The 72,089-nt window shown below is 35.4% G+C and overlaps 1 protein-coding gene and 1 pseudogene across 4 annotated transcripts; one reads left to right on the forward strand and one right to left on the reverse strand.

Moving 5' to 3' along the window:
- The first annotated feature begins 22,638 nt into the window (after positions 1–22,638).
- On the forward strand, positions 22,639–45,925 carry LOC131026988 (pectinesterase 31). 4 transcript variants are annotated; one of them, XM_057956989.2, is made up of 7 exons: positions 22,639–23,212; positions 28,370–28,474; positions 29,635–29,712; positions 29,800–29,987; positions 37,570–37,679; positions 45,105–45,278; positions 45,367–45,925. In XM_057956989.2, the coding sequence occupies exons 1-7, from the start codon at positions 22,961–22,963 to the stop codon at positions 45,420–45,422; spliced, it is 963 nt and encodes a 320-aa protein (XP_057812972.1). In that variant the 5' UTR covers positions 22,639–22,960; the 3' UTR covers positions 45,423–45,925. The 4 variants fall into 4 exon arrangements, with proteins under 4 accessions (XP_057812972.1, XP_057812971.1, XP_057812973.1 ...); XM_057956988.2 differs by having other exon boundaries at positions 45,375–45,925; XM_057956990.2 differs by lacking the exon at positions 37,570–37,679.
- A 375-nt stretch (positions 45,926–46,300) lies between these two features.
- Positions 46,301–55,987, reverse strand: LOC131859206 (vesicle transport v-SNARE 13-like; annotated as a pseudogene).
- Positions 55,988–72,089: the final 16,102 nt, after the last annotated feature.

Here is a 72,089-nt window from a genome sequence, read left to right on the forward strand (position 1 = left end):
CTGGTCTTTTGACTTTTTCTGCACTTTCAGTCAACCATTCCAAATTACTTTACATTTGGAATGATTAACATGTTGTTTGTGAGATATAATTAGTATCCCAAATTATTATCATTAAACACACTCACAAACAACATGTTAATCATTCCAAATTACTTTACATTAAACAAGAACCATTTATTATAATATTTTATCATCATTTAGCATCAACTAGCTAGACACACATATGCATATCAAACACCATTAATCCTAGTTAATGCTTCACAAAACCAAGGTAATGTTTGGAAATTACTTGGAAGGACATTATAAAGATGAGGTAAAACATTAAATAATATGGTCAATTTATAGGTTCATTAGTCATGTCCTTCGATTTCAATTTCGCCTTTGTCAATAAGATCTTGAAGGAGATGGCAATTGCTTGTTTTGTGTCCTCGGCTCTGGTGAAAGTCACAATGTTCATTATCTCTCCACCATGGAGGCTTGACCTGAGGTTCATAGTTTGATGTTTTTGGTAAGGTCACAAGATTTGAAGAGACCAACTAGTGCAATATTGTTTCAATGGGTTCCCCTAAGGGTGTGTATGTACGTTTTGTTTTACAGTTTTGTTGTCATTGTCTTGGTTCTTCTTGCAGCGTATTCCAACCTTGATTTTTTGGATGAGTGATGGTATTGTTTTTAGGAGGGGGATTTTGTCTTGCAAATCGGACCACAGGTAGTGTAGTATTTACTGATCTTGCGTCTACTACCCCATCATTGACAATGTTTTTGTTCTTGTTCCAGAAATTTGGTTTATCACTATTAAAACGTGGGTGAGGGCCATCTTTAGGTTCGTTATAGATTCCGATGAGTCTCTTTTTATGAGGGCTCACTCACATTTAAATCTATGAGTGATCATGTCTTCAAAGGACTCTGTGCCTTTCATGTCTAAATGGAATTCCATCTCGTCATTTAAGTTAGAAATGAAGATTTCCACTAACTCTTGTTTAGGCAAATGAAGAGAACGTCTGCTAGATTATTGTCTCCATCATTGTAGGAAAGTTGAGAATAGCTCCCTTAGTTTTTCTTAGGTGTTACAAAGATCTTCCATGGTGACATCTCGTTCAATGTTATGTGAATAATGAGCGATGAACTTTTGAACTAGTTCCTCGAATGTTCTAATGCCACCTGGTAATCGGGAGAACCATTGTGTGGTTGTGCCACCCAAACTCTGAGGAAAGAGGCACATTAGATAGGTGTTCTCATAGGCCACCTCTAAAAAAGTTGAGTGGAATTCGCGTACATGATCTCGAGGGTCTCCTTTACCCCAATACTTTTCAAACTTAGGTGTTTCAAACCCTCGCAGAAAAGGTGGCATATGTAGGTTCCTATCAAATGGATAGGGACAAATATCGTTAAGTGAAAATTGGGTAGTCTTCACACCACTATTGAGTTGTTGAGAAAGATTGTCAACTTGTTGTCTCAACATGTCCATTTCAGTGGGAGGAGGTAGCGGGGGATTCCCTTGAAGATTAAGATCATAGTGGAAATAGTCCCTACCTCTTCCACCATCGTTACGGCTTTGATCCGATGTCTGAATGAATCTGTGTGGTATCAAAGTTAGAGGGTAGTTTTGCACCCTCTTGAGAAAATCTTGAAAAATGAGCATATGCGTTGTTTCTAAGGATTTTGTCAAAAAGTCTATTGAACCTGAGATTGTGTTGTGCTCTTTCAATAGCTTCGACAATTGGAGTGCTAGGATCTTCATCATTTGTGCCTCCTCCAACAACCTCATGGTAATCATTGAGGTTTTCTTCTTCTTCTTCGATCTCTAGTTGTTGAGTTTTTTATCTTGTTTGAGCCATTTTGTTTTTGGAAGTTTAATTGAGTTTTATAAAAAATGATTTTGAGTTTGGTGATGGGATGCTAGGTTGGTGATGAGATGTCTTGATGAGAGATAACGTTTTGTGAAATGTTTTTAAAAGACGGATCTCTAACACTGAAAGGTTGGATGTTACCAAAGTTCCTTTGTAAATTGCTTATTGTTGTTTTCAACAATTTGGATGTGTTACAACCAAGCTACCTAGTAATGAGAGGATGCACTCATAAGATAGTTTTAACCTTTGTCGAAATGCCTCTTAGGATGATTGATCCTAGATGTAGAGTCACTCTAAAAAGTGATGTGTTGTTTTGATTTAAGCAATATCTAAAAAGAACTTAGGACAAGACCATTTTTATGTTTTGAGAGTTGAATGGATTGATGATATGTCTGAAGGTGAAAGTGGGATATAAAACTCAATAAAAACTTTGTGTTACAAAGGGGACAAATTCTTCCTCTTCTTGCTCAGGGGTTGGTGGTTCTTCTCGAGCTATGTTATAGGTGATGCAGATTTTTGGAAAGAAAGAAGGATTGATTTTGCCTCCTTTGTTTTTGTGATAGCTCAAAGCTCTATATTGAGTAAAAGCTTTGTTTTTTAAAGGCTCTTTATCGAACTCATTGGATTTTCCTTGGAGATATAGATGCATATAACGCAAGAAAGCTCTGTGTGAGATAAAAATTTGTCTATTGAGATAGAAAAAAATCCCTTTTTTGATAAAAGCCTTTGAACTTATTGGTCTTTTCTTCAAGTTGATATGTTGATGAAGATTCCACTTTCTCAAAATCCGAGTGATGGTCATATAGTTGGATTTTATGTTGTTGTTGCACTATGTTTTTATTTGTTTGTTAGTCAAATGTTGATGGAAAATTGTGTTGGATGAATACTTGGTTTGAATTTGTTTTGGATTTCTTTGACAAGAAAATAGAGCAAGCACACAAGCACAATAATTTTGCCTCAAAAAGGCATAAAAATAGGTGTGCGTCTAAATCAACCCAATGTTGAACTTTTTGACCCTTTTTCAAATATTTTTGTATGTTTTTCCAAAAGCCTAAAGTCAGCTCAGATTGTTACTAGTCTGACACAAAATGAAGATTCTTCAAACATATTTTATCCCTAACGTCAAATGGCCAATTGCGATAATTTCAGCCAACATCTTGATATTTCTTCTTTGGTACTACATACCTTATGAATCTCATCATGGCAAGTAAGGATGTGATATACTAAGTCTTGCACGAGCATAACAAATAGGTGATCCCTATAATGGGGGAGTCATCACTTTCATCAAGCTACAAGTAGCCTTTCAAAAAGCCCTTTTTCTACTCAAGGAAATATGTATGGTGAGTATCTTGAGAGCAAAACCATCTATGCTCTTGCACTGAACTACTCACAAATTTTCTCAATCAATAGAACGGGTGGGTTTCTATAATAAAAAGGTGTCTAGTAATGTTTGATGTTTTTGGACATAAGTTCATTCTGCAGTGACTCACTTAAGAGCCTTATAACTTGTGGTGGGCCCCATAGGTCCTTTCGACAAGTTACACTGTAGGAATAGCCAACCCAAGGCTACATCTTTCGCTCTCACTTGATTTTTATAGCGGCTCGAAGGATTTACCACGCGAGGTCGTTCCCAAAAGAGATGTGTCTCTTGGAAGGCCTCTCTTAAAAAGATAAAACTTTGAGTGTTACTAACACTTTTCTCTTGCACCTAGGACCACGAAAGCCAAGGGAGAGGATAGTGTGTCTTAGAAGTAGGACCACTCTACAAAATTTTGCACAAGTGTGCCAAATACTGAAAACACTTGTTCTTTTTAACCGATTTATTGCAATGTGTTTTAAAAGCTATTTGGAGATGTTTCTCCAACAAACATGATGCTCTTTTTAATCCTTCAAGGCAAAATGTTATTTAACTAGCAACTTGAAATCCTGGTCAACAGAAAATGAAGCACGTTTGCTTGAAGTAAAGTCGAGTTTAAAAACAAAACTTTGACAAATTGGGGGTTCTTTTTAACTTGCAAAATGACAATTGATTGTGATTTTTAGCTTGATGCAAGAAATAAAAGTTTGTTTTAAACCCAAAATGAATTGATTCCTAAATTGCAAGAAAAATCAAATTTGATGGGTTTGAGTTTTTTGGTTCTTTTTACTTTGACAAGTGAGGTTCTTTTTAAGCCCAAATTTAAGAGATGTGATTCATTTTTAGGACCCAAAAGGAAATGTGAAGTTAATTATTTAAGTCAAAAGAGAAAGTGAATTCATTTTATTCCATCTTTAAAGAAAAAGTTAGTAAAATATAATTTTGCTTCCCAATCAAATTTAAAATCTTGCAATGGGTTTAGTAAAAACCTGCACAAAAAGCAACCAATCAATGAAAAATGAATTTTTGGTGGACTTCTGCAAGCCTAAATGTTTTTGATTTTTTGGTTACAATAAGGATTTTACGACTCTCTGTTACAATAGCGCTATTCTGTGTGAAAACAGAAGCGCTATTTAACACGAAAGCGCTATATTAATGACAGATGTGCTAAACTAAATACAACTGTAGACATGCAAAAATGACCACTTTCATCAGTGAATATTTAATATTCATTTTACTCCCATTCCTCTATTTAATTAAATTCTATTTAATTAAATTATTCATATTCATCTATTTAATTAAATGAATTATTCAATTTATTTAATTAAGTTCACCTAAGTCTCTGCTACCCCTTTGATTAAATAAATTACTTTATTTAATTAAATCCTCCTTCTAGCCCATTTAATTAAATTTACATTTAATTAAAATACCAAAATCCTACAAATGCAAGTTGCATCCACAATTGAAATAAATTAATTTTAAATTAATTAAATTATATTTTCCCCACCCACTTGCAAAATCCTACATCTCCCATTTGCCTCATAAATTCTTTTATAACCCATCTGACCTTAATCAATTAGCCTAAACCCTTCAATCATCCCCTTTCCCCAAATTTCAAGATGTCACTTCTCAAATTTGGAGGAAAGTCTTCCAAAAGCAATAAAGGCTTTATCCATTCAACAAGCTAACTTGTTGAGTTCCCCCAAATTTGGAAGGACTCTTACAAATTTTTCCCCAAAGTCTTACAAACCATTAATGGTTGACTTACCCTTTTTGGCATAGTTGGAGACGTTTTGCCTAACTCGACCTTCATCTTTACCCTTGGTTATCTCCTTAACCCTTGCACAAAAGTTTACCCCTTAGATAAAAGCTTTATCCAATGGATGACTCTAATCTAACCTTAACCTTACCTCCTAAGGTAACCATCATGTCTCCTCAAGCATTTAATGCTTCTTACATCTCTTGTCAAGCAGTCTCTTGTTGACAATTGTCACCATTTCATTTGTGAGAATTGTAAGCATGGATTGATAACTTTCAATCCTGGCCCTTGATAAGATTATCCAATCTTGAGCATCCATTGCCCTGTTTTTCCTTTAAATAGAGCCCTCCTTCTATCATTTTGAGAGATCCAAGTTTCATGCTTCTAACTTATAGTCATTTTGCTAATAATATTCAAGTTTTATGCATATAGTCATTTTAATCAAGCATTAGCCTCTCTTTGAATAGAAATCATCTTAATAGGCATTTGCATTATCATAGAACACTCATGTTAGATTAGTATATCATGTTAGGATATTTTTTACTAATCCTCTCATCTTATCATCATAGTCAATGCTAGTTTAAATCATACTAGATTTAATATCATGCATAACTAGGAATTCATTCATATTAAGCTGATCAATATCCCCCGTTCTCGAAGTTGTCATTCCTAAGTCACTTTGCTCAGTGATCTGATAGAAAAGGCATTAACTTGAGGAATCTTGTGAGATAGAGAACAATGGAACATCCCTTGGGAAGTTGAGCTATTAAACATAGCTCCATAACTTGCACCAAGAGTCCCATTGGTGTGTGGACTTGTCTGGAAACCGAATTTTATGTTTCATCGCACCACATTACAAAGATCCATATAAAAAATCAAGTCAGTCTCATATCGAAAAGGGACAAATGATTTAAATAAGGACAAAAGTGCTAAAAGACTTTGTCGAACATAATAAAATTCTATCAAACAAAGAGCGCAAAAGCGCTAAAACTAGGTGCAATAGTGCCAATTGCAAGACAATAGCGCTAGTTTGGTGAAAAATAGCGCTAAAGCACCAACTTTTGAAGGTGCTAAAGTGTGTTCAATAGTGCTAAAGCGTGACTTGTGTGTCAATTAAAATAGTCAAATAATGTTAGTAGTTATCAAAAAAATCTAATCAGAAGGTTGTGTGTTCGATTCACGTCGGGTTCAACAAATGACGCTTTGCAAAAAGGATTAGAAAATTTGTTTGATGGGAACACAAGAAACAAAAGAAACAAGCTCAAATATTAGTGTTAGCAACAAAAGACTATCCTAAATAGGCATATCAAGAGAGTTATTAAGCATGAAATTGAAAGCATACAAGCATAGAATAAATAAGTTATACTCCTCCAAATGCTAGCCAAGATGCTCATAGTTGCTCCTCCCTTGTTCCTCTCCTCTCCAAGTTCCACATGAGTGTAGCTCTCAGTTGTGCACTGCTATGGAAGTCTTATGGAGATTCAAGATTGTGATATGATTGTAAAAATATGCAAATGCAAGCTAATAACTAAATAAAAGATGAGTTAATCAAAATGCTATTGTTAATTTTAACCAAAAAGACAATTGTAGATTGTGCTACAATGCTTTCCTAAATCACTATAACTTAGATGCATGCAAGAGTTCTAGGATCTGTATTATGAAGGAATGGGCTCTATTTATAGGAAAAACAGAGCAATGGATGGTTGAGATTGAGTAATCTCAACAAGGGTCATAATTGAAAGGTTTCTGGTCCATGTGAGGGCTTTCAACCCAATCCCAGGATGACAAATTTCATCATGAGATGGCTTGAGAGGAGAGGGAAGAAGCATTAAATGATTTACATGACCTAAGGGTTACCCTATGGGGTTTGGTTAAGCTTGAGTTATTGGATAAAGCTATTATCCAAATAATAATGCCATTATCCAATGGACAAACTCTTGTGCAAGAGTTAGTGGAGATACCCATGTAGGCAAGTGGATTTAACCATTAATGGTCATGTAAGAGCCATTAATGGTTTGGAAGACTTTGGGGGTTAACTTGTTGGAGACACAAAGCATTGAAATCTTTTCAAAGACTTTGGAGACTTTGAGAAGTGACCACAAGTTGCTTAGGAATGTGACAATGTTTAGGAAATGGATTAGGCTAATTAGGAAGGGGTTAGAAGAGTCTAGAAGATGGTTAGAAGAGTCTAGAAGGTGATTAGAAGAGCAAGTGGATTTGGTGGGTGAGGGAAAATAGTATTTTAATTAAAATAAAATTACTTATTTCAACCAAAATAGGTGCAATTTGCATTTGTAGGAAAATGAAAGTGGAGGGGGGGGGGGGTAATTTACAGATTTTAAATAAATATTTGTTTATTTATTTAAAGAATGAGAGGGGTTAAATTAAATAAATATATATATATATATTTTTTAATTGATTGTTTTAGAATGTGGTTAAATGAATTAATTTAAATAAATTGAATAATTTATTTAATTAATAGGAGAATTATTTGAGGATGAATTAATTAAATATCAATTTAATTAACTGGTTATTGATGGTTTATTAATCAAATAAATAGTAAATATTCATTTAATTAAGTGGACATATTTATGTGACTACAATTTCTTTATTAATGCTTAATTGCCAGAAGTAAGTTTTATCTTGCGTAGGAATAATCCTGCAGATTTGGCTACTGCACAATAGATGGCCATATCAGTTGAAGATGATCTTATCCTTGCTGGAAAGATAAGAAAGGATACTAAAAAGGTTAGGAATAGTCAAATTATTGACAAATTACCTTCTTCAACAAATTCTGTTGATCCTATGATTCAAAAGTTAGCAAATGAGTTGTTAGCACTTAAGAAGCAAATTTCCTCTCAAGGGAATACTTCTTATTGTGTTGTTCCAAGAAAGACTTATCCAAACAATACTTCCAAGTATGTTGTGCACAATCAAAACAAGTTACCTCCTGCTCCAGAGAGTCTTGCATTGGAAGCACCGCCTCATAATTTAGCTATAGGCTACTATGAGGTTGAACAAAATGATCTTCCTCCATTTGGTGATGAAGATGCCAATTTGCTTCAAGGAGATGATGCAGAATTGGCTGGCGACTCTAACATCAGATATATGTAGTATGTGATAATATGATGAAACTATAAAGATCCGATCAACTACTTAGAGGGGGGGTGAATCAGTAGTTGAAGAGTAAACTAAATTTTCACCAAACTTAGAATCAACTCACAAAGTTTACCGGTTTAGTCACTTTAACAAATCTACAGTTGCATTGTTAAACCTTATTGGTTGACCTAATACTTTAGTGATATAATGCAACAGATCTAAAACGTATATATCCTTTGACCAAAACCTTAAACCACTTCACTAATACCAATAATAACATATTTTAGATTATTTCCAATCATTTAGATATATCTATGCAATTTTACCAATCATTCATATCATCCATACCAATAACACATCCATAAAATCATTCACCACTTGACACAGTGATTTTTCATGTGGAAACCCAAATGGGAAAAACCATGGTGGGGATGAATAGCCACAAGTATTTTGAACTCTTTTAAAGTTCACCCTATTAGGAGCCAAGCCTTGCTAGAAGCTTATACAAGAATGTTTTGTTAGGAACAAATCCAGTTAAGGACCACCCAGTTATGGGATTGACTACAAATACCCTGTTAAAGGTAACCTTGGTGGAGGATTTCAAATCCAAGCTAATGGATCACCTGGTTAGAGGATTTCAACAACAATCCTATTAGAGCTTACCGTGTTAGGGGATTTCAAACTGCTATAATGGTTACAGAACAATAGGTTCTTGACTGATCTGGAAATAACACTTCCTTGCTGAATCAGATCCTTTACTGCTCCTATATGCTTTCACATCATTCTACAGATACACCTCCTGGTTCAACAACAATCACTTTCACACTTAATAAAAGTTGCCAACCACTCATTAAATCAATTCATTGACCTTATAAACAAATACATTAGGTCAGTAACACCACAAACTCTAAAATTCTTATAGAGATTACAAACACATCAGTTCAATCTTGATAGTTAGATTGCATGCAATCAACTTTACATTCTTTTAGGCATCTACAACCACTCCTAGATCATCACACTTGAATCTTGTAACACATTATGCGTTTGTCACTTCATACTATGCATTTGATCATTCCCAAGATAAACGATTATCTTTACACGCCAAAACTATTTTGAAACTCATCACGTGCAACATGCTTTCATGGCATCTTCATCATCGATCATCACAACCAATCTCCAAGCTCCATCGATTAGGGTTCTGCTTCTCAACTAGTTAAGGTTACCGGTTGATCTTCACTACATCATTACCGGTTGCTTTACTGCTTCATTACTGGTTGCTTTACTACTTCATTACCAGTTGCTTTACTGATTCATTACCAGTTACTTTACTACTTCATTACCAATTGCTATTGACATCAATGACAACACTACCTAATATCTTCTTCAATGCAATATTCATGCAATGCCAACAACATGAAGAAGATAAAATGCAAGATGTGCATGATGGAGATGTCTTTGCAGTTTTCACCTATTCGCAAGCACAAGCAACACAACCACCTATCAATACGAAGAGTAATGATTCCACATAAGTCAAGGATTCTCAATGCTTGCTAGTTGTTGTTTCTAAACATGGAACTCCTTTACCAAATCCACCAAAGGACAACTCCATTCCTAAAGACAATGCGAAGGATAAAAATGTAAGTGCTCCTTCGACTCCTGCAATTTGTTTTGCACCTGATAATTCTTTTGCACCTGCATCAAAGACCAGTGCACCTAATGTTTCAAGTTCTCAAAATGAGAACCTTAACCAATATTTGATGAATTCTTTTCAGTCATTTGATATTATAGATCATGCTAGAAAAACTAAAGTACAAATGTCTGAAGTAGAATATTTGAGATCCAATCTAGATCAATTTGATCATTTGGTCAAATTTGTAAAAGAGAAAGATACTTCCTCAATTAATCCTCCTAAATCCAACATATCCCAAAACAACTTAGTGAGATCTCCTTCTCCTACAAAAAATAGAGAACCATTTTATATCTTCTTGTTGATTAATGGTCATAGGTTAAGTAATTGTGTAATTGATTTTGGAGCATCCGACAATGTTATGTCGGCAAAATTTACCAACACTCTTGGTTTAACGTTGACTGAGATATTTGGTAGATGCTTTTCTATGGATAACAAGCAAGTCCCACTAATAGGTCAAATTAAGGATTCACAATTTGCTTTTGCCGCATTCCCAGACAAGAAGATCAAAACGACAGTATTGGTTGTTGATGTGTCAACTTCCTATGGCACACTATTGGGAAGGAATTTTTGTAGAGATGTTGGAGGAGAATTGAACATGGATATGAATAAAGCATGTATTCTCGTCAAGGGAGAGATCAAAAAGTTATATCCAAAAAAAGAATCACAATACATCGTTGTGAAATCTGATGATCAACGAGCTCAGATTCTTTTTGAGTCATCAGGTATGAGAAATTATTTCTTATATGTTGATGATGAGTTTGAAGTTGTACCTGAAATAGAGGATGTCATTTCACTTGATAAAAGTTCAAGTGATTGTGAGAGTATTGTTGTTGAATATGTGGGATCCCCAACTTCACAAGAGCAATCGCTCAATTTTGATATTGTCAGTGTTGGTGATCCAAATGATGTTTGGACATTAAAGTTTGATGGTAGTTGTTCTTCCACTGGATCAGGGGCAGGTATTGTTTTGGTGTCTCTTGATGGTAATATGTTCTCATTTTCTTTCAATTTACAGTTTGATAACACCAATAATACTGCTGAGTATGAGTCTCTTCTTTTGGGAATGAATGTTGCTCAAAATAAAGGAATTAAGAATCTGCATGCTTAGGGAGATGTTGAATTGATTGTTTGTCAAGTCAAAAATATCTATCAAACAAGAAGCGATAGGCTAAGGCATTATCATAATCTTGTGTGGAACTCAATTGAGGTGTTTGATGCCTTTGATCTATCTGTTGTTTCCTGGGAATTCAATGATAGAGAAGATTCTTTAGCAATATTTGCAACCTTATTGATTCTGCATAAGGATTTTTCAGGACCAACATATACTATTAAAATGATATTCCGACCAAGTGTTCCTGATAGTTTTGACAATTGACAGGTGTTCAATGATGATCAACACGTAATCAATTTCTTGCAAACTGTTGATAACTTTGATTATTTGTATTTTGATGGTAGTCAATATCCTTCAAGAGATGTCATTGAAAGTATTGATGCAGAAACTTGTGAAAAGTTCCTACAACTGAAGGGTAATAAGATCCCTAAGGATCTTGTTTCTCTTGAAAAATTGTTTGACAAGCAAGATCTCTATGTCAAAAAGCAATAGAAATCAACTGCTAGTACAATGGAGTATGAGGAAGTGAATATTGAAACATATGAGAATTTGAAGATGATCAACATTGGAAAATGTTATTCACATGAAGAGAGGTGTAAATTTGTTGCATTATTGCATCAATATATTGATGTCTTGGCCTACTCTTATGATGACTTGAAGTCTTTCCATCCTAAATAGATTCGTCATGACATTCCATTGAAACCGGGTTTTTCTCCTTTCCATCAAAAGAAAAGACAGTACAATCTGAAGATTTCTAATACCATCTTTGCTAAAACCAAAAAATGCTAAAGGCAAGGATAATCTTCCTTAATCACCACTCCACCTGGATAGCTAATATTGTGCCTATGCGTAAGAAGAATGGCGATATTTGAATATGTGTTGATTTTCAAAATTTAAATCAAGCATCTTTGAAATACAATTACACGTTTCCGGTCATGTATCACATTTTACAAGTTGTCACCAGATTTGAGATGATGTCCATATTGGACGGATTTTAGGGTTATAATCAAGTGGAGGTTCTTGAGCAAGATTAACACAAGACTACTTTTACAACCCCATGGGGTACCTTTGCATACCACATAATACCTTTCTGGTTGATAAATGCAGGAGCGACTTTTCAGCATGCAATGGATTTAGCTTTCCGAGATTTTCTTGGTAAGATCATTGTGGTTTATCTTGTTGATATAACTTTTTTCTCTAAACAATGTCGGGATCATTTTTTATCATCTACAACAAGTGCTAGAGAAGTACTGACAATATGGGATATCTTTTAATCCAAAGAAATCGGTTTTTGGAGTTATAGAGGGAAAATTGCTTGGACATGTTGTGTCTAAGGAAGGTATCAAGATTGATGCTGAAAGAGTTAAAGCTATTTGTAGTCTTTCCTTTTTGACAAGCGAAACTGTTGTGCACACCTTCTTCAATAAAGTAAACTTCTTGTGAAGGTTCATTCTAGACTTTTATGAACAGACTCGTCACATAGTTGACATGATGAAAGGGAAATCTCTTTTCAAATGGAGTCCTGAAGGTAAGAAATCCTTTAATGAAATTAAGGAAGTCATTGCTCATTCTCTAGTCTTGGTATGTCCGGATTACACTAAGGAATTCATAATGTATAGTTATGCATCAGATCATACTTGTTCAACTATATTGATGCAAAAGATCAAAGAAGGTGTCGAGTCACCAATTGTTTTTATGAGTTATCCTTTGAAAACTCACGAGTTAAATTTTTCCGCAATGGAGAAGCAAGTATTTTCCATAGTTAAAGAAGTAAAATATTTTAGGTTCTACATTCTCAATTCTCATGTTACTGCTCTTGTTCCTAATACAATTGTCAAGTCTATTCTTATGCAACAAGAATTTGGAACTAAAAGGGACAACTGTGTTGCCAAAATTCAGGAATATAATATGGAAATAAAGCCTACTAAGTTGGTTTATGGAAAATGTTTGTGCCAGTTGATCGCCGACAACAAATCAAGTGATGAGGTAGTGCTTGAAAATGAAGGCATGAATGAAGATCTTCCCAAGGTTTTGTTCGTCAGCACCATTGATGAGTGGTATTCTAACTTGACATATCTTTTAACATATGGTGAGTGTCCCACACACCTGCCACACAATGACAAGCGGACTTTGAAGCTCAAAGCAGTGAACTTTGTCTTATGGGACGATGGTTTGTAAAAGAAGGGTTTGGATGGAAATTTCTTATGTTGCGTTGACAAGCAACAACAAGTAAGGTTACTTAAGGCTTTCCATAATCTCGCTTGTGGAGGACACTTTTTTGCTTCTGTCACTACACACAAATTTTTGCGTGTGAGATACTATTGGCCAGCCTTGTTTAAGGATGCATACAGTTGGGTTCAAAAATGCAAACAATGTCAATAGTTTGTTTGTAAGCCTAAGTTGGTTACACTTCCTCTCAAGCCAGTGGTAATTGAAGAGCCATTCCAACAGTGGGGATTGGATTTTGTTGGACCAATTAATCCATCATCTGGTGCAGGTCACATGTACATTATCACCGCTACAAATTATTTTACCAAATGGATGGAGGAAATTCCCACCAAGAAAGCTACCTTAGCGGTGGTTTGTCGATTTTTGAAAGAGAACATCATTTCAAGGTTTGGTGTTCCTCATAAGATAGTAATTGATAATGCTCCTTGTTTTTCATCTTATGAGATCATTGAATTCTATTTCTATTATGGTATTACCCTTTCACACTTGTTTGATTATTATTCACAAGGAAATGGTTAGGTTGAGTCTAGCAATAAGAACTTGGTTACAATTATCAGGAAGCTTGTTGATGAGAAACAATGGACTTGGCACAAGGCTCTCTATGATGCACTATGGGCGAATTGTATAACTCCTAAGAGAGCAATCATCATGTCACCATTCCAAATTTTGTATGGAATGAATGTTGAGATTCCTATCACTTTGGAACTTCCAACACTGAAGCTTGCCAAAGTCGTTGAAGATGAGTCCTACCTAAATTTGCTTGATAAGCAAATAAAGTTTCTTTCTCAGTTGGAGGAAACAAGAGCAGAGGTGGTAGATAGAATTGTTGCACACCAAAGCCAAGTGAAGGTGTTGTTTGACAAGAAGGAGATTTCTTGTGAGTTTGTAGTTGGTGATCAAGTCTTGTTATGGGACAAGAGGAGAGAACCAAAGGGAATGCATGGGAAATTTGATTCCCTATGGAGAGGTCCCTTCACTATTCATGAAGTATGTGGCAAGCATAGTTACTTCCTCACATATGTTGAAGGTACCATGTTCTCGTTGCCTCATAGTGGAGAATATTTGAGGCTCTTTACCCAATAAGGAGCGATGCAAGAACAAAATTGCACATATTATAAATATTTGTATAGTTTTTTCTTTTGTCATTTTGTCGCCTGACTCTATAGCCCAATGGTTACAGGCACTCAGAGTTTTGGATTCTACAATCTTTAAGTGGTGAAGCTTGTTCCCCAGTCAAAGCTAGTTGTTGTCATCGATTTCAACGTGGCCAAAATCGATGAGGCAACCCTAAAAAACTTGTTTATTTCATACCTCACGTCCTCCGGGAGAGGCTAACCTACTCCGTCGGTAAGTCAAAATTTGATTTTTGCCATTTGTTTTTGTCGTTTTTAAGTTAGTAATTTTTTTGCATTTTTACCTGCAGGTGGGACTTTAAAGTCTGACATGCAGGGTGTTTATAATTTAAGTTGATTGCACATTGGACTTTAAAGTCCGATGTGCATGATTTGTAGTTTTTAACTGTAGGTCGGACGTTAAAGTCTGACCTGCAGGGGAGTTAAGCTTCTGGTTTGACTGCACATCAGAGTTTAGAGTTCGATGTGCAGTCTTGTCAAGTTTTAACTGTAGGTTGGACTTTAAAGTCCGACCTGCATAGTTTTCCACTTGCAGATTGGACTTTAAAGTTCGACCTACATGGTGTGTTTTACATTTACTACTGTCACTAATAACCTTTTTTTAAGGTTATTAATTAGGTTTTGGGTCATTTTTAATTTGTTTTGAGTCATTTTTCTTCAGTTTTCACTCTGCTCTTCTTCCAAGCTCACTGTTTTTTGGATTTTTCTCATGTGCAAGCTTGTTCAAAGTGTAGGGAGCCAATTTTCTCCCTCTTTTCGGTCTTTAGGTATGTTTTTTATTTTTTCCTTCGGTTTGTGTTTGTTTTTCAGTAATTAGGATTTTTTTGTTTTTCTTGTTTGTCTAGGGTATGTTAGATTTTGAAATCCGAATACCCTAGAGTTTGTTTTTTCCTAAATTTTCCCACATGTTCGATTTTAAAATCTGACATGTGGGTAGTTGTTCTACCCAAAGGATTCACATTAGTGTCAAGATCTTTCCCCTAATTGACATGTTAGACTTGTCAATCCTTTGTTTTTTTCCTCGACTGACAGGATGAACTTTAAAGTTCGACATGTCAGTCGAATCATTTTCCTTGGCTGCACATCGGACTTTAAAGTTCGATGTGCAAGTCACATGATTTATGTTTTAAAACCTGTATGTCAGACTTTAAAGTCTGACCTATAGATCCAAGTTCTTCCCTAGCTGCACATCGAACTTTAAAGTCCGACATGTAGCTGCCTTTGCAAGTTTTCCACTTGCAAGTTAGACTTTAAAGTTCGACCTACGTATGATGTTCTTCCTACCTGTACATTAGACTTTAAAGTTTGATATGAAACTCATGATGTATTTCTCTTGCACATAGAACTTTAAAGTCCGATGTGCGAGTATTAGTCTTCTAATTTGCAAATCGGACTTTAAAGTCCAACCTACAAGTTTTTGTCCAGTTTTTTCCCAAGTCCTTTTTGGCTTCGGATTCTTGTTCCAATTGATGAAATTTGCCCTTCTGATATTGTTAATATTCAAAATATTAATGATTGGTATTGAATGCAGTACTTTGCAAATATCTAAGCCTACTCAAGGCAAATCAAAACCTTCTTCAAGTTAATTAGAGCCTTCGCCAAGCAAGCCGCCTACGAAGAAAATGAAGTACAAGTATGATAAATACTTGAATATGTTCTGAGAAAGTTCAATTGAATCAAATGTCAAGGAGATCGGGGACATTGAGATTGGCCATGTAGACATGCAATAATTTCTTGATCGAGTTAAAAAGGCTCATTCTCATATGACACACTTGATCAATTCAGAGTTGCATAAGTATGCGTCCTTCCCGATAGCAACTAATGATCCAGACTTTGTACTTGCAGTGGCAGATTGTTTTGATCCTAATATAAGATAGGTGAAGGATGCAAATAACAACGTCATTATGAAATTAGACAGTGTTTTCTTTATCAACTTTTTCAAGGGTTCTCTAGTAGAAGAGGTAGCAAATGTAACCCAGGACAGTGCTCAGGAGTATAATGAGAAGAATGAGGAAAAATGTAAGAAGATGATTAATTTGGTTTTCTTATCTTCAGCCAGGGTTTCCACTACTTCAAGATGACCAAAATACTTTCACATAAGTGATTTAATGAAGAATAAAATGATATGGTTACTATGTTTTCCTGAGTAAAAGGTCTGAGATATTCTCATTACTTACAAAATTGCATGTGTCATTATATGAGTATAATTAGAAAAGGGACTGCCAAAATTTATTGGGGAGAGAAAATTAGTGGTGCATTATGTGCACTGTTGAAGGAGGTCAAAATAAATTTGAAATTCTATATGACCTCATACCTTGTGTATGCAGTCGCCTCCATGAGGCAATATCCAAGTTTGTCTACCAAGGGTGATAGAAGGCTAATGCCAGTGTGGGATCATTATTATCAACTTACAATTAAAAATCAGAGAAGTCACTTCAAAAGGGCTAATGATGCCTTCTTTGTTGTTTGGAAATGTATGTTTGATAAAGGGTTAGAGAAGAAAATACTTTTAGAAGTAGCATATAACAAAGTTTCTTTCTTTGGTTGTGTATTTCTTCCAATTCCCACATTTACATATATCCGCATAGGATTCATGCTACCAAGGTATCCTTCGGATAAAATTGTCCTCATGGAATTATGTCAAGAATTGATTCATGTGCATGAGAGGCAGTCACAAGCTCATAAAACTGGCCTCAAATTTCCAGAGTGCATCGATCGATATTTAGTGTTGACCCACCCAAAGGCCAAAAAAATGGAAGATGAAATGCAATGGGTCACTATGAGGAGGTTCAAATCCCATCATAATTTTGATTTTTGTGGGATGAAAAACAAAATCAAAAGGAGCTATACATATGTATACCAACTTGAAGATGCCTGGGCAGATTGTGAAGATGAGGAAGATGTGAGAAGGATGGATTTCAGTCATCTCACTTTGGAACAAATTGAGAACCTGAATTTGGCCAAGATCCCAGACACAATAGAAGATACTGATGACATAGTGGACCCAACCTACTTTGAAAGAAATATTGTTGATTCTCCCTTGCTACTCATCCAATGGTCTAGGAATTAAAGTAATTATATTACTCAAAGAATTTCTCCTATTTTGGCTAATACTAATGCATGGTTGTTGATAAAGGGGATTAGAATGAAACAACTGCCTTCCAGTTCTGGTGATGATGATGATAGTGATGGTCCAATTGGCAAAACATGTGAATTAAGGACCGAGAACAAAGAAGTTGTGCAGGTCCTGCCAACAATCCCTTCACCAAAATCTAAGGGAAAAGGACCAAAGTTCAGATTCATGGTCAAAGGTTCAAAGAAAGGTGAACTTTCATCAGTCCCACAATTAGCATCAAAGGATTCTGAATAGCCATCTACAAATGAACTAGAAAAAGAACAAGAACAAGGAGAGATTCCTCATGAAGAGAAAATGCAATAATTAGAAGAATCAAATCAACAAGAGGAAAGTACTACCCCCACTGCTTCGCAGATATCAACCCCCACACAAGTTGTCATTCATTCTATTAAATCAGATTCAGATCAAGAGGTAGAAGAATATGATGATGAGGGGTTGAATATAGAATTACCACAAGGGGAGGGCGGTCAGGAATATGTTACATTGTCCAATCTCCCAAGTTTTGATGATGTTCCTGGATCCATTGTTGAATCTTCAATTCTGGATTTTATTGAATCTTTGGAGAAAATAGTTGTAGAGCAACAGTTGGTTGCCCTACCTTCTACAACTATCACGGATGAAGCTCCACCTATTAGCCACCATCCATTACCATAGCTTTAGTGCAGGTAATTCCATCTTATGTTGTTGTGTCATCAAGTAAGAATGTGTTTGAGATGTCTGTGACTTCTCAAAAGGAGGCCACAACTCCAACCACCAAAGCACATCTTCCACCATGGATGGATGTTGTGGTATCTAAAAGGAATTAACAAGTGATTTCACTAGATGACTTTGATTTCGAGCAGTTAGTTCCATCCAAGGAAAAAGGGACTAAAAAGCCAAAGACTGTTTCTCAGGTGTTGGTGGATCCTGCTACAACAGAAAATATGTTGAGGTCATGGTGCTAGCTTCAGATAAAAACAAGGACAATATTCAACTTGAAGATTATACTATGTAAACTATAGAACTTGGTGTGGAGACACATGAGAGTGTCAAGTTAGACTCTCAAACTCCTTTCAATTCTCTTGTGTGCAGGTTTGATCAAGAAAGAGATGAGAAAAATGAATTGAAGCAAAAATGTGAACAACTGACCGATGTGCTTCTGAAAGTCACACAATCTTCCCAAGAGGTTGAGCCTATTGTTTCCTCAATTGATACCGAGGCTCTCAAAAAGTTGGAACAAGTGGGCGTCAAGGGTCGAGTAGTGGATAAATGGATTGATCATTTGAAATCAGAGGGCTCTCTTCTTTTGGATTCAACAATCATGTTATTTATGGATTTTGAAATTGTTCAAAGTCAGATGCAAGGTACCAAAACCACTTTGACCAAAGAAATGGAAGACATTGAAAAGAGTATAACTCTTTGGAGAAAAATGAAAGATTTCAGGATTGATGTTCTTGTAGAAAACAAGGTAATAATGATATGAGAAAAAATACGTCCAAATTTTGTCGTTATTATCTCATAAGGGTAAAATAATAAGGTCAGTATTCTCATAAATAGATCATGAAAAGAAATAATGTGATTATAAGATTGATCAGATTTCAGCAAGGATAGCTGAGATTCCTTGTTGCTTGTATGATGAGAGTCAAAAACTAATATCCAGTGAGAACATCATACAAGAACTTCTTTCCTTAATTACTCATTGGGCAGAAAAGGACTTCTCGTTGAATGCATTTGATAAATTGCTTGAGATACATGTTAGTTTTGAAGATCTTGCCTCAATGCTGAAAGATGGAAGAAAGAAGTATGTGAAAGTTGGAGATGCAGTTTCTAGAGTTCACACCATCACCGGCTCTACCACAATGCCAGACAAAGCCGAGGTGGAAGTTGTTTTGGCTCAGTTTGAGGAATTAAAGAAAATTAATGATGAGGAGAAAGATGAATAAAGTATTTCCATTGACACTGTATTTTCATGTAGTTGCATTCCTAGTTACTGCACATTTTATGCAGTAGTTGTACTCAAGTGGGACTGTGCAGTTGAATTAGTCAATTGTGCCCACCTTTTTCTCAAATTATTTTCCTACATAAGGAGGACCTCATTTGCACATAATTATCTTTTATTATTCTTAGCAAAACTCTGCCGAAGTTTTACCTCAACTAAGACTTTAAGCTTTTGTCGTGAAGATTCAATCAAGCAAATAAAGAGAGCAATTCCAGTTGATTCCAAACTTTGTGTTGGGTCGAAGATTGTTTATATGAGTTAATGTTCCTATGTTCATCTCTTATACATGTTCTTTAATTCCTTGATATTGGTGGTATTATTATTTATGTGAGTAAGAGAAATTTCCAATTGTGATAAGTAGACTTTGTGCTATTTGCATGTTTGGGAAATCTTCTGATAGTCAAGTGATTACATAGTAAGGTTTGTATTGCTATTAGTTGCTCTTATTTTTTAGGAAAATTGATCATATCTTGGAGACTTTGAGCTACAAGTTGTGATTATAGTTGTAAGTGTGGTGATTATAGTAAGTTGCACTCACTTAAGACTTTGAGCTTACATGATTGTCTAGATATTAAGAATCTTTGTCAAGAAGTTTTATTTTGTTGTTAAGTTTATTGATTTATAATAAATATCACTAAGTGAAGGGAAAATACATTAATTCTAAAAAAAGAGAATTACATGCCCTGAGCTTACACCCAAATTTTGTTTGTATAAGTTGTTGAGATACCCAAAATTCCAATAGGGAACCTCTCCTTGATGAGAGGAAAGACTTTGTCTTATCATAGCTATGTGTGAAATATATATTTTTTCATTGGTATGCTAGTGACAAAATATTTACCCAACAATATCCCATTTCACATGTTTTACTCCTATACTTTCTTGTGTTAATTGTAGGCTTACCATGATTTACTTATGTGCCTTGTTTGATTCCTAAGTCCTCATATGCTCGAAGTTTATTAGTTATTCTTCATATGTTCCTTGCACTTTATCCTTATCTTACATGCTTTATGATTATTCCTGTGATTCCTATATTTCATGCTCATGATGTCTAGCTCTTATGCTTCATATGTTCCTTGCACTTTATCCTTATCTTACATGCTTTATTATTATTCCTGTGATTATTATATTTCATGCTCATGATGTCTAGCTCTTATGCTCTTTATATGCCATGCTTACTACAATGTTCCAAATGTTTAAACATATTTATGATATCATATTTTTACTTTCATGTTTATCTTATACTTGCATGATCACATCTTTATGATCCTTATCATGTTTCTATCTTATGATTATATGTAAATGATCCTTATCATGCTTATATATTATTATTACATGTTTATGATCCTCACCATTGTTATATCTTACATCCTGTTTGTGCTTATACATGATCCTTATCTAATATAATTTATAACTATCATTATTTACCTTTGTTGGGCTTATCTTGCCTTTCCCTTTCTCTGTGTATGTTCATGACTACATTTTACTTATATTTTTATATGTTTATCACATGATAATATCTCATACCATGATTACATGCTCTTTTCACGAATGCACCTTTTCTCCTTTCCTTCCTTTCCTTCAATAATTTATACGAAACCAATTAGTGATGCGCATATATATCTATAATGTTCCTTTTCATGAGTTATGCTTTGTAGTGACAAGCTCATAGTCACTTTGATGATGGAGGGAGCTTTGATAACCTTTTCGCATTATTAGTATCTTTTGCTTGGTTCGAGTTCATTCACATTTATTCTTAGTAAGACATTTACCACTTTCCACCTAGATGAAATCTCTAACCTTTCTTCTCTTTCTTCTTATTTTTCCAAAGATGTTTTACAAGAAAATTTTAGGTAAAGCCTATTTTAAATGTGTAATAGATGCTTATTTCATTCCTTTTTATTTTGTATAATCTACTAGAGCACACATTATGATGATAATTCTAGAATCACCGACCATGTTCCTATCCTTTAAATTTATCAGTATTTTTGAGTGCTTCAAAATAATAGTACAATTTTATTGTTTGACTTGCATCCTCACAGCATTTCACTTAATATAAAAGTGAAGGTAAAATGTAATGGTGGAAATTGCATGCTCATGCCCTTTTCCCTCATGTCTTAGGTCTACTTTGATTTGAAATTTCTTTATGCAACATTAATAATACAAGTGGCACACTCTTGCATGAATTAAGCTCATGACATCATCCTCTCCTAATCACACCATCACTTATGCCTAGGGATTGATCGCAATCCTTAGATCTTCCATTCACCACCCTAGATTAGATCCATGAGTGTAGAATTGACTGTGGCCATTTTTGTAGTTTCAAATTTAAACCTTCAACTTTTAAAATTTCAATTCAAATAAATATTGTGGGATTTGTCTTATTAGCTATTGTGAATTAACCTAGCACATGCTTGTGTTGATTTGTGTGACATTTATTCATTCATTTTGAAATTGTATAAATCATTACAAGAGCATTCATATTAGAACATCATAAAGAATCCTAGAGCACCCCCATTATATCATTGACTTTTGTGATCATCTTGAGTGCATATTGCATGCTTGCTTGTATTTGATCTTAGATCATAATTGCTCAATCGATTCACCTAGAGGTTTGACTAAGGAAAACACCACCCTCAATATTCAATAGTTATCTCAAAGATGTTTGTAAACATCATGAACACCGCATTTTTCTAGAAATCAAAAGATCAAGGGAAATAGATTCCAATATTTAAATTTCTACCAATTCAATCTTGTTAGTACAAATTCATGTCCATGCACCAAGTCATTTTTATAAGTGCAAAGATTAGGTCCAATATATATTAATTTAAACCATGCCAAAGTATATTAATTTGCAAATTCCAAAGTGATCACAAAATTAATCCCCAATATTTTTAAATCATTTTTTTATCTCTAAAATTTAATTCATTTAACTTTATCTTATTTCATTTTTAATCCCAAACCATTATATTAATCAAATTTAGTTCTCATTTTTTTTATGGATGATAGAAATTTTTATCATTATTTTAATTAATTTATTAAAAATATTTATATAATATAAAATTTGTCTTATCATTTTAACTTAATTAATTGATGTAGAATATTCATGTGAAATGTGATATACAACTACTTGATAACATTTAAATTTTTGTTTATAACTATTAAAAAGTTTTCCTAAGAATTATAAACCTTTGACCATGTAGATGATGTGGAATTCAAATCTTTTTCAATATTTAAAAAAACAAATTCCGAAAAAAAATTCCACAAAATTCTCTGCAATGACATGGACATGTCAGATCTTTACAGAAATTCGCCTCGTGGCCCGTCCGTAGGATTACATGTGGGATTGACTTCTGTCCAGTTTTAACTCAACCTATTCCTTTGCAGCTCTGATTTATTTGTATCATAATTTCAGCTTTTGAATCTGAATTGAAACTCTTTAGGTACTTCAAATTATCATTTGGATCCAATATTCAGTGGTGAGGCAAGACATCGAGTGCTCACTGCCTCAAGTCCTACCGACATACTATTTTTCCTACTGTGCTTACACCTGACGAATTTAGCCCATGAAGAAGTGAGTGGGAATTCAAGCGTATTCTGCTCTGAAATTTGAGGGTTTCGATGGAGAGGGCGTCGGAAAGGAAGCTAGTAGTGGCACAAGATGGACGCGGGGACTTCAGCACGGTACAGGACGCCATAGACGCCGTGCCGCTGGCCAACAGGGACAGAATTGTTATTGAGATTTTGCCTGGGGTTTACAGACAGCCAGTTTATGTGCCCAAGACTAAGGATTTCATCACACTGCGTGGGTTTTGCGCAGAGGATACGATTTTGACATGTAAAAATACCGCCACTTGCATCGAACATCATCAGGTACTAAACATATCATATTCTGTTGGATCATGTAATGTGGTATGGTACACACTTTTAATTTAATCATGGGTCACTCAGTCCTGTTCTCAACACATCATCAAAATTCTGATGATGGGTAACATAATGTGATAGAAATACATCCACCATGGATCATGTTTTGTGATACAGAGACACTAGTATCCGATCATGGATCCCTATACACATCCCCTCACTGTTATCTGATGGTGATCCCTATACACATCGCCATCTTTATAAGTGAAATATGAGACAGTCTCATTGTCACGACGGATCACTTCTCATTCTGATGATTAATCATGTAGTTTGATTAGGAACACATGCTTGTCCTGAAGATGGCTGATACAGAGACGAATATTCATCCTGATGAAGTATCATGTATCATGATACAAAGACATACATAATGTGATAGGAGAATATCCCCATTCTGATGGTGGAAAGTAGTGTGGTAGGAGACAAACTCATCCTGATGATGGATCACCTAGTGCGATAGGAGACAACCTTGTCTTGATAGTGGAGTACTCCTTGTCCTGATGAATGATCACACAGTTTCATATAAAACACATCTTCATTCTGGTGATGGATCATGTTGTGGCAGATAAAAATCCTTTCCTAATGATTAATCACATAGTGTTTTACTAATCATTGATCAATCGAAGTTTGATCCAGTTATGTTTCAGAAGCCCTTTTCATTATGCTTCACTTGTTTCTCTTTTTGGGATTGTTGTGCTGCAAGTTACATACAGGTGATCATGAGTTCCATTTTGGTAATGTTGACTTGTGGACACATAAAAGCTTTATTTCTTTGTTTTGTTTGACAAATATTTGGAGAGTTCTGAGACCGTACAGTGTTGGCCAGGCTGGGCATCATTACTTTATAGACCACCTTGCTTTGTATGAGCTGAGGCTCATTCTTGTGTGGAGTCGGCTTGGGCCACATTATTAAGATTTAACCTCAAACGTATTAATCGCTCCCTGATGTGCTCAATTAAATTTGCTAACTTGGATCACTCTAATGTGTCCAATTAAAATTGGGTAAACTTGGATTACACTCGAAAAATACCTGATCAAACTTGGATCACATTCGAATGTATCCAATTAAGCTCGGATCAACTTGGATTGCACTCCAATATTCCTGATTAAACTTGGATCGCATTCTAATGCATCCAATTAGGCTCAGATCAAGTTGGATTGTACTCTAATAGACCCGATTAAACTTGGATCACACTCAGATGTACTCAACTGGACACACTCCTTGTGTCACTAGGATGTATCCCATATTAGTTCCACTATAACTTAGCCATGTCAAACTCGGGTCACACTCAGATGTAGACCTAGATACGTTTTTGCTGGGATATGCACAGCCTTTATTGTGTTGAGGGCATAGTAGCATTTCACTTACAGGGCATTGCCATGGCATTGTAAAACTATAAATGGAGTTAAGTTAGGTTCAAAATGGTAAAATCTGAACAAAAAACTAGGGAACTAAAAACCAATGTACTATTTGTAAAAATAGAGATTTTTTTTGTTATTGTGTAAGAATTTTAGTGTTCACCACATGACCTGGGTGGTCTTGGCCTTATTAATACTTACAGGCAGGGGCTGACCTTGTGTGCCTTATGGATAATTTGTGCCCCAGAAGGTCGAGAAACCTGGAAAATCCTTCAAGCATTTATTACTTTTGGAGTTCCTCATGGCGAATAGGCTTGGCAAGGTTTGGGCCTTCATTCCATCATCATCATGGAGGAGCTGGTGCAAATTCAAGGCACTTTTGTTGGCAAAAGTATATGGAAGGCTTGGGAAGCCATCAAGTTGCGGCTTATCTAGAAAGGGAATGATTTTATGAGTTGGATCTCCTCCAACCAACAATCATTTTGGTGATCTCCTGTGGTTACTTGCTAGGATTGACCTCTTGCCAAAGTTCCCTACGTCTATATGATAATTTTTTTTAGTTAGGGGGCTTTATTTCATACTTCTTCTCCAAAGCCACTCAGAACTAGCTACCTTGACTAGAATTTAATGTTAAATATAGGCTTGGGAATCAAGATTTTGAATCATTTCAAAATATTACGGAGACTCTGCCTCTAAAAATATTGTATAAGGTTGTGATTCAATGTACTACACCTTGGTGGAAGGATTTGAAGTGGTATCTAGACATTCCATGTATGAATTACACACCCTTCCAAAGGTATTCTTGGCTTTCTCCTCGCTTGCTCATGGTTAAAACTCAATGTGAAGTGGAACATTTAGTCCACTTCCACTCAATGGTGCCACACGTTTCAAATAGTTTGGTCTGCCATTTTGGAGCCCAAATTGGTTCATTTTGCTTGGTGTCTCCTATATCAAGGTCTTCACATTGGATCTTGTGTTATCCAAAATCCCTTTGTCTTTTTTGCAGACATTTGGAAAACATTTAAGCATTTCGTTTGGTTTTGCCCAAAAGCCTAAGTGGCACAAAATTGGATAGATTATTTTTCAAGCCTTTCCAGCCAGAGCTTTTTTCCTAGCATATGATTCTTTTAAGTGACCGGTCTGGGATGCTTGTGAGATTTACCCAAATTTTTCATTCCTTTAGAGTTGAAATTCTATTAAGCATATGGAAAGATAGAAATATTGCTTTATTTTTAGGTTCTACTAGGGATTCTCATTTCTTTAGGTACACTAAAGCTATTATATGTTCTAATGTTATGTCATAGATCTAGGTCTAGCCCATTAAAGTTGCTGTGGAGGTTTCCCACTTGTAGGCACTTGTTGAGCATTGGGCCAGTGACCCTAAAACTATTGCTCGTGTATCTCTTCCTCCTATTAGGGATGTTTTATCTCCGTGTGGGTGCCATTGTAGCCATAGCCACAATGTTTGTTCAAGACATGGCTCTCATGGGTCTGAAGGATCTCAACAACGTTGACATTATGATTGGTCTCCCCACAATGTGGAGAGTCTTGTACCTCTCAACTTGATTGTGACCTCCTTGGTTTGCATGATAGTGGGAAATTCCTTCAATTGGACCTTGCTATTTCACTTGTTCACACAACTCTTGTTGATCCAGAAATAGAAAGAGACAAGGAGGATACCTTCATAGGTTTGGAAGCCATTTCTGATGGCAAGGAATTCTTAAATGGCTGGGGTAAACCCCTTGATAATGCTCCTCCTCCTCCTTTTGCTAGTATAGCTCTTATTGTTTAATAGGGTATCTGCTTTTGTTTGTTTTAGGGCTCTAGCTTTGACTTTTGGGGGTGGATTCCATTCCACTTATCTTTATGTGAATTGTGTTTTGCTTTTTTATTATTTTAATATAGAAATCCATTGTTCATTTTAAAATATAGTGCATATGAATTACTATAAATGTTATACATAATAAACATGCTAATTGTAAAAAATTCTATTTTATTTTCACTTGAGAGGGTTTATGTAAAAATTAAATGGCTAAAAGAAAAATTGTTAGAAATTAGGATCTTAGGATGCTAATCATTATAAACAAGATCATAAAATAAATGAAATGAGAATTATACAATCATAAATCTACACATTACACAAGATATACATGGGGAAAACCCTTTCGGGTAGAAAACCCCATAAAGCATTATTTTATTAAAACACTTACAAATATAGTCTATCATAAAATAGACTTGAACATGGGGACACTCCTCCAATACTTCCACATGGCCAATAATACCTCATGTGCATAGTGATACAACTCACCATAAAGCTCCAAATTCCCACACCTCTCAAATGAGAGAGAACCTCCTTAAATTAGGAGGAAGGGTGGCTTTAGTAGTCACACCTTTTCAATAACCCCCACTCATAAATAATCAATAATCTAATAGTAATTAGATTATAATTATTTCAAATGGGATATGCTTATAAAACATATAATATATAAGGTTTTATAACCATATATTAGAACATTATATATAAATGTCATAAGGATGTGATCACTAATAACATTATGTTCTAACAAAAATCCTCTTTGAGATTTAAAATTAGACTTATAAAAAAAATCCCTTTAAACTAAAAGAATATTTAAACACCCTAATTCTAATCTTAAACTAAAAATGTCTAGTCTATCTTTGCTTTGTATTTTTCTGTCTGTTAAACTGAACCATAAAAGATGTATATTAAAAAATTAAAAATACTTCTTGAAAAACTTTGAGAAATGGCATGGTAAATGTGGCAGGTTGTGATTACTTGAGAAAATCTGAGTGTAAAGTTACTGAGGTTGAAGGTAATCTGAACTGGGATACTGTCATAGGAATGTTTTGGTTCACCATTTCACTACAATTTTTTGTACTTCCATTGAGGTTTCTAACTTGCTTTGTATAAAGCAGATTTTCATCTGAAATTTTGAGATATTTTTTGCATTCAAACTCTTGTCATTTTGGTGGAAATATTCGTAGATTGATCTAATGAATTTTATTTGGTATGCTTGGAGATGCATTTGCAATTACTGCTTTGCTTGCAGTTTTGCAATGCTCATTTTAAACTAAAATGATAAATTATGAACATAAATATTTCACAATAATATCAATAAATAAAAGAGTTATTGGAAAAGACTGTATGTTGGATTTTTGTATCAACAATCTGGATTACACAGTGATCCATTGTCAGGATAACATGAGTGTTTTGGATCATACTGTGTAATCCATCACGATGATAACAAAATTGAGTGTGGAAGGCAAACTCATTCAACGAGTTCTTGCATTGCAAGTTTGAAGCCAGGTTTGTACTTGTGTCTTTCAAACAAGAACTATTTTGGGGTATATTGTTGAATTTTATTTTGTAGGCAGCTTTCACAATTCCAACTTGTGCTTCAAGTTTCAGATATTTTTTTGTATGGTAGAATATGTTTTTTGGGCCTGGTTTTATACTGCTGAACCTATGAATTCTCATGTTTTCATCTCATCAAATTTTACTTCATGTCTTCCAGTTCCAATCGTAGTATCTTTTAATCAAATTGCGAATACCATTCTGGGCGAGCTTACACATTTAGAAATTGTATTCTTGAGTACTTTAACCAATTTTCTCTGGATGAAATCAATAATTTTTACCTGCATATATTTTATTCATGTCTTTACAGAGTCATACAAGAATTAAGAATTAGGGAAAATTGTGCAACCATTTTATTGTATATGTTTTTTATGCAGGCAGCACGTGTAATAGGTACAGGAACTTTTGGATGTGGTACTGTGATTGTAGAAGGACATGATTTTATAGCTGAGGGAATTACATTTGAAAATGCTTCACCACAGGTATGATCATCCACTGTTGAACCATTTTTTTTTGAAGTTAAGGTTACAGCTTTTTTGGCACTAAACCTAGCTGACTGTCGTGATGGCTTTCCTTTTTTGTCATGTAAGTTTTGACTAGAAGATAATCATGACCGTTTGAGATCTTCTGTGCATATAACAAACTTCCAGGAAGGTTTGCGACATTCCGTTGTAAGAGTAAGAAAGCTCAAGTTACACTTATAAATAGAATGCTATTCAGAACAAGAAAGAGACTGTTTATTAAAATTATAGCCTATCCTCTGTCGGTATCTATTGATTTGACAATACACATCCAGTTTAAAAGTTATGAGATGTTTTCGGGATCTTGCTGCCACAATTCTGTAGGAAAGGGTGGTAAATATCAATTAAGTGGGAGCTACTATCAGTGGTTGATAGAGACCAAACAGTCACTTATCTACTGGACCAACTTTTATTCTTATCTGGCATATAACTTCCTATCTGATCATCTGTAATAGTTTTCTTCAAGTCTGTTAATTATATTCTTTTTAACAATGCAGGAAGCAATACAGCCAGCATTTGTTTTGAAAAGTTATTTACTCAGGTTAAATATTTGATCACTCTGTTTCATAAGAGAAGGCCATTTATTTGTTTTCATTTCCTGTCCATAGTAATATAGAAAGTCATTTTTCAACAATTTGAAGTTTATGGTTGCTGTTCATTAAGTGACAATCACATAAAAAATAAATACTTGAGAGTTGTGCTATATGTTTGCTGTGCTGATTTTCTTGTACTACTATGCTTCTTATAAAACATTTGTTTCAGCGGTTATAGTATAAGAAAAAAATTGATAGTGCTACCCTATTTTGACTATAGACTATTGAGACATGCCAATTCATGCATTTGCTATGCAAATCTTAGCAATACATAAAAGTTGAATTGGATGCCTTTTAACCTCCTGGATATTGTTTCCTTTTGGGAAGTTTCAGTTGCCCTTTCATTATATGCATGTAATATCATAGATTATTTCTGTTTATTTATGTGCTCTCTGTGAATGTCTAATTGGAATCGTGACATGGGATGGATTATATATAATTATCTCTATCAACTGAACTATTTGCAATAGTATAAAAAAATATTTAAGAAAGTATCCACTCTGATCACTTTGGCTAGTATTATTATAGGGTTCAGGTCAAGCTGTGGCCATTCGTGTGACAGCCGACAGGTGTGCTTTCTACAGCTGCAGATTTCTGGGGTGGCAGGTATCTATTTGTGTTCAGTTTTACAGGAAAAATGCTGCAATTTATGTTTGTCAAGACATGGGTATGATTAATCCTTATGTTTTGCAGGACACTGCTTACCTACATTATGGGAAGCACTATTTGAGAGATTGTTACATTGAAGGCAGCGTAGACTTTATATTTGGCAATGCCACAGCTCTACTAGAGAATTGCCACATTCACTGCAAGTCACAAGGGTTTATCACTGCTCACAGCCGGAAATCTGCAGAAGAATCAACAGGCTATGTATTCCTCAGGTAACTCTACCAATCTTTAATGGACCTCAAGATCAGTCCACATGTCCTGACTTCTATTGTGAGATTTGTACGCAGTGTAGTGTTCTATTAGATGATAATTCCAATGCAATGAACCATGTAGAAGTTAATTCATTGGTTTATATATAAATTTTGGACTCACTTTTGCATCTTAATTGTGGATCCTTTTGGTGGAAGTTTTGGAGCTTATTTATAATTTTTTGAATGTTTTGATGAATGGCATAGATTTGTTTGATGTATCTATGGATGAGAAGATTTTCTTAGAATAAATGAGGCATGATGAATGGTTAAGATTTGATTTGTTTTACATGGACGCCATTTATTTTTGCAAGCATATGGAGGGTATTAAATATTTTGTTGCAAAAATAGAGTGTTGAGAATAAAATATTCTAAATGGATGAATGAGATTTGATTTTATGGATAATGAGATTAAATGGAGGGAAATGAATTTATTTCTTCATTTAATTGGAATGGTGAGATGGAAATTAGGTTTTAATTATTTAATTTTAAATGTTCGATGGAAATTAGGTTTTATTTAACTATTTTAAATGTGAAATAGAAATTAGACCAATTAATTATTAAAACTAACTAGTGGCATAGTGTTGAGTGTTGATGTGTTTTTCATGCACATGTGAACACAAAATAAAATACCTTAAGTATCTTATCTTCTCTTGAACAAAATTTCCTCGAATGCTGAAGATTTCGCCTAAGGATCATTCGAGAAGACTCCAAGGTTCTTATATGTAGGGTCTCTATGTGTGGATAAGCTCAATTTGGTTTGATGTGATTATTGCTGGAATCACAAGGGGACTTACATTTGATTGCCTGAGTGTTTAATCTGCTGGAACTTGAGTCCTATTTACTCACCGGGAAGAATAAAGAAATAGCAAAAGGTAAAGGGACTCAGAAAGTCTACTCTAAGACCTAGAATGCAAGAAGGTAGATGAACGACTAGGTGGAGTCCTACTGGGCTAGGTATCACCATCAAACTGAACAATTCAACACCAGCTTAGTGCGATCTTCTAGGGTAGTTCTGAAGATGTTCAAATCATCACTGTCAAACACTGATCATCATTCAAGTTAATGCATGAACAATAGACGCGTAACGACTCGAGATTGAGCTCATTCAATGCCAGTTGACCACGTAGGGCACCCTTACAATCAACAAGAGGCTAGTGCTTTGGACTAGGTGGATTCCAAGCGAGTGCATTCAATAACTTCCTTCATTCAGTATAATTATTTACCATCTAAAATGAAGATTCAACAAGAGACCATGCATATTGCAAAGAAACGACATATTTCACCATATCGTCAATGAAAATGGAGTTCATTTACAATTTAGGCAACAATTTCTTGCCTTCTCCTAATCTACTCTATTGCTATTCTATTTGCTATTCTATTTTACTGACTATTCACTAACTCTTATTAACTAACTCTTAACTATTAACCTTTACAAATGAAGAGCCAGAGCTTTATATAGAGAGCTCTTTACATTTCAATGGCTCTGATTGATTTACAATCAATGGCTAGGATTACAAGATGAAAACCCTAATTAGGGTTTGTTACAACAAACTCCTTTAGCCAATGAGAAAATTGCATTCAATATTGTGAGCCAATAGGAAATCGGGGTAGGTGCCTCGAAGTTTGTGCCATCCCTGGTAAGTCAGGTACATTTAATCTAGACACGTTGAGGCGGAGCTATCTGACTGGAGGAATAGTGATTAGGATGCCACCTTGTCTGGTATTTGCTCGTATCTCTTTTGATACTCAATTTAGTGATACTGAGAAGCTAACTTTGATTAACTCTTCTGAAACTATCTGCTTCTTCAACGTACCCCTGCACTGGCCTTGGTGATCCTCCTTCGTCCTTGATGTACTCAATGAATGATGTACCTCCTTGACTCCCATGTGTTTGATGAAGCCTCCTTCTCGGTCAAGTCACTCCTTTGGTAGCTCATATCGCTTTGAAGTTTTATAAGATCTTTCTTCTGATATCTTATGGTTTCTCCATGTGGTAGAATGAGGATCTTGAGGATAGCTTGGAACTCCTTGAACACTTGAAGTCTTCCAACACTTTAGAAGCACCTTGAATCCTCCTCCATGCATTTTAAGTGTCCTCAATGATGATGAAACTCAATGAGGTCACCCTTGTCCTGGCCTGATCTTCCTTCTAGCTCACACTTCGATTTCGCTTTGGACCTTGGCCAAGGACAGGGCTTATAAGGAATTTTGCTCTGGACCCTTTGGAAGGGTCAGGAGCAAAATTTGTGATTTAGCTTCAAATCCATCACTTCATTGCCTTAAATTACCTTTCAAAGGCAAGTACATATCAATTCTTTCCCAACCATGCCTTAGAAATCAAGATCTTGGTCTCAACAAGGAACAAATAGGGGTTATAGGAAATTTCGCTTTGGACCCTTTGGAAGGGTCAGGAGCGAAATTTGTATTTTAGGACAAATTCTTCACATTTTGTGACCACCACTCACCACTTACTCAAATGCATGCCTAAGGATGCCTCTAAGTTCAATCCTCCTCAATCAACACTAGGCTTGATACAAAATTGGGAGCAAAAGGAGTTTTCTAGGAATTTCGCTTTGGACCCTTTGGAAGGGTCAGGAGCAAAATTTGCAATTTAGTCTTAATTCCATCATTTCCTTTGCTCCAATCCACCTTGTAAGGCAAATATGCATCAATCTTCCCTTAACTACGCCATAGGGATAAGGTTCTTGGTCTCAACAAGGAAGAAAATAGTGTTTTAAGAAATTTCGCTTTGGACCCTTTGGAAGGGTCAGGAGCAAAATTTGTCTTTAAGCTCATTTCACACCTCTTTTCTCCTTTCTTTGCCTTGAATTTAACTTGTCAAACCTCCTTCTATCACCATCAAGTCAACTTGCTCTCAAAGTGGTGTCCATTTTAAGGTTTTGGTGAGGAAAAAAGGTTTCTCAAGAATTTCGCTCTGGACCCTTTGGAAGGGTTATGAGCGAAATTGATGTTTTAGGCGAAATTTTCCATCATTGACTTCATTTGCAACTTTTCCTCATCAAAAACAAGTGATTTGCCTTCAAGAATGCTTAGGAATGGATTAATTCAAAGGTTGGAGCAAGGGATAGTACTTCATGGAGAAATTCGCTTTGGACCCTTTGGAAGGGTTAGGAGCTTGAAATTTTTTCACTCTGGACCCTTTGGAAGGGTTAGGAGCGAAATTGAGGAATTTGCCTTAGATATCACTCAAACATTCAAACTTCTTCTTCAATCACATTGCTCTTACCTCAAGACATGCTAACAAACCACCTTAAAGGAGTTCCTGGCTCAAAAGTTGGATGAAAAGTGCATTTTAACCATTTCGCCTAGGTACCCCTAGAAGGATAGGACCTATCCAGGAATTTCGCTCTGGGCCCTTTGGAAGGGTCAGGAGCGAAATTCATGTTTTAGGTTCAATTTCTTCATTTTCCCCTCAACTTTGCTCTTAGACTTGGTTTTTAGATCCTTCATCTTAATCAAGTCCATTTGCCTTCAAGGTGATGTCAATTCAATGCTTTTGATGACAAATTAGGTCTTTCCAAGGATTTCGCTCTGGACCCTTTGGAAGGGTCAGGAGCAAAATTTGTCTTTTAGGCTCAAATCTTGACCTTTTCATCAAATTTCCATATCCAAGCTTATCCAAGGCGTCTCTAGAGGTGAACTCAAGCTTATTTCCCCCAAATCTATGCCTTAAAGTGAAAGTTTTGTCTAGAATAGGAGTCAAAAGGGAGCTAAGGAAGATTTCGCTCTGGACCCTTTGGAAGGGCCAGGAGTGAAATTTGCAAAAATGCTCAAATTCTTGACCTTTCTCCAAATTTCCAAGTCTAGACCTGATCATTAGGCATTTCTCAAGGATAAATAGGTCAGCTTCACATCAATCAATGCCTAGAACTTCATCATTCATCATCTGGACCAATCTCAAACCCTCAAAGATGATACTCACTCACAAAGCTTCATTGATTTCCTCAAACTCAAACAAGACATAACCTATCAACAAGAGCAAAGCTTGACCTAGGGAAGGCTTTCAAAGAGACCCTGACCTAGACCACCTACTGACTAAATTCAACTTAAGCAAACCCTGCTATCCTAATGATCTTTCTGACAACTCCCCAATGCAAAGGCTAATAGCCAAGACCAGACAACGAAGCAAAGAAAACTAACCCTAGAAAGCAAAAAGTAGGGGTCCCCATTTGCAATGGGGCGATGTGTGAATATGTCACAACACATAGGGAGGTTGTAAATTAAATAAATAATTTATCTAATTGTTTGTTATGGAATTAATAAATTAGGATGATGTTAAGGTGGCAATGTTGTCAAAATTAGTTGATTAGTATGGTCATTCTGATGAGATGTTAGAATGTGTTATTAGGAGCGATGATAGATTATAGGTGTCTACAAACAGTGTAGGTGATAATATCATGGCAAGGACTAGTGTGGCTATAGGTAGTGTGAATGTGCCACGGTATGTGTAGGTCTCTATGGATTGTGTGGGTGTAGGATCTAATTTTGCTAAAATGTAGTATGTTGCTTTTCATTGAGACCCTACTTTTTGATAGTTACCTTTTACCATGATTGAAGACTGAGAAATCCCATGTGGAATTCTTAAAGGATAAATATGAAGGAAAGTCAAAATGTGGGATGGGTAGATAAAAGAAAGACCCGTGTATGGTTATCATTTTATGGTTTTCAATTAAGTAATGTCTTTAAGAAAAAAATTATCCTTTAAGTGGGTCCTTTCTCATTTGAAAAGCATGTTTATATGGTGGATGTGGAAAGTATTTTCAAGGTGTGTGGAGTCTTTTGAGCCCTTTGGTCATATGGTGAGCTCTAGAGGGCTCAAGACTTGCCTGATTATGCATGTTGGAGGCAGATCTTTAGAGAGTGATATCTTGAGTATTCAGAGGAATTCTTTAATATTTTTTTTAAAAGTGCATATTTTTTCCAAACCTCCATAGCTGTGTAGTAAAAAATGGGTTTGGATGCTTCCTAATATACTTTCATAAGTGATTTAGGAAGTGATGAGTTTGATGGAAGTAGGTGTTTGGATGTCTTTTGGTTCTAAGGATATGGACTTTGCAGTGATGAAAAACTTCAGATCATAATTTGATGACAATTTTATGCATGGACATAGTTAGTGGTGATACATTGACTTTTGGATTGGAGATGGTGATCATGATCTCATCGAATTTCTTGTATGTGTTTTGGTGCTTAAGTATGACATGGTTGAGCCTTAAATCTTTTTACAAAGTTGTTATCTTCTTTGTTTGGAGATCATGGATTTTACTTTTCAGGAGCTCCTAGTGTTGTTGAGATCTTTGATTGTGTGATGGCCATGCATGATCTTTATCTAGGAGTTGCTTATGGCAATTCCATGAGTAGCTTAGTATTACTTTTAGTGGGAGATTTGGCAGTGACATGGATTTGTGGGTTTGATAGATAATCTTCTATGAGAGATGTAAATCATGATGTCATGTGGAGTTTGTCATTCTATATTAGTGATTTGAGGTAGTTTTGTAGTATTGAGTACATTGATCATTTTGCCTCAAAGAGCTTCTAGATTTTGCAGTGATGAAGTTGCAGTTCAATTGGCATGGATGTTTATTTGAATACTTGATGCTAGATAGATTTGGGCAAGGTTGGAGATGTCTAGTTTTGGAGATCATGTGTTGGAATGTGAATCTTTGATGAGGTTTTAGTAGAAAGACTCAGGACCCTTTACCTAGAGTTGGATGTGAATTCAACATGAACCTGATGAGGAGATTGTTTTTGGATAGAGCAATTTCATTACTCAGTCTTGGTCCCTCTTGATAGAGAATTATTTGATAGGTATTGCTCCCCTAGTTTCTTAGATGCATTCTATTTTGTACTCTGTCTTTTCATGGAAATTAGTCTTGAACTGCAGATGTCAGTTTTGGAGGGCTTGCTTGAGGAGTGCTTGGCATGGTGTATTTTCCTTTGTCTCCTTATGTGTATGAGTTTGTTTTGAGGACAATTTTCAGGAGTTTGGGGCATGGTTTTGGACATATTCCTAGATGTTTGGAATGGTTGTTAGTTTGACCTTCCTTCATTTGAGAAGCTTACATTGTTGCTGATTTATATGATATATGGCTATTACACTTGACCTTAGGTTTGAATGGTTGGACGTTGTGAATTATTTTCGATTTGGGGCATTGGAGGTGAGGATCTTACTTGTTAGTTGTTACAGCTTGAGCACTTAGTGGTGTTAGCAAAAGGGCATTACTTGATTTGTAGGTTTTCTCTCTATGATTTATTGTTTTTTCCTAGGGTTCGATTCATATGACATTGGAGTTCGGATTTGTGTTAAGCTATTATGATCTCTATGTTTGTATGTTTGTTATCATTTACTATTATTACTCTTTATTATTTTTTATTGATAGTATGTGGGTTTGTTTATCTCTATCTTTTATGATGTGGAGAAATGGGAAAGCCATGGATATCATTGGAAAGAGAGTTACATAAATTTTTGGATGAAGTATGCTTTGTTTTGCAGTATTTTGGTTGCAGATCTGTAGATCGTTTAGTGTGTTCTTCAATACTTGATGATTTTGATGACATGAGCCAAGCCATTCACGTCTATTGGTGGAATTTTGGATGCTTTGGTCAGCCACAAACTAGACATTGGCCATGCAATAGGAATCCTGGGGAGGTATATGTGTCATTGGATTGTAATACAAAGGTTTTCATGTATTCTTACACGTCTATATGTTTGTTATTGATAGAGACAAGACTTTGTGTAGGGTAGTGTATATATAGGGACTTAGATTGCAGATTGGGCTGGATATGTGGATAACAGGAGATCTACCTATGGTTGTGTTTACCTTGATTTGTGATACCATTAGTTGTATGCATGTGGATTAGATTATAGTCATGTTCCAACTATGTAGGCAAGTACTTGGTAGCCACTAAAATTTGCTTGTTGCAGTTTGACTTTGGAGTTTGTGTTTGGATTTTGGTCAATAGGATATGGTCATGACCTATGTGACAATTAGAGTGTAACCATCATGGCAGAGTTCACTACTATTCATTTGCAATTGGAGTGCATTGATGTGTAGTTTTGGGTGTTGTTGTTGCTTGATGAAGTCTGTGAGAACATGGAAGCTTAGTTGGTGTAGATAAGCTATGGTGATTATCCCCTAGATGTTTGATTTTATCGTTGACCCTTTATGCAATGTATACAAGTGAGAATATTGGGACATGTGTGTTGTATGCTTTCCATAATAATATGATATTGTTATTTAATTGTGGTGCATCTTAGGATGTGCACAAGACACTAGGATAGGCATCCTTGGGGACACTTGTAAGTTGTCTGGGACATTGGCCATGTATTTAATGTGGGTGGCATGTTGGGTAAATGCATTTAATATTAAGGGTTATGGTTTAGAGAGAACATGGTTTTGGGCTCATGGTTTATGTAATACTGTTGTAATGGTTTTGTGCAAGCTTGTCCTATAAAAACAAGCACATGGGTAGTGGTGTGAGTATGCATTGGAACATCTCAAGGAGGTTGCATATGTGGTGACAGGATCCTAAGGAAGACATGGAGTGGGATGTTGGTTCTCATATGCTGTTGGATTGATCACGTGAGTGCAATTGGGTTACTTAATGCTGCTGAAGTCCTGCATGGAGAACATTGTAAATGTCTTGTAATCCCATTCTTGATATAATACATTGAATTTTTTGATGCTTTGAAGGTTGGGTTTTTCCCAGGGTACATCTGGTGTTATCTTGTATTATGCTTTGTTATTTTTTTGCTTTATGGATTCTGCATACTATTTTAGCATAGTTTCTTTCATAAAGGATACGTTGACTTTATCATTTGTGGATTGAAAATCCTAACAATTGAGTGACAAACTCTTAGGAATATCTCATTCGTTTGATCTGATTATTGCTTTTAAATCAATGAACAATGTAATTTGAGTGCAAAGAACTGATTTTTTATTTGCTTTTAAGGATTAAAGAACTTAAGAAACAAATTGCAGGGAAGCATTTGGACTGGGTATTATTGTGACTATCAAGACTATCAAGTAGAGAAATACTGATGTTCCAATCTGTCATGCCCCTGACATGACAAACATAACTGATAAGAGAAAATTTCCTTGATTCAAGACTTCACAATTTTCTGGAGACTTAGTTCAACCCAGACTGCAATAGGGAAGTATAGGGTGGCTAATGTCCATGATTGAGGAACATAACACTTTTTATAAATCGTTTCCTCTCCTAGATAACAGCGATCACATTATTAGTAAAAACGGTTTGCTAATGCAGGTTGGTTAGCATAAGGCTAAGGGACGTTTCATTACTTTAAAAGTAATTAATTATAAAAAGGGCAGCGGTCAAACAAGGAAGATTCACCTCCCGTACAAGCAGATGCAACTGCAGGAAGAGACATGACTTCTCATCATGTTGGAGGAATACATATACAACTCATTCAACCACTCCAAGGGGATCATCGAAGAGATCAGACTTGATAATTGTAAATAAATTAAGGCATACGGCAGTTTGATCATATACTGTGATTTTGGTATGAGTTTCTTGTGATATACATAGCATAATGAATTTTGTTTATGACTGCTCACTGCTGATTAATGTGCATACAGTTTAGAGAGATGATATTTTTGTTGAGACATGGACCAGCTAGGACTCGAACCTAGGACCTTCCATATGCTGCTGGAGTGCTCTACCACTGAGCTACTGGCCCCTCTTTGGACCAGTCCATCGTCGGTCCGGGTGTGGCTTATTCCAACACCAACACCCCCCCTTAAGCCACACCTCTCGTGTGCTTGGGGCTCCTAGCCTGGACCTGGCTCTGATACCATGTTGAGACATGGACCAGCTAGGACTCGAACCTAGGACCTTCCATACGCTGCTGGAGTTCTCTACCACTGAGCTACTGGCCCCTCTTGGACCAGTCCATCGTCGGTCCTGGTGTGGCTTATTCCAACACCAACAATTTTTTTATGATTGCTTAATGAATCTTGTTAATTTTTGAGATGATAACAGTTAGGTTTCCTTTTGTGTACAAAATTTTATTGGAGCATTATCACTTAATGCTCCCGGCTTCTATCAATTTACCTATTCGTGCTTTGAATGGGGAATATCTCACTCGCAGCCCCATAAGGTTGTAATAGGTGAAATAGCATGTTGGCTATTGCTGTGAACATTTTTCATAAAGGAATACTATAATATTAAGCTCACCAAAATTCTACCCAAGCAAGTTTAGTTGTAAGGAATTGATATGTATACAATACTGACTGTTTATGATCTGCATAGCATTTAATCTCATAGTAAAGATAACTAGCATTGAACCAGTGTCTGAAATATGTTATATAACTAACAACTCTGACGTATAGTCTCCTAGCAATCATTTTTCTATATAGATAGCCTAAAGAGGGGACTTAGATTAGGAATTTAAAACCAAAAGATGACTATGTAATGCTCCTGTCTAAACGTATGTCTCCCTATTAAATTTATTTTGTGCAATATATTTCCATCGCTGGTCATAAACTGAAGATGTTTGGCGGCAATACAAATCTCAGACATTTTAATACTTAAAAATGAAGGATACAAGAAGGTTGTGGGATAAATTCCCAACCCAGCAATTTCTTTAAAAAACAAAAACAAAAGATTAATTTATGATTAACTAAAAGACAAGGGGTAACATATTAAGGGTCATGACTATTGGAGTAAAAAGGGTTTATAAGAAGATAATTCAACGGGTAGGAAGGGCATTTTAGCACATATAATATTTATGTTTCCTTCATGGAATTTGAATTAATGGCTCACTAATCTTGAGGATGAAACCCCTCGTAGATCAGAAATTGAAAGATGAAAACCCTTAATTTCTTCATTCAAGTTAGTGGGTGAAAACCCAACTTTAGCTAGAATATTTCAAGAAATAGCTGCCAACTATAAGAAGGATTACGGCAGATATTCAAAATAAAATTTTTACTTTTAAAATAATATTATAAATTCTAAATCTGAAATATAAATCAGAATTATAAAATAATGTTTGTGATTAATTATGCAAGCTCTATCGTGAGTGGGGGATATTTATTTAAGAAAAAATAAGGAAATTCTAAAACCGGACATTACATCTTCATATCCAAGTCTGACCTCTTGCTCCTAAGGTTATTTTTCTTTTTTTTTTAAACAGCACGGTTAAGGGATTGATTTTAAAACTGTGAGTGCAAGGGATGGCCAGATGGTTTAGTTAACTTGAGGGGTACACCTATTTTGTTTCAACTAAGTTTTTATGTTATATGGCCCTTCGTAATTCCTTTGTTAATTAATACCTTTATCAACAAAGCAATCTACTCTTTTCCTTCTCAGGGGCAGAGTTCATATATTTATCGGAGTTATAAATCTTTTTCCATGATGGCAAAATTAGATATGTAGTCCTATGGTCGGTAAGATTTCCTGGTTATTGGATTCAGCATTTTCTGGAAACTTGCAGCTACCGTAAATCTGTTCTCCATGCAATTATGAATGAATGCAAAGCTAAAACAAAAATTCATGTTTTAATGAGCTTATTAACAAAAGCATTTGTGGGTTTTTGCAGGTTTTGGTTTCAAGTCTTGTTGGATAAAATCAATCGATTGCAAGATGTTCTCAGACCTACATTGTGAAATATTCTTGACAACTCCCTGCCACAAGAAAATTAGAACAAAATGAAACCCTTAGGCACCAGAGGTAGGGAAATTGTGGCTAATTACTGTATGAGCAAACTTTAAACAACTATTGTTAAGAACAAAACCCAATGAGCAATGCCTAACTTGACAGAGAGATGTTCTACGGTCTACCAATAAAAATGTTTCCAAATCTGTCATGTATAGTACTTAAACTCCTTGCAAACCTTCCCAAACTTTGGTCGACCTCCTTCCAATGTGTTTCTCTGCCTTCTCTCCCTCAGTCTTTGCCCAAAATGCATTTTAAGAGGTTGTGGGTCTTCTTTTTGCCTTGTGCCCCAGATTTGACCTCGACCTGCCATTTTCTTTTCCAAAGAATGGGTCGCCATGCCCTCTTAATGGCCTGGACATCCTCCTCCATTTCCTTGCACTCATTCTTCTTTATTTCAGGCTATTTCCTAGCCATTTCCAGGAGGGGCAATCTCCATTAATGCTCTCTTCGTCATTTATGCTAGGTTTTTGGCAAAAAATGCCGCTCGTCATCTTTTCTCTTTTTTGGGTTTTATATTTTTTGTTCCTATGTTATTTCATTCATCCATTTTTATTTTATTCCTAATGTTATATCTAAATATCACTGCTTGAGGATATGTAGGAGTTTATGTTTGTCAACAATTCATCTTATTATGTACATTAGTTTTATCTTTTGCACCTTAATAGTCAGTCAAGACAAAGGTGTTTGTTGTCAAAACATAGTTGTCAACACGCAATTGGTAGAGCTTGTGAATCCACCAGCCTGCTATTGATAACTTTATAGAATGTCTTGGGGGAAGTAAGGGTTTAGTCGACCATCATTGGGGAGTAAGGTGACTAGCTAAGTGTCAAGGACACAATGTGCATCTCATAGGAATTTATAGTTAGGTGGTCCATCTAATACAATTTAGTCTCATGGTTACAGAGGTAGGGTAAAATGGCTTCAGGACTATTCTTGGGATAAGTTGTTAGGTCCATTTTGTTGCACCCCTAGCATCTACAAAATCATTCCAAGTCTCATGCACAGATTTCACCGCAAAGCATTAGTACTTGGTTAGTCTGAAATGTATTCGAAATGTATATAATATTCATGTTGTCTACTAAAACGAAACTGTATAATCATAACTTTCAATTACTCGACAGTTGTAACAGTTTAACAATTAAAGTACCAAGTCTATAGCATTAATCATTAAGTCCTTACAAACCTTTAAAGATATCAAGTACGATTATAGCTTCAATGTTAGGTCCTGCCTTAGTCCAAATTACATCGGGACATCAGGAAGTTATATAGAAGAAAAATATAGAGTTTGCCGGATGTGATAGGCCCATGGTTTAATGGGATACCTTGTCATCAACATTGGGGAGAGACTTCTTGGATTGATTAGATGTTATCCACCACCTTGGATGATGCACAAGATGCAAATGGGCTAATATGGCTCTTCACTTCATTATTACATTGGAAATTTTCTCTTGAAGAGGGTAGTAAGGAGAAAGTCACAAAATCTTTTTTCTTGGAGTTAAAGCTTGTAATGTGGATATGTTTGATAAATGAGGCTGGAAATTTTTGAACTCACATTTTTCCAAGATGGCATAAATCCTAGCATGTCTTCTTTCAGCAATATATTTTACAGTTTACCTGCCATATATCTAGAGAAATGCTTTCAAACTGTGTTTTGCTGTTGTTTTTAACATATTTTGTATAATATATGCATCCTCTATGGTAGCCTGGTGGATGAACCATAGTTTGTCCTCTTGATTCATTGTCCAATTAATTGGAGTTAAAGCATACAATGAGTATGGGTTTAAGAAATGAGCTTGCTAACTTTTGAACTCATATTTTACTTATCTAGAAGAGCAGGATGCAATAAATCCTGGCACAATTTCTTTCAGCGACATGTTTTGCAGTTTATTATAACATATTATGCATAATCTATGCATTTTCTTTGGTAGCTTGTGGATGAACCTTAATTTGTTCCAGTAGTATAATATCTAATGGCTAATCAAATGGCCTTAAAGCTTGCAATAAGTAGAGGTCTCAGAAAAACTCACATTTTCCTTTTATCAATGAGAGCGGGATGGTATAAATCCTGGCACAGTTTTATTTGGAGAAAAAGGCTTTTAAAATATAATATATATGTATTCTGTTGGTTTTCACATATTGCATATAATTTAAGCAATCTCTAGTAGCCTGGCAGACGAGCCTCATAATTTATATTATAAATGTTGTAATTTCAATTCTGCAATCAATGGAGTGCGACCCTAATCAGGAGAATAAATGTATGCTAGTTGATGTGGTTGACTGACAGAGATGGTCGGTATTGACTTAATCTTGGTTTATTCTTGTGTTCCAAGACTCTTGATAGATTAAGTTATCAGAGGCTACTCAAGAAAGGCTGGTGGGGGATACCATAGTTTCTGTCTAAATACTAAGATTAATCTTCAGGCTAGCATCTTGCTTTGCATAATTGTTCTTTACTTTTCTCACTAGAGTAATGTTTTGTTGTCTAAAAGCAGATTAAGTCAGCTTGCTTGTTTCTCTTTCATGAATATTTTGTTAGTAATTGGAGCTTTCAAAGTGTAGTAGTATTCATTAGGTATTTTTATTTCATGGCATCTTTCTCTAGGTAAAGCATTTTAATACTAAATCAAGTAATTGTAATGAAGGGACCTACAAAGCAACAAACACCTCCAAGCATGTGTTAGTATGAGGATGGAGGAGAAATGCCAATTTCTTGAAAGTTCACTGCTTTGGGTTTTCATCCTTTTGCCACTTTTCCAATTGGAAAAGTTCTTGGTTCATGTAATACCTCAGTTACTGGGTTCGCCGGTTTTGGCCTCCAAATGCAAACCGGGTCCGTGCAGGTCTGGGTCTGCGTTGGGTTTGCCCTGAGTCCAGTCAGGGTTCACCCTTCGGACTGTGAGTTCTCTCTGGGTTTGCCGAAGTGAACCCAGAGAGAACCCACAGTCCAAAGGGTGAACCCTGGCCGGACCCAGGTGAACCCAGGCACGGACCCGGGCAAACCAGATATCAGGAGTGTCAAGATTTTTAATAAGGCAATGGCAATGGAACGTGCTTGTCAGATCACATAATAATCTCCAAAGATCAGAAAAGCCATTACTGAATACACAAGAGCTCTAGAAACTGCCTAGTGTCTGAACCATGCATATAAAACAAGGGACAACTCTTCTCTTCCTGATTTTGTAATCTATAATTTGCTGCAAATATTACCAGTACAAGAGTGCTTTAAGCTGCAGGATCACTACTATCCTCTTAAGCAGGAATCTAGGAATTGGATTACTGAATTAGTAATGCAGTTGGTAAAACTATCCTAAACCATTGTCAACTTCTCATTCTAAGACTAATTAATAAGGGAAATTGTACACATAATGGTTGAAGATATACTCATCTGATCTGAAAATCATTTTAGGGATGTTATATTTCTGGGAAGTTATAGTCTCTACAGTATACCAATCACTTAAACACTACCTGCAAGCGACAGACAATGGTCAAATTTATATAATTGTAGAATTGGACCAAAAATAAAACATTGATTGAGTATATGAGTATATTCTGAATTATCAATTGAAATGGCATTTGGCATTGATCAATGATGAAGTAGCATACTATTAAATGTATTTAGATTTGTAATTTTGTATATTTCTTTAAATCTTTGCATATATATACGGACGAACCCAACCCATGAACCCAAAAGGCAATTTTTTTTTTTCCCGAATCCACGAACCGGGTTCGCGTCGGCGAACCTTCTCCCAAACCTGAACCAGTAACTTAGTGTAATAACTTATAATTTTATAAACCTACCTTGATTCTCAGTCATTAACACAGTGAGATATTTCTACCCAACATCTTATTTGCAAAAAAATGGAGCTTCCATAGCATAGAATTAGTTAGATTTTGTAAATTTATTTTTCACTATGTGGAGTATTTCAATGTTTAATTATCACTGTGATGACTACTTTCCATGACTTGTCATTTCTCTGTGACTTTTTAGCTCATGTACCCTGGTGAATAATCGTAACAGAGGGGTACCTACAAAGTACACTCACACCTTTAAACATTTGTTAGTATGGGAGAGGAATGATTTCTAAAAAATCCATTGTTTTGGGCTTTTTACCCTCCAGGTTCTTTCCTATTTGTCAAAGCTTTTTTTTCAAATATTTCATCCTTAAGAAATTACCTTAATCTAATGTAAAAAAGGATGGATTATAATTGCACATCATTTTGTTTCAAATATAGCTGACCTGGTTTACAAAATCTGTCTTTTACGTAAATGCAAATTTGTGGTTACTATATTACAGCAATGCAAAAGCTTCACTGCTCTGTGTTTGTTGTGTTGCATAATGAAAAGAAGACTGAAATGTGTGAACATATTGTAACATGTAGGTGTATCATCACTGGCAGTGGAGGAAACTGTTGCATGCATCTTGGACGGCCATGGGCACCATTTGGCAGAGTGGTATTTGCATATACATGGATGGATGCATGCATCAAACCAGAGGGCTGGAATAACTGGAATAAACCTGAAAATGAAAGAAGTGCTTGCTTCTATGAATACAGGTTTGCTGAAGTGAATTTCTATAGGGTTTCTTATTGATAATATGGCAAGCTATTTACTTGCTTACTGTTCTTATTGATGTTGTGGTAGGTGCTCAGGCCCAGGAAGCGACCCATCAAAAAGAGTTCATTGGGCAAGGCAGCTGATGGATGATGAGGCAGCACAATTTGTTGCTCACTATTTTGTTGATCCAGATCAACAAAGGCCTTGGTTGAAGAACAAACTTTCTATCAAATTGCCATTCTCAGCTTAGCTGTATGACCAATATAAGGACAATTGCTTAAGCTTGTTTTTCTTCAAAAATATTTAATCACAATAGAACTATTTGTTCCCCATGATAAGTCAAGAGGGATATCAACAAAGTTTGGGTTAAGGTTAACCCTTCTGCAATGTTCTCAGTCAACCATCTTTGGCTGTGATTATAGGGGGAAACTTAAAATCACATCGGTCGTGATGATTGCACTTTTAAAATTATTTCAATTTGTCGATGATCATGATACTATTGAAACATGCACTCTGAAATATAAAATAGATGGTGAAAAAGAAAACAGAATCTAAATGGCAGAATTTTCAGATGCAATGATTTTACTTGCAGTTAAAACATGAATGTAAACGCATATTTAAAGCCCTTGCTGACAATAGCTTGAGACATTGGGAGTTCCTGGATGCTTTTAGCTTCGTTTTTTTTATTTTAATTTTTGATAATACAACTCTGTCATGCAGACACAGTTCCACCTTTGTGATATGAAAACCAGTTCTACCATAATATATCATGTGATAGTGGTTGATTGCAAAAAAATCTAATCTATTCTTTTTTGGCAAGTATTTGGTTCTTTTGTCTCCATTCCTTTGTTACATTCAAATAATAAATGTCACAAGGAATGCAATAATAAAAATATAAACTAAGACAGGTAATATAAATTGCATTCCTTCTTTTTGATTAAAATAAGCAGCAAAACAAGGGTGCTGACCCTAAACAAGCTCAGGGCAAACAGGCCATTAACAGCAAGTTAGAAGACCACTATTAAAGGCCTGCCAAACCAGCAACAACACAATAGCACAAAGCTAAGATCTCGACTCAAGAGTGGGAAGAAACACCCAAAATTTGACAAGGAAGAGTTGGTTGGGGGGGGGGGCGGGGGGCAAGACTTACTTTTCCGCCTGCAACAAACAACAGTCCAGGCAATACTACTACTAGGAACAACATTGCAGGTAGGGTCAAGCAGGGAAAACCCCTTAGAGTATTTGTCTACATTTGGAGCAGACTGTTGCTGCAGAATAGCATCAGGAATAGACTCACCAGGAGCAGACTGTTGCTGCAAAACAGGAGCAACAGGAGTAAAAGCCTTAACGCCAAAGGAGGTCACACCAGTGGCATCCAGGGGGCCAGTAGAGGCCTCAACAACAGTAAGAGGCACACCTCATCCCGGGGTGAGTTTTCATCGGCATGTGAGGAGTCATCGGAATCATCAAAACCAAGAAGCTTTGACAGTTAAATGATGAACACTAGTGTCTTTCAAGGCCAAAGGAGGTCACACCAGTAGCATCCAGGGGCCAGTAGAGGCCTCAACAACAGTAAGAGGCACAACCTCATCCCAGGGTGAGTCTTCATCGGCATGTGAGGAGTCATCAGAATTGTCAAAGTCAGAAGCCTTGATAGTTAAATGATGAACACTAGTGTCTTTCCACCAAGTAACAGCACCTCATCCCGGGAGGAGTCTTCATCCGCATGCGAGGAGTCATCAGAATCAGAAGCCTTGACAGTCAAATGATCAACATTAGTGTCTTTCCACCAAATTGCATTCCTTGTTACATTTATTATCTACATTTAACATATTCAATTTATTATTTGCTTTGGTCCTCCTTCCCCTCGTTTTCTGCTCCTCCATCCGCTATCTAACTCTCAATTCATTCCTCATACTGCTGATGGATCACAGTAAATGCTTATCCAAAAAAGGCTTACACGGTATAATTCAATATCACTATCAAAGTCGAGGTTGTTCTAGAATCAAGTTGCAAGCGTGAATTGTGTTTAACATGTTTACTTTCCAACCTCTAAATGTCATCGTTCATGTACTACCTTGAAGCAATTCCAATACTTAAAAAAAATACATGCGTAATTCTAAATTAGTTAGTGTAAATTCTAATAAAAACAACATGCGTACCAGATTGCATATGTATATTGGTGATAAGATCAGAAATCTCCTTGTAGAAGGGGATTTAAAACTGATTATGAGGGCCATCTTTGGTAACCTAATAATTAACTTTGGTAAAGATGCAATCTTGGTCACTTCAAAAACTTGTTGAGAAAATTCTTCATCTAAAGGGAAATTTTATAGTGTGAAGTTCAACCAGAAAGTCTAACTTAAGGGTCCAAGAGAAATGCTCCATATTCAAAGATGTTCTCTCTTCAGTTGTTGGAAATATTACATCATTCCCATAAGTTTGTTAATGTGACGTATAATAATTATTAGTTAATTAGTTGCGGAGTGTTTGTTTGTAGTATGAGTTGTTACTTGTATATTAAATGAGTTGTTATAGGAGGTATAACAATCCTCTTATAATATAAAAATCCTATAAATAATTTTTTATGTAATATTGAACAGAATGCATAGTTCCATAGAGTTTCTTGGCGAGGGGACAAGGAGACAGGTTTCAAGGAGGGGACCAAAGGCCTAGATTTGGAGACGACGGTGGGACGATGGTAGAGTGGCAAGGGGGGCGGTGTTGATATACATATAGTACTTGAAAAAATAGTTTCACCATTGTATTTGACTCCAAATTCCGATGCATGTTTGTTGATATATCGACAAACTTTTTTAGAATTACTGACGAAACACCCATATGATTTTCGTCGCTAATATTTCATCGCTTTTTCAACGAACATAAATATGTCGAACCTCTGACGGATTATCATTGGACAGTGGCATGGTCATTGCAGCTGGTTTTCGTTGATAAATCGACGAAAAATTCGTCCAAATTGCGATAAAAATAATCACAAAACATTGTGCCATGTCTCTTTAAAAGCGTCGATATTCCAACGATATTGACCAAACATTTCGTTGACTTCACGACGAAAAAACACCAAACGTTCGTCGATATTTCGACGATGTCAACCAAACATTTCGTTGACATTATGACGAAATAATTGTTGTTTGTACAACAACTACATTGGACATTTTTGTTTTTCGTCGGATGGGGTTTGTCGAAATTGTGACGAAACATGTAGTTTTCAACAATTTTTTTTTATTCGTTCAGACCCCCTAGGTGCCTCCAAACCACCAAGATTGGCTCCAAAAGGGAGGGGTTCACCAAGCCATTGTCTCATAAGGGATGAGTGATGGCCATCTTGAGATTACCAACTTGAGGATGGATCTTGTGGGAGGGTTGGATGGTTTCATTACTTTCTCTAAAGGCATAAGGAATGTTTATTACAACAACATTGTCAAACTAAACCATCATGCAATTGTAGTTCTTGAATATGGAATGTTTATTACAGCAACATTGTCAAACTAAACCATCATGCAATTGTAGTTCTTGAATAGATTTGTTTGCTTGCTAATTCTGTCATGTACTCAAATTCTATAGTACAAGTACCAGATATATACAAAAACATGTTATATATTTGACTAACAAATTAAAAATCGTGTTGTTCTTTATAACTATTAATTGTAAGCCACATGTGCACCTAATTTTTTGAGGAGAAAAATGCTATAATTTTCTTTGGTTGAGTAAACTATGAATGGAAGGAAAATATATGTAATATGGGACACAAAAATTAAAGATTTCATGTGACAAAAATGATATTAGAACAATTTAAAAGGGAAATTTATACCGTATCATGTGTGTGCAAAAGTGTTTGCCACTGTTGGTGTAGGTCCCGAAGGATGGAAACCCCAAGTTCCTCTGTTTCTAGTATGGTTCTCTTACTCTCTTTGATCTGATTAGTAGACTAGTTAAGCGTCTCAGTTGACATCAATAATTTCCCCCTTTGATGTGCTGATGCCTGAATCATAATAGATCAACATAGTGATATAATAATTAAAAAATTGAAATGGACAATTTCTCCATATGTACAAATACTTTCTACATGTATTCCTTCAAATTGAAAAATCATATACAAGCACAAAGAAGTAATGTGACAACCTTAATAGTTAATAGTTAATACCCAACAAAAGCATTAAATATCATCCACCTAGTGGATTCTTATAAAATTCACATTTAAAAGAAAAATTGTAGACTTGGCAATTGATAGATGGGTGATATTGATTATCGAAGAAGATGGTACTTATACAACAAAAATTTACATATTTTTGAAGGTATTTTTGCAGTCACCAAAAAATATACCTTTTCTAAGAAAGAATCCTATTTTTGAAGACAATGAAAATAGAAAAGTTCAAACAGAGAGAATTCACAACTATCTTATGGTCAAAAAAGAAAGATCTGAAATTTTTTATTTGGTTAGAAACAATACCGTTAATGCATCACTCATTCCAGATTCAAGCAACTCATCTCTTGCACTTTGCGAATCAGCTAAGGAAGCCTTCTTCACATCTCTTTTCAAGTTGTTCAGGTCAGATTTGTATTCCCTCAGTTTGGCAAGTAGGTTGGCCTTTACACTAGGCTGCAAAATTTTTGGCTCAAGATCCATTTTACGAATCTTCAAAAACCACAAATAGGTCATAATGTGGCACATTATATTATAATATGAAAAAAATTCCCAAAAGGAACATGCAAAATATGAAAAATAAGCCTCTGTTGTAAACCAAGAAAAAATAAAGTCAAATTAATTGTGTACCAAAGACTCTTATAAAAATAATTAATAAATAAATCATCATCATCAATTTAATAATAATAATAGAGAATAAACCTTTCACAATTTGATAATATAGAACCACCTATTCTCATGGGTTTTTATGATAGGACCACCTACTCCTGCCCAAAATTGGCACCTTTCCATGTGACCCAGCTGACACCCAATCCCTTCACTCCCTTGCAGAAAACATCCAGAAATGGTTGGTTGTCTCCCTCAACCATCAACTACCTCCTATTGTTACAAATTTGACCCATACCCTAGTTAGTCACACAAAGGGGCAAGACTCTTGACTAAACAAAGCCATGGGGTGAAGAAAAATATCTTTACATGGACAACAAAACGCTGATCTGATATACTCATCCCGTACTCTGCCAACAAAGCCTCTGTTGCAAACATAACACCTCTACCAGTTGCAAACATAAATCCTACCCAAATAAAAAAGTCTTGTGAAAATCAAGAAATTATATAAATCATCCCAATTGGTATACTCAGATTGTTGGTGCTTCAAGCTGAGTTCATTATACTCACAACGGGTTTTCCCATTACAATTGCAGGTGAGTAGCCATGAAATTTTGAGTATTCATCTAATATCTAGGCCATTGTCTGTGTCATGTAAACTTTATGAGTATATTGATAATACAAACACTTAAGACCACCTCATTCAGTTACACAAAAGTAATCAGATAGAATAGATCAAGTTATATTACATTATAAAAGGGGGCATAAAACCATGAAAATACCCGTGGATTGGTACCCATATCAGGAGTTGGAACATTTGTCTGGACACCAATCAAGTCATGTAGCTTCTAAGTAAAGACATGAGTAAGTCTCTCTAACTCACTAAGGCTTAAATTCCCTAGGAACAACCAATGCCACCCTTAGCCCCTCCATATGAAATAATCTCTCAATTGGAAATATTGTGCCAACTGGAATCCCTTGCAAAAGCTGTCATCCAGGGTAACATATGAGATGTGTTAAAAAGTAAAATAATTACAAAGGGTAACATATTGAAGCAAAGAGAACTAATGAAAATCGCATAAGCTTAAAAGTGTAGCATAATGAAATATTGAAAAGTGCATTACCTTATTGAGCTTCTCTTTGTTTTGAGAATAGTTTAATATTCTCTACCTGATAGGGCCAACCACGTGAATGTGGAAGCTCATTTGGCCCCTCCTCGGTCCCCCCCATCCCCCATCCACCCTCACATCACTCTCAATTCCCCAATACCCGATCATATAACATTAATCATTCATTCATCCATTAATAACATATAACATTCATTCATTCATCCGTTAATAACATATAACACTCATTCATTCATCCATTAATAACATATAACATTCCTTCATTAACATATAACATTCATTGTTTCGGTTTTTACATATTATAAAAAATATGGTTGTCATAATATGATTACAATCACTTTTTTTTTGTTTCTTTTTTGCAGCTAAATAAAGAAGAAGTGGAACATCATTTTCTAAATCATATGTCCCCCCTTCAATTGTTTTGCCCTCTGCTCGTGATCTTAATGTATGCCTAGTCGTGTACTCACGACGTGGAGACCGCTGCAAGGGGGGTCTGCTGCAATAACAAAAAAATGTTAAATTGATATGTTTTATTATTATTGTTACAAGTATTTCATTAATTAAAAGAACATTAGAGTGGTGCTCTTTACTTGATGGGGCCACATCATGTTCCTGATCTTGTCTTATAGCCTCATGTTCAACATGCTAAACATCCTCTAAATCCTCTGGAGTTGAAACACGAAAGGTTACATTAATTAATACACCAATTGTAATTAAATATGTTTAAAAGGACATTAGAGTGGCCCTCTTAACCTGATGGGGCCACATCATGTTCCTGATCTTGTCTAGCCCGATCATGCTCAACATGTTGATCAAACTCTACATGCTCTAAAGTTGAAACACGAAAGGTTACATTAATTAATACACCAAATGCAATTAAAGATGTTTAATTGTATTAATCCATAATGCATTTTGTATAGCACATGAATACATCCAGTACTAGGATGCACACGACCATGACCTTCATTTGCAGGTTGTGCTCCACCCTCACTAGGCTGCATTCCAATGTCATGTGCAATATTATCATTGCTTGCCTGTTTAAAACAAATAGGCACATAATTACTTTATGGTGGAAATTAATATTGAATATATTGCACAAGTAATCATTTTTAAATAAACTTCATTGAGTTTATTTACCTGCGTGTCGGATGCAATGGAAGCTTGTGTTTACCCAGTGAAGAGTCTTAGGTGTTCAACCACGACTCCATAGCCTTGCTGGAAGGCAATCTTCAGGTCCTCTTCTGTGGGCACTCTCTTGAATTCAGAGCCCTGCATTTTTGCATAAGATCATGAATTTTGCTTCTATGGTGTGATAAAACCAAAATTATTTGCAATTTATTATTTGGATGCAATATTTCATTTATTGATACTTACAATTCATGCGGCTAATTTCATATAACCACCAGAGCCAAGTTTGTGATGCCCATGTTTTTCTACTCTTGCCTTTGTTTCTTTCGATGTGTCAAATAGCCTATGAAAAGTTTGAAATATGTTAGATTATGTAAAGAGAAAGAGTAATCAGTATATAATTACATTGTTGATAGTATCACATACCTTCCTTTGCCCGATGGTGTCTTTCCTTTTTTCTTTTCAGCCTTCTTTCCATCCCGACACTAGGTCCTTCCACTCCCTCTCCAGAATCATGGGAGGATGCTCATACTTTTTGTTCTTCTCTAAATGTGACCTATATTGGTCCCTCACATATTTTAGATAGGTGTCAGCTTTCTTAAGGACCTTGGTTCAGTTGAATATGTTATTACCGAACAACACAACTAAACAGTTAATGAGCTCATCTTTTAAATCTTCATTTTGGGCATTCCACCTTGTACATATGGTGGGCCCAAAGATCTCCAATGTAAAATCATTTAGATGTTTATAAAAACTATAATTTCTTGCAAAATGATTATGGGATCATTAGTCTAAAAAGATTGATCAATAAGTAAATTAAAATTGGATTATATATAATAATAATGGAAATATTTTAAAGTATCTGGGACCTTTCTTATCTTTATAGAAACAAAATCCTTAGTCACCACAAATGTGGCCGACAATGTTCCCGCACTAGTAATACGGGAAGATCCAGGAAATGCTGCTAAAGCATGACCCGTACTAGTGGCCTCTACATCCCAAGGTATATGTCCTGATGCATGTTCTGGCATGTGTTCGCTGCCAGAGGGTGCACTACCTGATGTCTGCATGCTATGTGTTGCCGAAATTTTAATCGGCAATATAGGCACGAATGATGGGGTCAGATGATGTGATGTATGTGCAGAAAGATCAGGATCGACTCTTGTACCAACCCCTACTCCCTGGGCAACACCTGTAGTACCCTGATCGTGGCTAGCAACATCATGAGGACACACAAAATCCTATAAAAACAACACATTATAGTTCATAACATAAAAGAGTACAAAATATAAAACCATGAATGAACTTATGTTATAATTAAAGATCTCATGACAACTTACTTGCAAGTTTTGTGCTCTCTCAGTCAATTTTTTAACCCTTTCTCTTATCTCATCTGTTTGAGACTATGAATAATAACTAAAAGATTTATTTATTGCATTTATTTTGGGTCTTACTTATCATATCTAGAGGGTTTGTAGAATATTTGATGTCATCATCGCATCATAGTGACTGCACCTCCCTATGGATTCTCTCCTCTATTGCTGGTGCCTTTCCTTGATCATTCGACTGCGACAAGAATATTAAAAACATTATAATCGAAATTAACCCAATAAACTCACAAAAAATAATAATAATAAAATGGTGCAAAGGCACCCATGCATAAAGATATCTTTTGAGGTCAAAGTACTTTTTTTTTTCTTATTTGTAATTTTCATACATGATTTGTAAGGTCATAAAGTCCATTTTTATAAAAAACAAGTCAATTGAAAGGATTGAAGAGCCATTTTGTACCAAGAGACCTAATAGGTCTTGATAGAGTCAGCTAAGGTCAAAATATCCATAAAAGGATTACAAATGTTGTAATTGATTATATTGAGTCCATTTTTGTCATGTTGGAAACATCCAATAAGGATATGGTCAAAGTTGGCAAAGTTGTGTCAAAAATGCAAAAGTTGCAAAGTTGCAACATTACCAAAATGTGCAAAAGAGATGTAAAATATCATCCATCGGTCATGAGTTGGTTGGAGCAGTTAGAAGGATTGGAAATTAGTTTGTAATGGTTTATAAAACCATGTCTGGTCGAGGTCAAGAGTGGAGGAGCAGTTTGGAGGGCATTTGACAAAGTTTACCCATCAAACCCTCAACTGTCATAAAGGTTTAAAGGGTCTATGACTGTCACAGAGCCACGAAGGCTCATAAATGTTATATTTTGAATTTTCAAGTATTTTAGAATGATGGTATAATGAAGTAACTTTCCAATGAATCCTTTCTTATGCATTTTCATTGAGTATTTGAAAAGATATAGTAGTTTTTCTAAAATCTGTTAAAACCCTTTGTTTTAACACAGTTTATGGGAGGTCTTAGTAACATTGTTATATTAATGGATAGGTGATTAACGTGAATCAGTAAGTTTTTGGCATTTTATTGTTGAATGCAATAACCACTCATGCTAAGGAAATGATAATATGTTTTACTAGATATATGACAGTTCATCTCATTAAGGGTTTGTTTTAAATAAAGAGTTTTGCAGTCCTTTATACTGTGATTAATTGGTTCCTTCATGATCAGATTTAAAAGACTGATGTAATGAAGATTTACTGCTTATCATTGAGTGTGGATTGAGTTGTAGTATGAAAACCTTGAAGGCTCCAAGACAATAGGATTCAGTCCCAACTATGTTTTCTTTATGAAACATTGTGATCAAAATCGGAATGTGATCAGGTAATGAAAGTAAGGAATTTACAGTCCTAATTGGAGACAGTAACATGAAACAATGAGGTAAACCTGTCGATTAGAAGTGCTTGAAGATGCATCGCGATATGTGCTCTGGGACGTAGCCTTCCCCATATGATCAATGTCCCATTGTGACAAAAATTAAATATAAAAAAACATTAGCGAAATGAGACCAATAGACTTACGAAAAAAAAACATAACAATAAAATGCTATATTGGAGTCATTAATTGGAGGCTGGGTAAAATGGTATATAGTATGTACCACCCCCATAGTAATTGTGTTTGTATCCATGTGATTCAAATTGCAATCGATTAACAACTCTTCACCTGCAGTTATTGATTTTATTGCACATACGAATACACGGTTTCCCTTGCGCGCCTCGAATATGCAATTGGGTTGTTTATTTGTTGACCCAGGTTATGTACTGTTTATAAACCCTGCAATATTCCCTAATGCTTTTGGCCTTCCGTCAATGTACATAGCCGCTCCTTTATTTTTATCCTTATCTTTTAGCTGTATATAATTTGCTGACAGTGCATACCTACGCATACTTCGTGTATATCAAACCACCTGCATCCAATATTTGTAACTGTAATAGGGTCTGACATACTCCATCAATTCAGTAACTCTTTCGTAACAAACCTTTATGCTATCCATGCAAAATAGGCCCAAACCATGTAATGATGATGGTGCTATGCGATATATCCTCTCATTGACACAAAAAAACTATATTTATTGGAGGAAGTTCCTTGGGTACCCATTGTTTCTGTAGATGTTTGTACCTCAAGGGCACCTCAATGTCGCCTATGCTCTCATCATCATAATTATAACATGACCCCCCTTTGGCAAGAAAAAATTCCATGTGTTTACAAATTTTTCTTCTAATCTTTTCACCTCTAGTTGATCTCCCTCTTCTAGACCTACTACATGTCTCACTTTCCTCTTCTCTTCCTGCATTTCCCTCGCTCGAGGAAGACAAATCTGACAAATACCTATTTGGTGGTACTTGCACTCCATCGAATGAGAGAGATAGTTACCAAAAATTCCATGACGTTTTTCATGGTCCATCAAGATGTGAGAGAGCATAACTATAAGGTGACAAAGAGAATCTATAAGAGATCATGGACTTAGTAGAGGTTTCCCAAAACATGGACTTAGTTTTCCACACCCTTCAACTTGGCCGGTTATTTTTTATGGACTTTGATTTGATTTCAAAAGGCATTGGTAAAGCTAAGACGTATGCCATCTTATGTTGACTTGTGACAAGAGAATCTTCTTAGGGGAGACCATAAGTCACATTAGGCGAACATGGAATGTAGAGGAAGATATTTTATCTAAATGGGCACTTGCATTCGAAAAAGCAGGTGATGTTAGATTTGAAGATCTTAGATAAGATTTCAGGGCAGCGGTTATTATGAGTTTTTTAGATCATAAATGCAGGACGCACTCTTTGGTACTCCTATAGAGTCGGAAAGATGATGGGGGAGTGACAAGGTGATCACAAGCATTAATATATTGGGAAAAATATTATTAATGACACCAGTTTTGAAGGGCGTAGTGGGTTTAAATGCGAGTAACCTTGAATTTCATCTTGCATTTAGCGTATGAAGCAAGTTAGAAGTGAGACCTTAGATAAGTGAAGGGGATTTGGTGAATGTTGAGTTGAAGGTGATATCTCTTCCTGAGAAAGATGGAGGAAAATTTCACATTAAAGACGAAGAAGCAAATTTGGGCTTTTTTAGGGTGAGCTGACATTCAGATGGCTTAGAGGTCTTTTCAACTTTTGGGATGATTATCTCCCACACTGTGTTTTTCTGATATTGGGGAAGGTATTTATAAAAATGAAACACAAATATCATACCAGAATGGATATATATTCACTCATTCTGGCTTGGGGATTGGAAGTGGAGGAAAGCATTGTAGCAGTTCGTAGGGTGGGGAATTTCTTGTTCCAACAAAATTTTGTGAAGGGTTAGAAAATTTCTTGGAATGGGCAATATTAGTGTGGGGTTTGATGTAGGTGAGGGAGAAGAAAATGAAGATGAAGGGGTGAAATAAAAAATTATACCCTTCCTTCGATGGGCACTGGGTATGTCTGCCTACCATCACAAGGTGGAGGCAAAGAATGGATGGGAGGTAATGAAGTTGTTAATTGAGATCAAAGAACTAGATGCAGTCATTGCAATAGCTAGGGAGGAGGTAGAGGGAGCCAGAAGAACTCTTCGACCAAGGAGGTTGAGTGGGGGTGGTGCCAAGGTTGGGAGTGGGAACGAGATCGGTCAAGCATTGAAGGTGGCTTCTAAAATGCTTTAGCGCGGTGAAAAATGAGGTGGGGTGTGGTTTTTATGTTTTTTGGCTAAATTTTTGCTATGTAATTATGGATAACATCTGATAGTAAATCTAGGGGTAGGTTGTAGAAAAAAAGAGTTTTTTGTGTAAAGATTTTGTATTAGGTGTATATTGCCAATTTTGAAGAATGGCAATTTTTTGGATAGGAGAACAGGTAGTTAGCATCATGATGTAACTACTTTTTATATTTAATAAGATACATATTATTACCGACCAAAAAAAAAGAAGTTGATTTGACATTTTAGAATAATATGCACATTTTTTTCTTCTATTGAGTATAATTGATAACAACATATACAAATTAATGTGAGTTCCATCAGTACACCCAACCAGTATGCTCCCAAATAGGAGATCAGTAGAGGAAGATAGTTACATCATCGAATCTCCTTGATTAAGGTTGATTGCATACATTCTCCTTGTTTTAGGTTTGCCACAAGATCAAGTTATTTAACAAGAGATCAAGTTATTTAATTGATGAACTAAAAGGCTCTATAATGAATGGTTCATAAGGCACTATGCTTGTCGTGAGTTTTGCCAAAAAACACAATTTTCTGCCCCAATAAGCCTTACCCACTCAATGTAAAAAAAATGCACTACCATTTCAACCTTGTTTAGTAAATTGGAAGGATTTTATAGCGGATTTAAAGATTAATGGGATTTGACCAAAATATAGAATGCAACACTTACAGTGGATTTGCTGGCACTTGCACTTGTTTGTCCTCTTTCTCCCTCCATTTTTTAATTTTTTGGCTCGCTGAATGCTTTGTGGGCGGCTTGGTATTTCAATTGATCCTTGAAGTCATTATGCCAATGGGGGTTGTGCTGGGATTGCTTATAGAATTGGATTATGCCTTCTGTATCATAACCCTATCTCTCTGCTCCCGTGTGCGCAAGATTCAAATAATGATCCAAATAGACTATAAGTTCATTTCTATACTTTCAAAAGAAAATTTATATTTCAAATTTAAAATACAATTTGGGTCCAATTTTTTCCCTTCATTTTAATTATTATGTAAACTTGAAGCACAAAATGTCTACAAAACACTTTATTTGAACACCTCCTAAAAGATATCAAGTCCTAAAAATAATAATATAATAATGCTATATTAGAAATTGATTTGACATTCTAGAATAATATGCACATTTCACTAAATTAATGTGTTGTAATATTGTTTGTTCATTTTACTTGGCTTTTGATTAAAGAGTTTGATGTAACATCTAATATCATGCAACATTTCCTCAGTAATCTCTTTAGTTTGAATGAATAAAATTCTTCACAACTTAAATACAAGATAGATATAAATATATAAATATATAAATATATGCCAAGTCAATAAGAGTGGATGGTGCAAAGTATCTAGGTGGTAGATAAGGATATGATGATATGATTGAGTCTTTTCTTACGCCATGAAGGATTTTAATAATTCATGATTTTGGGTCTATTTTAAAATGGATAGTTTAAACAAGATGTACTCTTCATATATGAATTATGATCTTCAATGCATGCTTCACAAGTGAGACATTTTAGTGCTATAGGCAATTTATAACAAATGGGTGGCCCTAGGAAACTCATGTAAAATATCTAAAAGTAACACTTATCTTTCTAATGTCAAACCTTCTAAAAATAGTGTTTTACTAAGCTAAAGTAGAGAATAGTGTTAGGATTTGCTTTATAGTCATGGTTAGGGATTAATGTCATGGTCAGAATTATGTTAGGGTTAGGGTTAGAATTATGGTTAGGGTTAGGGTTTGGATTATAATTATAACAAGTTTTGAGTTTATGAATAGGGTTTTGGTTAGCATTAAGGGTAGGGTTGGAATTACAATTAGGGTTGGGATCAGAATTATAATTAGGAGTAGGGTGAAGATTTAGGTTTGGTTAGGGCTAGGGTTAGGGTCAAGGTTAAGATTAAGGTTGAGATTAGCATTAGGATTAGGATTTGCTTTAGGTTTACGATTATGGTTAGGGTTTAGGGATAGGGTTGGAATTATGGTTATGATTGACATTAGTTAGGGTTTAGGATTAGTTTTGAGATTATGGTTATAAGGGTTAGGATTTAGGTTTAACATATGGTTAGGGTGAAAAAATTAACACAATGAAGCAAATTAAAAAATTGAGCAACCACTTTGAAGCAAAACACAACCACAACCTATGCGCCCCTAGATACATAGTCAAGTTATTATCAAGATCAACACATCTCCAAGCCACAAATGGGAAGGGCATACAAATGCAGAAATAAAAAATGGGGATTTTTTTATTCCTTCCTTAAATTATGGAGTTGCCTTTCTAGGTAGTTTCATTGGCCTAACCAAAAAACAAATTCTCTACATTTTCATCGTAAATATTAATTCTAGAATGGATTTTCATCTACAAATCCATTGTGTTCCCACTTTTGATGATATTATAGATAAGGGGGTCACCATCTAAAAATATCCTAATGTTTCAAAATTTCCAACAACTAACACATGTTGTTATACCACAAGGATATTCAATAATCCAAAATCATCCAAAACATATGTACACTTGCTTGGGGGATCTTATCAAAGTAATAGTTAAAAAATCAGTTGAAGCTAACCTTATTAAATTCCCACATACAATAGTTTTCAATGAAAATTCACCCAAACTTGCATGATACAAAGAAATTTAGAACTTTCAACACTATCATGTAAAAGGTCATTCTATGTCCAAATGCATGAAACATAATAATTCTAGACACATCTAATCAAACAAGGTCAACACTAGTAAGTTGTCTATCTTATATGAATCAATAGTGGGTCACATTGAGGAAACCTATACATAAATTAATGCCATTCCTATTAAAAATCCTAATTGTGTTGCCAACACTAGGCACAATTAGGTTACTACGGAGAGGGATTCTTCTTCCCAAAAAGTCGCCCAATATGACGTCCTAGAGCATCTTAGGAAGACTCTAGCATAGTTATCTATCTCAGAGCTTCTTTTATATTCATCTATCCATAGGGACATATTGGATCACGCCTTAATAGAATCATAAGTCCCTAGTGATATTAATCTAGATCAATTTCAAGCCATAGTGGGTTAGCTATCCTCATATTATCAACCTATGTTTAGTTTAGCAAATATGTTATTTTTTGATCCATCAAATGTACCTAATAAATACAATTATAATTTTAATCTAAACCCTAATGTAACCATGTCTATCATTAAAAAAGGGATCATGAAATTTTTGTAACCCTAAAATTTCATAATGATGCTTTGTACCCCTGACATGTTAGTCATTACCAAGATTTTGTATTTAAAAGGGTGAAAAGTTGAAGCTACAAAAGTTCTCTTTCATCTAGAATAGAGCCCCACATCTCATCTCCATTATGCCCTAGATCTTGTGTAAAGCATGCCTGATAAGACCCAAGGAAGACCAGTAAAATAACCTTCATTGAGCAACACTTTATGTATATATCGGGATAGCTTACCCGATCTAACAAGTCAATGATAAACATCAACATCGAGATAGAAATATTGAACATGAGGTCTTAACACCTATCGAAATAACCAATAAAAGTGGAATGACAATTCTTTGTGATTTTGATAGAACAAGATATTCCAATAACGTTACATCGGTATAGTTATACTGAACACAACACTTGAGATGTCTATTGGAATGACTACCAAAGACGAAGAAGCATAATTTTGTAATGCCGATAGAGTAAACTATTCTGACACGTGTATTTTAGAATATGTTATCCCCGATACAAGTTTTATAGAAATCATATACAAGATCGGGATAGGAATAGAACGCTATCCAGATGATGCGAGTTATCTCGATAAAAGAAAATAAGAGGAAATTTATCAATAAGCATTAAGCAAGCTCATCAGAATAAATAATGAAGTCGGGATAACACATTAGCATCAATCCGACAGTTGAAGTTGTACCGATGGCAAAAAAATAAAATGATATCGGAATAGTTATTCTGATCACGAATTCCTAACTGAGAAACTCACATCAGGGAAACCTATGGCGATGAAAGAAAATGAAGATGAGAGTCTCTATCGGTATAATTAATAAGATAGAGATAATGAATCACCCATGATTTGACATTATAACTTATTCCAAAAGAAAGTATGTAATATGGAGTTAGTACAACTATTTCAATAGCGGACTTAACTAGAATATCTATATTGGGATGACTTATAGCAATAAGAAAAATCAAAGGTGAAAATTTTCATTGAGATAACTTGTGAAGTTGAGTATACAATTTTTAGAGATACTGATGGTTAAAGTAATACTGATAGGCATCACTCAAGGTATGATCGACATAGTTAACCCAACAATTAGGGTCAAGCTAGTAATTACTTGTCGACATAACTCCTACCAAAATGACGTAAAAGAACAACAGTTATAGACACTGCCATATTTATCTGCAATGACAAATTTATCATAATTGTGCCAAACTTAGAGGCATCGACAAAAAAGAGTTAATCCAATGTCACACACACACACAACACAAATCAAAATTCAAAAAGACTACTCCATTGATTAGCAGGTTGAGACATTTATTGTTGCACGCATGAAATTCTTTGAGAATACATTCAGGAAAGTTTTCGCACCAGACTTGCAGACATTTAGGGATGAAATTGGAGTGGGTCAAGAAGAACAATAACAACGAACAAACAAGTAAGTATCTCGAGCAATTCCTTTACAATTTCCTCAAGACATTAGTCGAATTGCTTGTAAAATGGAAAGTTCTAGTAGTGTCAAGAAGAGGTAGAGAGGGGAAACAAGTAAGGCTAAAGGGAAGAAGCAAAAAACTAATGTGGTGAACATAGAAACTCAGGTAGAGGAGAGAAAACTGAGCCAGGACTTGTTAGACCAATTTTTTGGTTCTACCCCTAAACCTAAGAGGCACGTGGAATGGAAACTAGAAGAAAATTATAAAAATGTGGGAGATGTGTATACAACTATTAGGGGTTATGAGTTGTTTTTGTTCCATTATCATAGGCGTGACAATCCTGAGCCGATTTGGAATCCATGGAGATTAAGCTTGGGAAAACTAGTTGTTCCCAATATTTAAGTTAATGTAGATATACTGAAATTGTTGGCACAAAACTATGACCCCAAGAAGAGGGCAATTTGCAGTGGATATGGGAAGCCCTGTTTTTATGTCAAGATATGCAATTTCTAAAGTTTTTGATTGTCCTGGGATTTATGATCATCCCATTATTCTTGAGGATTTTTTGAAGGAATATCGAAGGTTAGACACCACCTATACAAGATGGAGGCTACCTCTTCATATGCTTAGTCCTGATGCACCATTGGAGGGAGAGGAAGGACTTGCCTTTCATGTGAATTTGTTCAAAAGTTACTTTAAGTATACCTATTACTTAGTTGGCCAGGTCCTGGAGTTGAACACCCTAGATTTTATGATGATTGAATCCATGGTCATTACAACAGATGTTCAAAGCCCGAACGCTAGAGAGTTTGACTATGCTACATTTGTAGCAAGACAACTTGATATAGGGCTCACTACCATCAAGAAGGATTATTCTAGAATCTACTTCCCCCATTATTCTTTGATAATGTATATGGTGTTATTCTATGGTCAAGAGATTGGTCTGTGGCCCGGGGAGATGAGAATAAACCAATTTGATTATGACCATCAACCTTTGCTAGTCCAATTATGGACTACGATATGGGATTGCAGATTTGTCAAATCTAGTTATATTCATTTTGAAGAGTTCTTTGTAAAAAGTTTATACAAGTTCTATGATCACTCGTGCAATTTTGCACTTTCAGAAGAAGTTAAGAAATTTGCGAGGCATGCAAAATTTGGGGGGCCCGAGACAGTTCAACATAATTGGGGTGACTGGTACTGTTTTTCTGATGCAACAATGATTAGAGTCTATGGCTTTGAGAAATCTCCACTTCTATTGCCCAAGACATTGCCTGACAGAGTAGCCTATTTGGAAATCATTAGGCAGACAGGAGTTTCAAATCACATGCATTTGAGTTCACATGACAAGCAAGCCTTTATGCCTGAAACTTTATGTGTAGGAGAATTCACTATTATTGGGAAAGAAGGTCAAGAGCTCACATGGGATAAACTAGCCCATTTCAACTTAAAGTTGGGAGCACCAAGGAGAGGCTTTGACCCTGAAGGATATATTTATTCAGCAAAAAAGAAACAAAAAATGGTGAATATGTGCACATCCCATATATAAGGGATGAATTGATAAGAAAAATGGATAAGGAGGAGGCCGAATTGGCCATTGATAACCATAACAGAGAAATGGAGCTAAGGGCAAGAGAGATGCAGACAATTGATGTATCATCTTCCAACGATGAGGGATCATCAAAAGAAGATGAGATTTTGTTTGAGAAGCTCTCTAAGATGTTGATTGGAGAGAAAGTGTCCCCGGTCGGGGATCTAGATGAAGAAGTTCCCGTAGAAGAGGATCCAAGGCAATTGGCTTGTAAGGATTTCATGTCTGATGACAGTTTTGTAAAGTCTTATGAATTTAAGTCTTTCTTGTATAAAATAAAAGGTAAATCAGTTAGGGAGAGTGCTGGAGAGGTGAATGCCTCTAATGAAAACCAATTATTGATTTCTTTGATGAGTGAATTAGAACAAGAAATGAATCAAATGACTCCTGAGTGAGGGAGGAAATCACTTGAAGATGCAGACATCTTAATCTTTCCTGGATGGGATCTAAATTCAATTTTGATATTTGATAGTCTTCTCCATGATATTGATGCAAAACATAAGTTGTCTCCAGAAAGTGTGACCCAAGTGTACATGGGGTCTGTGTACAGCCCAGATGGACACTCTATGTTGATTTGGAATTTATATCCTCCACACAAAAGACCCATGGTGATTGATACATAGAAGGCCTTTGGGAACATAATGACTCTGAAGGTTGGAGAAATAGATCCTGTAGTTACAACTGATTTGGGAGTAAATATTGGCAAATTTAATAAGGCACAAATTCTATTGCTGCTAAGAGAAAAGGAGTCTACCAAACTTGAGAACATTAGACTAAATAAAGAGATTGATCATTTGAGAGAAATGCTGAAACAAAAAGAGCCACAAAAACTATTAACACAAGGTGAAAGCTCGCAACCTCAAACCAAAGATGGCAAATTGAAAGAAGAGAATCTTCAGCTCCAAGCCGAGTTGAGAAATGTCAAGAATGAAACTCTAACTGTATTCATACAAAAGAGGTTCACAAATTTAGTGGTATGGATGGATGAATACTGGGAGATGTACTTTAAGAATGAGACTATCATCGAGGAGCATGAGAGATTGGATGAATGACTGCATGAACAACTTAAAGAGATTCAGGGCAAAGATGAAGCAAACCCTGAGGCTATGCAGAATTGTGAACAACTAATAAAAATTCATAAAAAATATCTGAAGGCTTTGAGATCTGACGGTGCTGATTTCCTTGGTGGTGGATCAAATTACATCCCTCCTTTTCTTAATGAAGAAGGAGATCAAAAGGAGAAAGTGGAATGGATTAGGGAATGCCAACAGGTGCTCAAGGATGCAATGAAAGTTGCCAAAGTTGAGTACACCGACAAAGTGGCAAACTACATGGAGGACATGGTGCTGATAGAGGTGGAGGTACGAGACACTGTTCATGATTATGATACTCATTTTAGTGAGGAATACTTGGCACACTTAACCAAAGTGCATTTGTGCCTAACTAGATGATAACTACTTTCATTTAAAGATTAATATTTTAATTTGTTTCCAAAAGACTTTTTCAAAGGGTGTAACCCTATGATGTGTTATAAGTACTTGATGTAATCATTTACAAAGGACAAGTTGATATAAGTTTTTGAGCTTTTACAAGTTTTTAGAAGTTCAAGTTTCGAGCAGTTCTAATGTTCCAAGAACAAGACTCTTATTTTCAGAAGTAATATATAGAAATCAGTTTCCTTATTTGTAAATGGTGTTGTGGATGTTTTCATTTTAAAATCAATTCTCTATTGTTATTATCTACAATTGATAATTGCTGCTTTAAATCTATATGTGAAGAAATTATATGCTGTTACATGGTTGGATTATCAGGATACATATGGCATCAAAATTAAAAACATCATGAATTAATTATGTAACCATATAAGTCAAATATAATTCTATCAAGAAATCAATATCAAGTAGATAATATAATCGCATAAATCATACATTTCAATGTCATTGATCTTCTTCTTCATCCAACTCTTTGTCTGTATCATCCGATCCAGATTTGACATTGTAAGGATCGGTCATATCATCATCATCGTCATTGATATCAGTTTTGATAATGTCATCATCCACACAGATATCATCTTCATGAAAATTAACTCCTACATCATCATGATCTAGTTCCTCTTATTCAACATCTTCTTCGGGCACGTCATCAACTAACTGTTGACCCTGATCATCATCTACATCATCTTATAGTTATTCGATATCTTCTTCTTCCACAACATTATACTTTACTGAACTTCCTCTTGGATCATGTCTAACAACAAATGACCAACCTAGTTTACCAGGAACCTCTAAGTAAAATACGCGCTCACATTGGCTTGGAAGAACGTAGGGCTCATTTCCAGCTTGCTCAATCGACCTTGTATTAACCATGGTAAATCCATTATCATGTTCAATAAAATCTCTCTCAGGATCATCTTCATTCAGTCGTAGCCTATACCCTTCGAACCTCTGAGTAAAATACCTTCTGACATTGGCTTGGAAGAACATAGGGCTCATTTCCAGCTTGCTTGATTGACCTTGTATTAACCATGGTAAATCCATTATCTTGTTCAATAACAGTTCTGTCAGGATCATCTTCATTCAATCGTAGCTTGTACCATTGGAGAATGAACATAACTAATTTTAAGGACTTAAAGTTTGTAATGCCCACCAAAATACCCTAGAGAAATAAACCAAAATCTACTAACAAAAAGAGATATTTTTTTTTTCTTTTAAGATAACCATTACAACTATGCTATTACTAGTATTTATTAATACAACGTTACTACCATTATTCATCAATGCATCATTAACTATATACATTAATACATAAATCAACAAGAACATAACCATAGAATCATATTACGCAAGCAGAACATCTATTTAATCATTAACCTAACTACATAATAAAACCATATAACGCATCTCAATTCCCTATGGTATCTCAATGTCACTACTTGACATTAAACTAACACATCGTATATCCATCTAGAACACCATATACTATCATCAACCTAAACATTTTTCTTCCCATGCAACTATGATAAAATATTAACACATATGTATAACTCTATTCCCTTTCATACTCTTTCTAAGGTTCACTTTTAAGTACCAATCGAATATTTCTAATACTCATCTTTACTCATTTGAACACTTAACACATCATGAAACTAAATGCATTTATCCTTCTTTTACTAATGGTATTCGATTATTTCCTTAAGCACAACTCATCAAGAATACTATTCATAGCTATATGCAAGATCATAGCAACAAGTACTTATCTACATCCAAATAGGATTCCAATCTACTAAATAGGTTTGAGAGTCATATGATTCTACAAGAATAAATACAGTCTAATATTTCAATCCCCTAATTTAAACATAGTATTTAATTCTCAACATATAAACATATCTATAACGTGAACCACATACTAATACATCATCTTATAACAATAACAATAGCATAGTTCTTCTATATCAAGTTCATTCAAATAAGAGCACATGGAGAAAGCACATAGTCTCTTTGCTACATCTCCTATTAATAATACACGTTACATAGACACATATTCATATTCCTCATTTATAAGACATCATAATATGGTAACATCTCTAATACATAGAAATCAACACCAAAGGACAACTGCATAATAAAGAGCCATATTTCCATACGAACCACAACTACTCCCTTAACTTCCATATCTCAAGATATCTAACATTGGAGATTAACATCTTTCAAATCAAGGCATATATGATAATTAACATAATCACTACTATCCATAAAATTTACTCAAGTAATAACATACATATCTCTAAATCATTTAATTCCTTTCTAATGAAGAACAACATCTACAATTAGAATGTCCATTTACAATAATCTTATTCAATACATTTCATTCAGAAATCATCTTACTACAGGTTCTATAATACATGATCTCAATACGCTGATTACATAGTCTTCTTTACATTTCCATCTTTCATAAGACATGATATCAATTCTAATTACATAAATATGCTCCAAGAATCCAAGCTCATGATGAGATACTATAGACCCAAATCCACGCACGCTAACATCCAAGAAGAATATCCAAATGGTAGAAGGCATCAAACCACCGACCATGTGGAACCAAATAGGAACCACCCCCCATGCTAAAAGATGCCATAAGGTTCCAACTCACACTCAAGACCTAAGTTGACACCTAACAACCATAGGATATAATATGACACTACAACACTCCAACATAAGAATATAAAATCAAAATACATCACATGGTTAAATCAAAGCAATCAACCTCCAGAAGGCTTATGGATAATGGACACGTGGGGTATACAACAACAAATAAACCTCACAAATCCAATTGTTACCACAATGCATTCACAGGCAAATTATAATCAACATATTAACATACACAAATGCTCTTTTCCGACAATACAACACACACAGATTCATGAAATCATATATAATATTTTTTCCCATAATATTACTCCCAATTACTGATAATAGTATAATAATTCAATCCCAAATCAACCCAAACAATCTTTTAGTAGTCACGAAGAAAACAACTCTTTTCAAAAATTAAAATGCAAGAATGGAAAAAGATCTCCAACTTGGAAGTAGAGTGATGGTAATGCATTTGTAGAAGAGCAAAAATCCAAACCAACAAGCTTTCCAAAATTCAACCCAACCAAGCAATTCTCCCTCCAAGCAATTCTAAAATTCAAAAGTCAGAGAAAGATATCCAGTGGCACTCCCACAAAAATGCTCACAAAGCCAATAAATAGAATCTCATTCAAAACTACAGAAGAATATCTGCCAATCAAAATATTCCTATAAAATATATTCTACACCAACCCCCCCACCAAAAATCGAGGTAAAAATAAAAAATAATATTATTTACTTACCCTCAAATCTCAACCAATAAAATAATAGGGTAGGTATAAACATAATTTTTAGTCACTCAATTAGTAACAAGAGAATGTAATAATAATAATATAATAAACAATAATAATAAATTAAAGCCCCAATAAAATAAATCAAAGGCAATATAAATAAGTGCTCCAATTAAATATAAAACCACAATTAACATAAATAAACAAACAAACAATTAAATAATATTATCCTCAAATTCACAACTCCCAAGAGGGCCAATCATAACAAGGGGTAGGTACATGAATAGTAGCAAATAAATAAAACAAAAATGCAAATAAATAAATAAATAATCAAAACAATAAATAATTAGATAAACAATAAATAATCCAACAATAAATAAATAATCATTAAAGAAGATAAATGTATAGACATACATAAATATCCATCCAATAATTAAACAATAAATAAATAAATAATCCAATAAATCAAAAGCTCAAATAATAAATCAAAACCAATATAAATACTTATAATGGAAAAAGTGGAACTCTCTATCTTGTTCTTGTTCTGGTGCTTCTGGGGGCTTAGCTTTATTATGGAATACTTATAATGTTGAGGTGCAATTGGTCTCTTCGATAGTACATTGGATGTTGTTCTTGGTTACTAGTAAAGTTTCTAGGGTTAAGGTCTGGCCGTTCAATATTTATGCTCCTTTTGGGATTCAGGGAAAAAATGAGTTATGGAGGGACTTGAGTAGGGTGGCTTCTCCTCTAAGATAGGGGTCCCTTGTTGTTTTTGGAGGAGACTTTAATGCTATATTGGATCCTAGTGAAAAAAGTGGAGGGATTTTTCCAAACAAAAGAATCATGGAGGATTTTGGGAATTTCATCCTTCATATGGGTCTTTTTGATTGCAAATCTCAAAATGGGTTTTTTACTTGGACAAATATGAGAAGGGATTTCTCACAAATAGTAGAAAGGTTAGATCGGTTCTTACTTTTAGAAAATTGGTTGCAGTCGGACCTTGAGTTTTTTTCCTCCATTTTGCCTATGTCAGGATCTGATCATTTTCCGATTTCTCTCCATATTTTGGAAGATAAGGCTCCCTTTTGGTCTCCTTTCAAATTCAAGCCTATGTGGTTCAGGGATGCCTCCTTCTTCCTCTCCTTAGAAAATGGTGGGAGTCCGCTCCCTTCTGTTCAGGGTCTCGCATGTTTCAGCTTGTCAAGAAGATAAAGTTCTTAAAATTGAACATTAAAGAATGGAATATTTCACATTTCAAAAACATTTTTCATCAAAAACAGAGAATTCAGGATATGATTGAAACTCTTAATAAGCATGTGCTTGATCATGGTATGGTTCCCCAGGTTTTTGATGAGTTAAAGTCTTTAAGGATAGAACTTGAAGAGATTCTGGCTAGGGAAGAGATATTTTGGAGACAAAAGTCTAGAGAGGTATGGTTGTCTGATGGGGATAGAAATACCAAGTTCTTTCACTCTTCTACTAAATTAAAAAGGAGTAGGAACATGATTTCTTGTATAGAGGATTCTTCAGGGAATTTTCTTACAGAGCTTGAGGAGATTGTTGCGGAGGCAGTAAGTTTTTTTAAGGCACTGCTATCTTTTGAAGGTGGCAATTTTAAAGATGATTTTATTTCTGATATAACATCTTTAGTTTCTATTGAGGACAATAGGATGTTGATTTCTCCTTTTTCCCTTGAAGAAGTTAGATTGGTAGTTTTTGCTATGAGTCCTGATAAGGCTCCGGGTCCGGATGGGTTCACTCCTTTATTTTTTCAGAAGTGTTGGGATTTTGTGGGTAAGGATCTGCTCCTAGCTCTTGAAGAAAGTAGGAGAAATAGGTCAATTTTGAAGGAACTCAATACCATGATGGTTGCTATTATTCCTAAAAAGGAGATTGTTAAATCTTTTGCTGATTTTCGTCCTATTGCTCTATGCAATACTTTATATAATATTTTCACTAAGGCAATATCCATTTGGCTATCCAAAATCCTTCCTAAACTAATTTCGGTGGAACAAGGTGGTTTTGTACCAAACAGGGAAATGCCAGAGGGACCTATTGTGGCTCATGAGGTTCTACATTCTATCTCCATTTAGAGATCCCCGACCATGATCTTAAAGTTAGACATGATGAAGGCTTATGATAGAGTGGAATGGAGGGCTTTAGGTCTTGTTTTGGAAAGATTAGGCTTCTCTAGGGCTTTGATAAAATGGATTAATGCTTGTATCTCTTCTGCAAGGTTCTCGATTTTAATTAATGGATCCCCTTGTGGATTTTTTTCCTCCTCTTGAGGTTTAAGATAGGGAGATCCTCTTTCCTTGTTTCTGTTTATACTTTTAGCTGGGCTATTAAGGCTGTGAAATTGAAAGAACTTTGGTTAGGGGTGAAAATCCCGAGAGTACCAGGATCTATATCACATTGCCTATTTGCAGATGATACCTTGTTATTTGGGCAGGCATCTATGTGGGAAGCTTTAGTCATTAAAGAAGTTATCCAAAATTATGCTTCTTTTTCAGGACAGAAAGTGAATACTGAGAAGTCAAAATCTTCTTTCTAAACACCCCACAATTAATCCAAAATAGATTATTGTGTTTTTGAAGTTTTGAGCCTGGCATTCTTCCATGCACTTATTTGGGTACACCTTTCTTTATCAAACATGATAATTTAAGTTTTTGGTATAAAATCATTTCTGTCATTTCAAAGAGAATTCTTTCTTGGAATCACAAATGGTTGAGTCTAGCTGGGAAAATTATTCTCATCAAGTTTGTGTTGAATGCAGTTCCTATTTATCTCATGTCAGTGTTAAAATCTCCAAAGGATATGTTGGTAAGCTTACAGGATACTCTTAGGTCCTTTCTCTGGAGTATCAATAAAGATGGAAGAAATAAAATTCCTTTGGTGGCCTGGGATAAAGTTTGTTTGCTAAGGACTTAGGGGGTACAGGGATCAAAAATTTGGAAAAGCAAAATCTGGCTTTAGGGGCTGAATTGGTTTGGAATTTGTATGAGAAGTCCAGTTCTTTATGGGCACAAATTATGTTTTCTAAGTATCTTAATAATGGTCCTAGGGAGTATATTTTTCAGATTTCTAATTTACCTTCAGGATCAGTTATGTGGAACTTCATATATAAATGCAGATCTGTTATTTTTCCTAATCTCTCCTGGATTGTCCATAAAGGTACAAAGGTTAGATTTTGGGAAGAAAGGTGGAATGGCCACCCTCCATTACGAAGCCTAAGGAATTGGTCTCCTCTGATATCTATTCTTTTTTCCCTTTGGGGAACCCTTGTGGCAGATTATTTTGACATAATACATAGTGGAAATGTGAGGTTGGCTAAATGGAAATCGATTGACTTTTTGGATATTGACCATGATCTAAAATTGTAGTATACCAAGGTCTTGAGTGAGAGGGTGGTTATTCTCTCTGAATATGAGGACGAACTGGTTTGGACTAAGAATATTTCTGGCAAATATACAGTGAGGGATGGTTATAATTCCCTTATGAGAAAGAGTGATCTTCCTTCTTGGCCTTATAAGCTTTTCTAGCACTCGGCCTGCTTGCCAAAAGCTAGTGCTTTTGCCTAGTTGGCAGTTCAAGATAGGGTT

This window comes from Cryptomeria japonica, chromosome 10 (assembly GCF_030272615.1).
Source record: "Cryptomeria japonica chromosome 10, Sugi_1.0, whole genome shotgun sequence".
NCBI lineage: Eukaryota > Viridiplantae > Streptophyta > Pinopsida > Cupressales > Cupressaceae > Cryptomeria > Cryptomeria japonica.

Coding starts and splice junctions, on each gene's coding strand:
- LOC131026988 (XM_057956988.2), top strand. CDS start 22,961: ATGGAGAGGGCGTCGGAAAGGAAGCTAGTAGTGGCACAAGATGGACGC. Junction 28,475..29,634: donor TTGAAAATGCTTCACCACAG/GTATGATCATCC, acceptor GTATTATTATAG/GGTTCAGGTCAAGCTGTGGC. Junction 29,988..37,569: donor ACAGGCTATGTATTCCTCAG/GTAACTCTACCA, acceptor ATGTGGTGACAG/GATCCTAAGGAAGACATGGA.